Source organism: Pristiophorus japonicus, unplaced genomic scaffold (genome assembly GCF_044704955.1).
Source record: "Pristiophorus japonicus isolate sPriJap1 unplaced genomic scaffold, sPriJap1.hap1 HAP1_SCAFFOLD_336, whole genome shotgun sequence".
NCBI lineage: Eukaryota > Metazoa > Chordata > Chondrichthyes > Pristiophoridae > Pristiophorus > Pristiophorus japonicus.
The window spans coordinates 467,185-539,273 of record NW_027253172.1 but is presented as its reverse complement, the minus strand read 5'-3'; the positions used below and the strand labels follow the sequence as shown (position 1 = coordinate 539,273).

Here is a 72,089-nt window from a genome sequence, read left to right as displayed (position 1 = left end):
CCCATCTCCCGGAGGACCCTCACACAGCACATGTCCCATCTACCGGAGGGGCTCACACAGCACATGTCCCATCTCCCGGAGGACCCTCACACAGCACATGTCCCATCTCCCGGAGGACCCTCACACAGCACATGTCCCATCTCCCGGAGGACCATCACACAGCACATGTCCCATCTCGCGGAGGACCCTCACACAGCACATTCCCATGTCCCGGCGGACCCTCACACAGCACATTCCCATCTCCCGGAGGACCCTCACACAGCACATGCCCCATCTCCCGGAGGGGCTCACACAGCACATATCCCATCTCCCGGAGGTGCTCACACATCACTTGTCCCATCTCCCAGAGGCTCTCGCACAGCACATGTCCCATCTCCCGGAGGACCCTCACACAGCACATGTCCCATCTCCCGGAGGACCCTCACACAGCACATGTCCCATCTCCCGGAGGACCCTCACACAGCACATGTCCCATCTCCCGGAGGACCCTCACACAGCACATGTCCCATCTCCCGGAGGACCCTCGGGTGGCTGCTCTATATATTTTTAAATTCTTAATTTTTTCTAAAACAATATTCTTATCTATGTTAATGTTACTGAGAAAAACTAGGGTTATTAAATTGTAATATTTGAGCATGATCTTCAAGGGTGAAGACTGATGCAAGGTATTCATTAATATTTCTGCCATACTCAGTGAGTACTTTGTAACCTGTCCTTGAACACCCTTCAGTGGTCCAATACAGTCTTTAATAGTTCTGTGACTCTTTACATAAATAAAAAAGGCTCTTCCCATGACTGCCACAGTTGCCGACAATTCTTTTTTCAAAACAACCTTTTTGCTGATCGAATAGCAGCTTCCGTTTTCTTTAATTCTTTGTATTCAACACTATTTATTTCACTGTTAAATTTCTTTAATTTATAGAGACGTTTCGGTTGACTTGTTATTTGTCTTTGTACAGAGCCAGTCAGCCACCTTGGCTTTTTGTTACCACATTTGCACCTTTAGATTTTGGCGAGGTTAGTTTTCCACATTTTAATTCTGAAACACGTTTCATTTATATTCAACATCGGTCACATCACCACCGAGTAGGGTTGGCCAATTTACCTGTTGCAAGTCATCTGCCATTTTGGAGAAGTTTGCTCTTCTGAAATGCGGTGCGAGTTGCAGGTTCTCAGTCACTTTGGTTCTCCCGGCCAATTGGGACCCTACAATGTGATCACTGTTGCCCAGATGTTCCCCCACACGGAGACCTGATAGGAGGTCAGGCTCACTACTAAACACCACATCCAATATATAATTTTCCCAAGTTACTTCATTAACATGTTGAGTCAGGAAACATTCCTGTATGTTTTCAATAAATAAGAACAGAAGAACATAAGAAATAGGAGCAGGAGCAGGCCATAAGGCCTCTTGAGCCTGCTCCGACGTTCAATAAGATCATGGCTGATCCGATCATTAACTCAGCTCCACTTCTCTGCCCGCTCCCTATAACCCTTTATACCCTTATCATTTAAATAAATTTAACACAGAAATATACAGTTTCTTAATATCCCAACTTCCACAGCTCTCTGAGGCAACGAACTTCACAGATTCGCAACCGTTTGAGAGCGGAAATTTCTCGTCATCTCAGTTCGAAATGGGCAGCCCCTTATTCTAAGATCAAGCCATCTAGTTATAGTCTCCCCCATCAGTGGAAACATCCTCTCTGCATCCACCTTGTCCAGTCCTGTCATAATCTTATATGTTTCTATAAGATCACCTCTCATTCACAGAAACATAGAAAATCGGTGCAGGAGTAGGCCATTCGGCCCTTCGAGCCTGCACCACCCTTCAATCAGATCATGGCTGATCACTCCTTCAGTACCCCTTTACTGCTTTCTCTCCATACCCCTTGATCCCCTTAGCCGTAAGGGCCATATCTAACTCCCACTTGAATATATCCAATGAACTGGCATCAACAACTGTCTGTGGCAGGGAATTCCACAGGTTAACAACTCACTGAGTGAAGAAGTTTCTCCTCATCTCAGTCCTAAATGGCCTACCCCTTATCCTAAGACTTTGTCCCCTGGTTCTGGACTTCCCCAACATCAGGAACATTCTTCCCGCATCTATCCTGTCCTGTCAGAATCTTTTATGTTTCTATGAGATCCCCTCTCATCCTTCTAAATTCCAATTTATAAAGGCCCAGGTGATCCAGTCTCTCCTCATATGTCATTCCTGCCATCCCGGCAATCAGTCTGGTGAATCTTCGTTGCACTCCCTCAATAGCAAGAACACCCTTCCTCAGATTAGGAGACCAAAGCTGAACACAATATTCCAGGTGAGACCTCACCAAGGGCCTGTATAACTGCAGTAAGACCTTTCTGCTCCTATACTCAAATCCCCTAGCTATGAAGGCCAACATACCATTTGCCTCCTTCACATCCTGCTGAACCTGCATGCCAACTTTCAATGACTGATGAAACATGACACCCAGGTCTCGTTGCACCTCCCCTTTTGCTAATCTGCCACCATTCAAATAATATTCTGTCTTCGCGTTTTTGCCCCCAAAGTGGATAACCTCACATTTATCCACATTATAATACATCTGCCATGCATTTGCCCACTCACCTAACCTGTCCAATCAACCTGCAGTCTTTTAGCGTCCCCCTCACCGCTCACACTGCCACCCACTTTAGTGTCATCTGCAAACTTGGAGATATTACACTCAATTCCTTCATCCAAATCATTGATGTATGTTGTAAAGAGCTGGGGTCCCAGCACTGAGCCCTGCGGCACTCCACAGGTCACTGCCTTCCATTTAGAAAAGGACCCATTTATCCCGACTCTCTGCTTCCTGTCTGCCAACCAGTTCTCTATCCACGTCAGTATATTACCCCCAATACTATGTGCTTTGATTTTGCACACCAATCTCTTGTGTGGGACGTTGTCAAAAGCCTTTTGAAAGTCCAAATACATGACTTCCACTGATTCTCCCTTGTCCACTCTACTAGTTCCATCCTCAACAAATTGCAGAAGATTTGTCAAGCATGATTTCCCCTTCATAAATCCATGCTGACTTGGACTGATCCTGTCACTGCGTTCCACATGCGCTGCTATTTCATCTTTAATAATTGGTTCCAGCAATTTCCCCACTACTGATGTCAGGCTAACCAGTCTATAATTAACCACTTTCCCTCTCCCTCCCTTTTTAAAAAGTGGTGTTACATTAGCTACCCTCCAGTCCATAGGAACTGATCCAGAGTCGATAGACTGTTGGAAAATGATCACCAATGAATCTACTATTTCTAGGGCCACTTCCTTACACTCTGGGTTGCAGACTATCAGGCCCCGGTGATTTATCGGACTTCAATCCCATCAATTTCCCGAACACAATGTCCAACCTAATATGGATATCATTCAGTTCCTCCTTCTCACTAGGCACTCTGTCCCCTAGTACTTCCAGAAGGTTATTTGTGTCTTCCTTCGTGAAGACAGAACCGAAGTATTTGTTCAATTGGTTTGCCATTTCTTTGTTCCTCATTATAAATTCACCTGAGTCCGACTGCAAGGGACCTACGTGTGTCTTCACTAATCTTTTTCTCTTCACATATCTCTATAAGCTTTTGCAGTCAGTTTTTATGTTCCCGGCAAGATTCTTCTCATACTCAATTTCCCCCCTCTTAATAATACCCTTTGTCCTCCTCTGCTGAATTCAAAATTTCTCCCAGTCCTCAGGTTTGCTGCTTTTTCTGGCCAATTTATAAGCAGCTTTCTTAGATTTAACACTATCGTTAATTTCCTTTGTTAGCCACGGTTGAGCCACCTTCCCAGTTTTATTTTTACTCCAGACAGGGATGTACAATTGCTGAAGTTCATCCATGTGATCTTTAAATGTTTGTCATTGCCTATCCACTGTCAAACCTTTAAGTATCATTTGCCAGACTATTCGAGCCAATTCACACATCAAACCATCAAAGTTACCTTTCCTTAAGTTCAGGACCTTAGTTTCTGAAATAAGTGTGTCACTCTCCATTATAATAAAGAATTCTACCATGTTTTGGTCACTCTTCCCCAAGGGGCCTCGCCCAACAAGATTGCTAATTAGTCCCTTCTCATTACATATCACCCAGTCGAGGATGGTCAGCTCCCGAGTTGGTTCCTCCACATATTGGTCTAGAAAACTATCCCTAATACACTCCAGGAAATCCTCCTCCACCGCATTGCTACCAGTTTGTTAGCCCAATCTATATGTAGACTAATGTCGCTCATGATAACTGCTGTAACTTTATTGCATGCATCCCTAATTTCTTGTTTGAAGCTGTCCCCAACCTCACTACTATTGTTTGTTGGTCTGTACGCAACTCCCTCTAGTGTTTTCTGCCTTTTGGTATTCCGTAGCTCCACCCATACCGATTCCACATCATCGAAGCAAATGTCCTTTCTTACTGTTGCTTTAATTTCCTCTTTATCTAACAATGCCACCCTGCCTCCTTTTCCTTTCTGTCTACTTTTTCTAAATGTTGAATACCCCTGGATGTTGTGTTCCCAGCCTTGGTCACCCTGGAGCCATGTCTCCGTGATGCCAATTACATCATACCAGTTAATTGCTATCTGCGCAGTTAATTCGTCCAACTTATTCCGAATACTCCTCGCATTGAGGCACAGAGCTTTCAGGCTTGTCTTTATTACACACCTTGCCCCTTTAGAATTTTGCTGTAATGTGGCCCTTTTTGCCTTAGGTTTCTCTGCCCTCCACTTTTACTTTTCTTATTTCTATCTATCTTTTGATTCTGCCCCCATTCTACTTCTCTCTATCTCCCTGCATAGGTTCCCATCCCCCTGCCATATAAGTTTAACTCCTCCCCAACAGCACGAGCAAACACTTCCCCGATGACATTCGTTCCAGCAATGCCCAGGTGCAAACCATCCAGTTTGTACTGGTCCCACCTCCTCCAGAACTGGTTCCAATGTCCCAGGAATTTGAATCCCTCCCTTTTGTACCACTCCTCAAGCCACGTATTCATCTGAGCTATCCAGAGAATCTTACACTGACTAGCACGTGGCACTGGTAGCAATCCTGAGATGACTACTTTTGAGGGAGCATTATTCTGCATTTAATCCATGTTGTACCTGTACTGGGAGTGTTTGATGGGACAGTGTAGAGGGAGCTTTATTCTGTATCTAACCCGTGCTGTACCTGCCTGGGAGTGTTTGATGGGACAGTGTAGCGGGAGCTTTACTCTGTATCTAACCCAGGCTGCAACTACCATGGGGTTGTTTGGTTTGACAGCACTGAGTGAGCTTTACCATATATCTAACCCATGCTGTACCTGCCTGGGAGTGTTTGATGGGACAGTGTAGAGGGAGCTTTACTCTGTATCTAACCCAGGCTGCAACTACCATGGGGTTGTTTGGTTTGACAGCACTGAGTGAGCTTTATCATATATCTAACCCATGCTGTACCTGCCTGGGAGTGTTTGATGGGACAGTGTAGAGGGAGCTTTACTCTGTATCTAACCCCCTGTACCTGCTCTGGGAGTGTTTGATGGGACAGTGTAGAGGGAGCTTTACTCTGTATCTAACCCGTGCAGTACCTGCTCTGGGAGTGTTTGATGGGACAGTGTAGAGGGAGCTTTACTCTGTATCTAACCCCCTGTACCTGCTCTGGGAGTGTTTGATGGGACAGTGTAGAGGGAGCTTTACTCTGTATCTAACCCGTGCAGTACCTGCTCTGGAAGTGTTTGATGAGACAGTGTAGAGGGAGTTTTACTCCGTATATAACCCGTGCTGTAGCTGCTCTGGGAGTGTTTGATGAGACAGTGTAGAGGGAGTTTTACTCTGTATATAACCCGTGCTGTAGCTGCTCTGGGAGTGTTTGATGGGACAGTGTAGAGGGAGTTTTACTCTGTATATAACCCGTGCTGTACCTGCTCTGGGAGTGTTTGATGGGACAGTGTAGAGAGAGTTTTACTCTGTATATAACCCGTGCTGTAGCTGCTCTGGGAGTGTTTGATGGGACAGTGTAGAGGGAGTTTTACTCTGTATATAACCCGTGCTGTACCTGCTCTGGGAGTGGTGAAGTGAACCTAGCTGTGTCCATTCTCATTCTTGTTGAAGATGTTGGATCTTCTCCCCTGTTTGGACCTTCAGCCATGGTGATGACAGGTGTTCCCAGGTTCTGATGCTCTGTAATAAATATATTAATAGGAGGGTTAGAGGGAAATATTAAAATGGGAAGGAGGACATTGCCTTGTTAAACATGATACCCAGTCCCTCCTCCCCCACCAGTACAACAGCGGTTAGCTCTGGCATCGAGCATTTCCCAAGTGTTACGATGAACTCTCCACATCGGGTGTGACACAGACAGCTGTCCAATGAAATCCAGTGAGTCCCACTAATCTCCACAACCCAGTTCCAGACGGGCTCCCGTTGGCCGAGACTCCGCACTGGGAGTGCCCATTGGTGAGATTTACTCACGGTGCAGGCCCAAACCATTATACCCAAGGTAGGGAATATTCAGCAGGGAAATGTGGAGCGGGTGATCATTGATGGATTAAATGATCCTTCACTCAGTTTTACATAGTCTGGCATAAGAACATAAGAAATGGGAGGAGTAGGCCATCTGGCCCCTCAAGCCTGCTCCGCCATTTAATGGCGGTATTGTATTATTTTTATTCACAGATGTGTGTTTAATATTTTTGAGTTGGGATATTAATTTATGGCATTTTATGACTATTATATCTATCCACATACTCAACATATAGCTGGGTGTAATTCCTCTGGTCTCTATGGGCAGTGATATTGTCCGTGTGTTCAGGGAGATGTGAACTGGTTGCTGCTTCTATTTTATATTGACCATATCTCATGGTGTCAGCACCTGACTAATGAACTCCACTGGGCGAGCCACATTGTTCACATGCCTGACACAAGACTCCCAAAGCAAGCGCTCTGCTCGTAACTCCTTCACGGCAAACGAGCCCAAGGTGGACGGAGGAAACGTTTCAAGGACACCCTCAAAGTGTCCTTGATGAAATGCAACATCACCACTGACACCTGGGAGGTCCCTGGCCAAAGACCACCCTAAGTGAAGGAAGTGAATCCGGGAGGGCGTTGAGCACCTCGAGTCTCGTTGCTAAGAGCATGCAGAAATCCAGCTCAGGTAGCGGAAGGAGCGTACGGCAAACCAGTCTCACCCACCCTTTCCCTCAACCACAGTCTGTCCCACCTGTGACAGAGATTGTGTTTCTTGTATTGGACTCACTTTTAGAGTGGAAGCAAGTTTTCCTCGATTCTGACGGACTACCTGCGATGATGAAGAATGAGCACTTTAGGGGGTGCGGACATTTCCCACTGTCCCACTGATAACATAATGTAGAATGAATTGTGTACCTTCCCAGTAAGGGGATATATAACATTGATCTGTTTCATTATCTTTAGGTGTTTTACAATCTCAAAACACCATAAATATATCATTGGTAGAGTTAGCTGCTGTTTTACAATCACAATTCTCCACTTGTGCGTGTGCAGACACACGCTCATGCACGTTAACTCTCAGCATCCTTTCCTTTCCCCACTGTGGAAATGCAAGCGATTCAGTCTCGGATACGGAATTTCTCCAAACAGTTGTTGAAGTTATTCTCTGGCATTAATTTGTGAGGAGTTAGGAAATGAGCAACAGGGTTTTGGAGGACTGCAAGTTTACGGAGGGTGTAAGAAGGGAGGCCGGCCAGGAGAATGATGGAATATTCAAGTCTAGAGGTAGCAAAGGCAGAGATAACCTTTTCAGCAATGGATGGTTCACCTGCTGTTGTTCCTCAGTCTGCAACCCCTGTTCACTTCGAGCTGCAGACCTTTTTCTATCACTCCATCATTTACCCGAGATCTAATTATGCGAGACAGAAAATTACATAAATATTGATAAAGTGACTTGGATTGGGACTCCCGATGACCTTTTTCCCCAGTCCATTACCAGGACCAGTGTGTATCTGAGACAATGGGACTCTCTCTGACCATTCCCCCCAGTCTATCCCCATGACCAGTGTGTATCTGAGTCAATGGGACTCTCTCTGACATTTACCCCCAGTCCCCCAGGACCAGTGTGTACCCGAATCAAAGGGACTCTCTCTTAACTTTCTCCCCAGTCCTCCAGGACCAGTGTGTATCTGAGTCAATGCGACTCTCGCTGACCTTTCCCCCCAGTCTATCCCCAGGACCAGTGTTTATCTGAGTCAACAGGACTCTCTGATCTTTTCCCCCAATCCCCCAGGACCAGTGGGTACCTGAGTCAATGGGACTCTCTCTGACCTTTCTTCGCAGTCTATCCCCAGGACCAGTGTGTATCTGAGTCAATGGGACTCTCTCTGACCTTTCTCCCCAGTCTATCCCCAGGACCATTGTGTATCTGAGTCAATGGGACTAACTCTGACCTTTCTCCCTAGACCCCCAGGACCAGTGTGTATCTGAGTCAATAGGACTCTCTCTGACCTTTTTCCTCAGTCTATCCCCAGGACCAGTGTGTATCTGAGTCAACAGGACTCTCTGACCTTTCTCCCCAGTCTATCCCCAGGACCAGTGTGTATCTGAGAAAATGGGACTCTCTCTGAACTTTCTCCCCAGTCCCCCAGGACCAGTGTTTATCTGAGTCAATGGGACTCTCTCTGACCTTTCTCCCCAGACTATATCCAGGACCAGTGTGTATCTGAGACAATGGGAATCTCTCTGACCTTTCTCCCCAGTCCCCCAGGACCAGTGTGTATCTGAGACAATGGGAATCTCTCTGACCTTTCTCCCCAGTCCCCCAGGACCAGTGTGTATCTGAGTCAATGCGACTCTCGCTGACCTTTCCCCCCAGTCTATCCCCAGGACCAGTGTTTATCTGAGTCAACAGGACTCTCTGATCTTTTCCCCCAATCCCCCAGGACCAGTGGGTACCTGAGTCAATGGGACTCTCTCTGAACTTTCTTCGCATTCTATCCCCAGGACCAGTGTGTATCTGAGTCAACAGGACTCTCTCTGACCTTTCTCCCGAGTCTATCCCCAGGACCAGTGTGTATCTGAGTCAATGGGACTCTCTCTGACCTTTCTTCGCAGTCTATCCCCAGGACCAGTGTGTATCTGAGTCAATGGGACTCTCTCTGACCTTTCTCCCCAGTCTATCCCCAGGACCATTGTGTATCTGAGTCAATGGGACTAACTCTGACCTTTCTCCCTAGACCCCCAGGACCAGTGTGTATCTGAGTCAATAGGACTCTCTCTGACCTTTTTCCTCAGTCTATCCCCAGGACCAGTGTGTATCTGAGTCAACAGGACTCTCTGACCTTTCTCCCCAGTCTATCCCCAGGACCAGTGTGTATCTGAGAAAATGGGACTCTCTCTGAACTTTCTCCCCAGTCCCCCAGGACCAGTGTTTATCTGAGTCAATGGGACTCTCTCTGATCTTTCTCCCCAGACTATATCCAGGACCAGTGTGTATCTGAGACAATGGGAATCTCTCTGACCTTTCTCCCCAGTCCCCCAGGACCAGTGTGTATCTGAGTCAATGGGACTCTCTCTGACCTTTCTCCCCAGACTATATCCAGGACCAGTGTGTATCTGAGACAATGGGAATCTCTCTGACCTTTCTCCCCAGTCCCCCAGGACCAGTGTGTATCTGAGTCATTGGGACTCTCTCTGACCTTTCTCCCCAGTCTATCCGCAGGACCAGTGTGTATCTGAGTCAATGGGACACTCTCTGAACTTTCTCCCCAGTCCCCCAGGACCAGTGTGTATCTGAGTCAATGCGACTCTCGCTGACCTTTCCCCCCAGTCTATCCCCAGGACCAGTGTTTATCTGAGTCAACAGGACTCTCTGATCTTTTCCCCCAATCCCCCAGGACCAGTGGGTACCTGAGTCAATGGGACTCTCTCTGAACTTTCTTCGCATTCTATCCCCAGGACCAGTGTGTATCTGAGTCAACAGGACTCTCTCTGACCTTTCTCCCGAGTCTATCCCCAGGACCAGTGTGTATCTGAGTCAATGGGACTCTCTCTGACCTTTCTTCGCAGTCTATCCCCAGGACCAGTGTGTATCTGAGTCAATGGGACTCTCTCTGACCTTTCTCCCCAGTCTATCCCCAGGACCATTGTGTATCTGAGTCAATGGGACTAACTCTGACCTTTCTCCCTAGACCCCCAGGACCAGTGTGTATCTGAGTCAATAGGACTCTCTCTGACCTTTTTCCTCAGTCTATCCCCAGGACCAGTGTGTATCTGAGTCAACAGGACTCTCTGACCTTTCTCCCCAGTCTATCCCCAGGACCAGTGTGTATCTGAGAAAATGGGACTCTCTCTGAACTTTCTCCCCAGTCCCCCAGGACCAGTGTTTATCTGAGTCAATGGGACTCTCTCTGATCTTTCTCCCCAGACTATATCCAGGACCAGTGTGTATCTGAGACAATGGGAATCTCTCTGACCTTTCTCCCCAGTCCCCCAGGACCAGTGTGTATCTGAGTCAATGGGACTCTCTCTGACCTTTCTCCCCAGACTATATCCAGGACCAGTGTGTATCTGAGACAATGGGAATCTCTCTGACCTTTCTCCCCAGTCCCCCAGGACCAGTGTGTATCTGAGTCAATGGGACTCTCTCTGACCTTTCTCCCCAGTCTATCCGCAGGACCAGTGTGTATCTGAGTCAATGGGACACTCTCTGAACTTTCTCCCCAGTCTATCCCCAGTACCAGTGTGTATCTGAGTCAATGGGACTCTCTCTGACCTTTCTCCCCAGTCTATCCCCAGGACCAGAGTGTATCTGAGTCAATGGGACTCTCTCTGACAGTTCTCCCCAGTCTATCCCCAGGACCAGTGTGTATCTGAGTCAATGGGACTCTCTCTGACATTTCTCCCCAGTCTATCCCCAGCACCAGTGTGTATCTGAGTCAATGGGACACTCTCTGACATTTCTCCCCAGTCTATCCCCAGTACCAGTGTGTATCTGAGTCAATGGGACTCTCTCTCAGATTTCTCTCCAGTCTATCCCCAGTACCAGTGTGTATCTGAGTCAATGGGATTCTCTGACCTTTCTCCCCAGTCTATCCCCAGGACCAGTGTGTATCTGAGTCAATGGGACTCTCTCTCACCTTTCTCCCCAGACCCCCAGGACCAGTGTTTATCTGAGTCAATGGGACTCTCTCTCACCTTTCTCCCCAGACCCCCAGGACCAGTGTTTCTCTGAGTCAATGGGACTCTCTCTGGCCTTTCAGCCCAGTCTATCCCCAGAACCAGTGTTTATCTGAGTCAATGGGACTCTCTCTCACTTTCTCCCCAGACCGCCAGGACCAGTGTTTATCTGAGTCAATGGGACTCTCTCTGACATTTCTCCCCAGTCTATCCCCAGTACCAGTGTGTATCTGAGTCAATGGGACTCTCTGACCTTTCTCCCCAGTCTATCCCCAGGACCAGTGTTTATCTGAGTCAATGGGACTCTCTCTGACCTTTCTCCCCAGTCTATCTCCAGGACCAGTGTTTATCTGATTCAATGGGACTCTCTGACCTTTCTCCCCAGTCTATCCCCAGGACCAGTGTGTATCTGAGTCAATGGGCCTCTCTGACCTTTCTGCCCAGTCTATCCCCAGGACCAGTGTGTACCTGAGTCAATGGGACTCTCTCTGACATTTCTCCCCAGTCTATCCCCAGGACCAGTGTGTACCTGAGTCAATGGGACTCTCTCTGACCTTTCTCCCCAGTCTATCCCCAGGACCAGTGTTTATCTGAGTCAATGGGACACTCTCTGACCTTTCTCCCCAGTCTATCCCCAGGACCAGTGTTTATCTGAGTCAATGGGACTCTCTCTGACCTTTCTCCCCAGTCTATCCCCAGGACCAGTGTGTATCTGAGTCAATGGGACTCTCTCTCACCTTTCTCCCCAGACCCCCAGGACCAGTGTTTATCTGAGTCAATGGGACTCTCTCTCACCTTTCTTCCCAGAACCCCAGGACCAGTGTTTATCTGAGTCAATGGGACTCTTTCTGACCTTTCTCCCCAGTCTATCCCCAGGACCAGTGTGTATCTGAGTCAATGGGACTCTCTCTCACCTTTCTCCCCAGACCCCCAGGACCAGTGTTTATCTGAGTCAATGGGACTCTCTCTCACCTTTCTCCCCAGACCCCCAGGACCAGTGTTTATCTGAGTCAATGGGACTCTCTCTGGCCTTTCACCCCAGTCTATCCCCAGGACCAGTGTTTATCTGAGTCAATGGGACTCTCTCTCACCTTTCTCCCCAGACCCCCAGGACCAGTGTTTATCTGAGTCAATGGGACTCTCTCTGACATTTCTCCCCAGTCTATCCCCAGTACCAGTGTGTATCTGAGTCAATGGGAGACTCTGTGACATTTCTCCCCAGTCTATCCCCAGTACCAGTGTGTATCTGAGTCAACGGGACTCTCTCTGACATTTCTCCCCAGTCTATTCCCAGTACCAGTGTGTATCTGAGTCAATGGGACTCTCTGACCTTTCTCCCCAGTCTATCCCCAGGACCAGTGTTTATCTGAGTCAATGGGACTCTCTCTGACCTTTCTCCCCAGTCTATCCCCAGGACCAGTGTTTATCTGATTCAATGGGACTCTCTCTGACATTTCTCCCCAGTCTATCCCCAGGACCAGTGTGTACCTGAGTCAATGGGACTCTCTCTGACCTTTCTCCCCAGTCTATCCCCAGGACCAGTGTTTATCTGAGTCAATGGGACACTCTCTGACCTTTCTCCCCAGTCTATCCCCAGGACCAGTGTTTATCTGAGTCAATGGGACTCTCTCTGACCTTTCTCCCCAGTCTATCCCCAGGACCAGTGTGTACCTGAGTCAATGGGACTCTCTCTCACCTTTCTCCCCAGACCCCCAGGACCAGTGTTTATCTGAGTCAATGGGACTCTCTCTCACCTTTCTCCCCAGACCCCCAGGACCAGTGTGTATCTGAGTCAATGGGACTCTCTGACCTTTCTCCCCAGTCTATCCCCAGGACCAGTGTGTATCGGAGTCAATGGGACTCTCTCCGATCTTTCTCCCCACACCCCCAGGACCACTGTTTATCTGAGTCAATGGGACTCTCTGACCTTTCTCCCCAGTCTATCCCCAGGACCAGTGTGTATCTGAGTCAATGGGACTCTCTCTGACCTTTTTCCCCAGTCTATCCTCAGGACCAGTGTGTATCTGAGTCAATGGGACACTCTATGACCTTTCTCCCAAGTCTATCCCCAGGACCAGTGTGTATCTGAGTCAATGGGACTCTCTCTGACATTTCTCCCCAGTCTATCCCAAGGCCCAGTGTGTATCTGAGTCAATAGGACTCTCTCTGACCTTTCTCCCCAGACCGCCAGGACCAGTATTTATCTGAGTCAATGGGACTCTCTCTGAACTTTCTCCCCAGACCCCGAGGACCAGTGTGTATCTGAGTCAATATGACACTCTCTGACCTTTCTCCCAAGTCTATCCCCAGGACCAGTGTGTATCTGAGTCAATGGGACTCTCTGACCTTTCTCCCCAGTTTATCCCCAGGACCAGTGTGTATCTGAGTCAATGGGACTCTCTGACCTTTCTCCCCAGTCTATCCCCAGGACCAGTGTTTATCTGAGTCAATGGGACTCTCTCTGACCTTTCTCCCCAGTCTATCCCCAGGACCAGTGTTTATCTGATTCAATGGGACTCTCTGACCTTTCTCCCCAGTCTATCCCCAGGACCAGTGTGTATCTGAGTCAATGGGCCTCTCTGACCTTTCTGCCCAGTCTATCCCCAGGACCAGTGTGTACCTGAGTCAATGGGACACTCTCTGACATTTCTCCCCAGTCTATACCCAGGATCAGTGTTTATCTGAGTCAATGGGACTCTCTCTGACCTTTCTCCCCAGTCTATCCCCAGGACCATTGTTTATCTGAGTCAATGGGACTCCCTCTGACCTTTCTCCCCAGTCTATCCCCAGGACCAGTGTGTATCTGAGTCAATGGGACTCTTTCTGACATTTCACCCCAGTCCATCCCCAGGACCAGGGTGTATCTGAGTCAATGGGACACTCTCTGACCTTTCTCCCCAGTCTATCCCCAGGACCAGTGTGTATCTGAGTCAATGGGACACTCTCTGACCTTTCTCCCCAGTCTATCCCCAGGACCAGTGTGTATCTGAGTCAATGGGACTCTCTGACCTTTCTGCCCAGTCTATCCCCAGGACGAGTGTGCATCTGAATCAATGGGACACTCTCTGACCTTTCTCCCCAGTCTATCCCCAGGACCAGTGTTTATCTGAGTCAATGGTACTCTCTGACCTTTCTCCCCAGTCTATCCCCAGGACCAGTGTGTATCTGAGTCAATGGGACACTCTCTGACCTTTCTCCCCAGTCTATCCCCAGGACCAGTGTGTATCTGAGTCAATGGGACTCTCTGAACTTTCTCCCCTGTCTATCCCCAGGACCAGTGTGCATCTGAATCAATGGGACACTCTCTGACCTTTCTCCCCAGTCTATCCCCAGGACCAGTGTTTATCTGAGTCAATGGTACTCTCTGACCTTTCTCCCCAGTCTATCCCCAGGACCAGTGTGTATCTGAGTCAATGGGACACTCTCTCACCTTTCTCCCCAGTCTATCCCCAGGACCAGTGTATATCTGAGTAAAAGGGCCTCTCTCTGACCTTTCTCCCCAGTCTATCCCCAGGACCAGTGTGTATCTGAGTCAATGGGACACTCTCTGACCTTTCTCCCAGTCGATCCCCAGGACCAGTGTGTATCCGAGTCAATGGGACACTCTCTGACCTTTCTCCCCAGTCTATCCGCAGGACCAGTGTGTATCTGAGTCAATGGGATTCTCTCTGATCTTTCTCCCCAGTCTATCCCCAGGACCAGTGTGTATCTGAGTCAATGGGACTCTCTGACCTTTGTCCATAGTCTATCCCCAGGACCAGTGTGTATCTGAGTCAATGGGACTCTCTGACCTTTCTCCCCAGTCTATCCCCAGGACCAGTGTGTATCTGAGTCAATGGGACTCTCTCTGACCTTTCTCCCCAGTCTATCCCCAGGACCATTGTGTATCTGAGTCAATGGGACTCACTCTGACCTTTCTCCCAAGACCTCCAGGACCAGTGTGTATCTGAGTCAATAGGACTCTCTCTGACCTTTCTCCCCATTCTATCCCCAGGACCAGTGTGTATCTGAGTCAATGGGACACTCTCTGACCTTTCTCCCCAGTCTATCCCCAGGACCAGTGTGTATCTGAATCAATGGGACTCTCTCTGACCTTTCTCCCCAATCCCCCAGGACCAGTGTTTATCTGAGTCAATGGGACACTCTCTGATCTTTCTCCCCAATCTATCCCCTGGACCAGTGTTTATCTGAGTCAATGGGACTCTTTCTGACATTTCACCCCGGTCCATCCCCAGGACCAGGGTGTATCTGAGTCAATGGGACTCTCTGACCTTTCTCCCCAGTCTATCCCCAGGACCAGTGTTTATCTGAGTCAATGGGACTCTCTCTGACCTTTCTCCCCAGACCCCGAGGACCAGTGTGTATCTGAGTCAATATGACACTCTCTGACCTTTCTCCCAAGTCTATCCCCAGGACCAGTGTGTATCTGAGTCAATGGGACTCTCTGACCTTTCTCCCCAGTTTATCCCCAGGACCAGTGTGTATCTGAGTCAATGGGACTCTCTGACCTTTCTCCCCAGTCTATCCCCAGGACCAGTGTTTATCTGAGTCAATGGGACTCTCTCTGACCTTTCTCCCCAGTCTATCCCCAGGACCAGTGTTTATCTGATTCAATGGGACTCTCTGACCTTTCTCCCCAGTCTATCCCCAGGACCAGTGTGTATCTGAGTCAATGGGCCTCTCTGACCTTTCTGCCCAGTCTATCCCCAGGACCAGTGTGTACCTGAGTCAATGGGACACTCTCTGACATTTCTCCCCAGTCTATACCCAGGATCAGTGTTTATCTGAGTCAATGGGACTCTCTCTGACCTTTCTCCCCAGTCTATCCCCAGGACCATTGTTTATCTGAGTCAATGGGACTCCCTCTGACCTTTCTCCCCAGTCTATCCCCAGGACCAGTGTGTATCTGAGTCAATGGGACTCTTTCTGACATTTCACCCCAGTCCATCCCCAGGACCAGGGTGTATCTGAGTCAATGGGACACTCTCTGACCTTTCTCCCCAGTCTATCCCCAGGACCAGTGTGTATCTGAGTCAATGGGACACTCTCTGACCTTTCTCCCCAGTCTATCCCCAGGACCAGTGTGTATCTGAGTCAATGGGACTCTCTGACCTTTCTGCCCAGTCTATCCCCAGGACGAGTGTGCATCTGAATCAATGGGACACTCTCTGACCTTTCTCCCCAGTCTATCCCCAGGACCAGTGTTTATCTGAGTCAATGGTACTCTCTGACCTTTCTCCCCAGTCTATCCCCAGGACCAGTGTGTATCTGAGTCAATGGGACACTCTCTGACCTTTCTCCCCAGTCTATCCCCAGGACCAGTGTGTATCTGAGTCAATGGGACTCTCTGAACTTTCTCCCCTGTCTATCCCCAGGACCAGTGTGCATCTGAATCAATGGGACACTCTCTGACCTTTCTCCCCAGTCTATCCCCAGGACCAGTGTTTATCTGAGTCAATGGTACTCTCTGACCTTTCTCCCCAGTCTATCCCCAGGACCAGTGTGTATCTGAGTCAATGGGACACTCTCTCACCTTTCTCCCCAGTCTATCCCCAGGACCAGTGTATATCTGAGTAAAAGGGCCTCTCTCTGACCTTTCTCCCCAGTCTATCCCCAGGACCAGTGTGTATCTGAGTCAATGGGACACTCTCTGACCTTTCTCCCAGTCGATCCCCAGGACCAGTGTGTATCCGAGTCAATGGGACACTCTCTGACCTTTCTCCCCAGTCTATCCGCAGGACCAGTGTGTATCTGAGTCAATGGGATTCTCTCTGATCTTTCTCCCCAGTCTATCCCCAGGACCAGTGTGTATCTGAGTCAATGGGACTCTCTGACCTTTGTCCATAGTCTATCCCCAGGACCAGTGTGTATCTGAGTCAATGGGACTCTCTGACCTTTCTCCCCAGTCTATCCCCAGGACCAGTGTGTATCTGAGTCAATGGGACTCTCTCTGACCTTTCTCCCCAGTCTATCCCCAGGACCATTGTGTATCTGAGTCAATGGGACTCACTCTGACCTTTCTCCCAAGACCTCCAGGACCAGTGTGTATCTGAGTCAATAGGACTCTCTCTGACCTTTCTCCCCATTCTATCCCCAGGACCAGTGTGTATCTGAGTCAATGGGACACTCTCTGACCTTTCTCCCCAGTCTATCCCCAGGACCAGTGTGTATCTGAATCAATGGGACTCTCTCTGACCTTTCTCCCCAATCCCCCAGGACCAGTGTTTATCTGAGTCAATGGGACACTCTCTGATCTTTCTCCCCAATCTATCCCCTGGACCAGTGTTTATCTGAGTCAATGGGACTCTTTCTGACATTTCACCCCGGTCCATCCCCAGGACCAGGGTGTATCTGAGTCAATGGGACTCTCTGACCTTTCTCCCCAGTCTATCCCCAGGACCAGTGTTTATCTGAGTCAATGGGACTCTCTCTGACCTTTCTCCCCAGTCTATCCCCAGGACCAGTGTTTATCTGATTCAATGGGACTCTCTGACCTTTCTCCCCAGTCTATCCCCAGGACCAGTGTGTATCTGAGTCAATGGGCCTCTCTGACCTTTCTGCCCAGTCTATCCCCAGGACCAGTGTGTACCTGAGTCAATGGGACTCTTTCTGACATTTCACCCCGGTCCATCCCCAGGACCAGGGTGTATCTGAGTCAATGGGACACTCTCTGACCTTTCTCCCCAGTCTATCCCCAGGACCATTGTTTATCTGAGTCAATGGGACTCCCTCTGACCTTTCTCCCCAGTCTATCCCCAGGACCAGTGTGTATCTGAGTCAATGGGACACTCTCTGACCTTTCTCCCCAGTCTATCCCCAGGACCAGTGTGTATCTGAGTCAATGGGACTCTCTGACCTTTCTGCCCAGTCTATCCCCAGGACCAGTGTGCATCTGAATCAATGGGACACTCTCTGACCTTTCTCCCCAGTCTATCCCCAGGACCAGTGTTTATCTGAGTCAATGGTACTCTCTGACCTTTCTCCCCAGTCTATCCCCAGGACCAGTGTGTATCTGCGTCAATGGGACACTCTCTGACCTTTCTCCCCAGTCTATCCCCAGGACCAGTGTGTATCTGAGTCAATGGGACTCTCTGAACTTTCTCCCCAGTCTATCCCCAGGACCAGTGTGCATCTGAATCAATGGGACACTCTCTGACCTTTCTCCCCAGTCTATCCCCAGGACCAGTGTTTATCTGAGTCAATGGTACTCTCTGACCTTTCTCCCCAGTCTATCCCCAGGACCAGTGTGTATCTGAGTCAATGGGACACTCTCTCACCTTTCTCCCCAGTCTATCCCCAGGACCAGTGTATATCTGAGTCAAAGGGCCTCTCTCTGACCTTTCTCCCCAGTCGATCCCCAGGACCAGTGTGTATCCGAGTCAATGGGACACTCTCTGACCTTTCTCCCCAGTCTATCCGCAGGACCAGTGTGTATCTGAGTCAATGGGATTCTCTCTGATCTTTCTCCCCAGTCTATCCCCAGGACCAGTGTGTATCTGAGTCAATGGGACTCTCTGACCTTTGTCCATAGTCTATCCCCAGGACCAGTGTGTATCTGAGTCAATGGGACTCTCTGACCTTTCTCCCCAGTCTATCCCCAGGACCAGTGTGTATCTGAGTCAATGGGACTCTCTCTGACTTTTCTCCCCAGTCTACCTCCAGGAAGAGTTTGTATCTGAGTCAATGGGGCTCTCTCTGACCTTTCTCCCCATTCTATCCCCAGGACCAGTGTGTATCTGAGTCAATGGGACACTCTCTGTCCTTTCTCCCCAATCCCCCAGGACCAGTGTTTATCTGAGTCAATGGGACACTCTCTGATCTTTCTCCCCAGTCTATCCCCTGGACCAGTGTTTATCTGAGTCAATGGGACTCTTTCTGACATTTCACCCCGGTCCATCCCCAGGACCAGGGTGTATCTGAGTCAATGGGACACTCTCTGACCTTTCTCCCCAGTCTATCCCCAGGACCAGTGTGTATCTGAGTCAATGGGACTCTCTCTGACCTTTCTCCCCAGTCTATCCCCAGGACCATTGTGTATCTGAGTCAATGGGACTCACTCTGACCTTTCTCCCAAGACCTCCAGGACCAGTGTGTATCTGAGCCAATAGGACTCTCTCTGACCTTTCTCCCCATTCTATCCCCAGGACCAGTGTGTATCTGAGTCAATGGGACACTCTCTGACCTTTCTCCCCAGTCTATCCCCAGGACCAGTGTGTATCTGAGTCAATGGGACTCTCTCTGACCTTTCTCCCCAATCCCCCAGGACCAGTGTTTATCTGAGTCAATGGGACACTCTCTGATCTTTCTCCCCAATCTATCCCCTGGACCAGTGTTTATCTGAGTCAATGGGACTCTTTCTGACATTTCACCCCGGTCCATCCCCAGGACCAGGGTGTATCTGAGTCAATGGGACACTCTCTGACCTTTCTCCCCAGTCTATCCCCAGGACCAGTGTGTATCTGAGTCAATGGGACTCTCTGAACTTTCTCCCCAGTCTATCCCCAGGACCAGTGTGCATCTGAATCAATGGGACACTCTCTGACCTTTCTCCCCAGTCTATCCCCAGGACCAGTGTTTATCTGAGTCAATAGTACTCTCTGACCTTTCTCCCCAGTCTATCCCCAGGACCAGTGTGTATCTGAGTCAATGGGACTCTCTCTGACCTTTCTCCCCAGTGTATCCCCAGGACCAGTGTTTATCTGAGTCAATGGGACTCTCTCTGACCTTTCTCCCCAGTCTATCCCCAGGACCAGTGTTTATCTGAGTCAATGGGACACTCTCTGACCTTTCTCCCCAGTCTATCCCCAGGAGCAGTGTTTATCTGAGTCATGGGACACTCTGACCTTTCTCCCCAGTCTATCCCCAGGACCAGTGTGTATCTGAGTCAAAGGGACTCTCTCTCAACTTTCTCCCCAGTCTATCCCCAGGACCAGTGTATATCTGAGTCAAAGGGCCTCTCTCTGACCTTTCTCCCCAATCTATCCCCAGGACCAGTGTGTACCTGAGTCAATGGGACTCTCTCTCACCTTTCTGCCCAGACCCCCAGGACCAGTGTTTATCTGAGTCAATGGGACTCTCTCTCACCTTTCTCCCCAGACCCCCAGGACCAGTGTGTATCTGAGTCAATGGGACTCTCTGACCTTTCTCCCCAGTCTATCCCCAGGACCAGTGTGTATCGGAGTCAATGGGACTCTCTCCGATCTTTCTCCCCACACCCCGAGGACCACTGTTTATCTGAGTCAATGGGACTCTCTGACCTTTCTCCCCAGTCTATCCCCAGGACCAGTGTGTATCTGAGTCAATGGGACTCTCTCTGACATTTCTCCCCAGTCTATCCCAAGGCCCAGTGTGTATCTGAGTCAATAGGACTCTCTCTGACCTTTCTCCCCAGACCGCCAGGACCAGTATTTATCTGAATCAATGGGACTCTCTCTGAACTTTCTCCCCAGACACCGAGGACCAGTGTGTATCTGAGTCAATATGACACTCTCTGACCTTTCTCCCCAGTCTATCCCCAGGACCAGTGTGTATCTGAGTCAATGGGACTCTCTGACCTTTCTCCCCAGTTTATCCCCAGGACCAGTGTGTATCTGAGTCAATGGGATACTCTCTGACCTTTCTGCCCAGTCTATCCCCAGGACCAGTGTGTACCTGAGTCAATGGGACTCTTCTGACATTTCTCCCCAGTCTATCCCCAGGACCAGTGTGTACCTGAGTCAATGGGACTCTCTCTGACCTTTCTCCCCAGTCTTTCCCCAGGACCAGTGTGTATCTGAGTCAATGGGACACTCTCTGACATTTCTCCCCAGTCTATCCCCAGGATCAGTGTTTATCTGAGTCAATGGGACTCTCTCTGACCTTTCTCCCCAGTCTATCCCCAGGACCATTGTTTATCTGAGTCAATGGGACTCTCTCTGACCTTCCTCCCCATTCTATCCCCAGGACCAGTGTGTATCTGAGTCAATGGGACTCTTTCTGACATTTCACCCCAGTCCATCCCCAGGACCAGGGTGTATCTGAGTCAATGGGACACTCTCTGACCTTTCTCCCCAGTCTATCCCCAGGACCAGTGTGTATCTGAGTCAATGGGACACTCTCTGACCTTTCTCCCCAGTCTATCCCCAGGACCAGTGTGTATCTGAGTCAATGGGACTCTCTGACCTTTCTGCCCAGTCTATCCCCAGGACCAGTGTGCATCTGAATCAATGGGACACTCTCTGACCTTTCTCCCCAGTCTATCCCCAGGACCAGTGTTTATCTGAGTCAATGGTACTCTCTGACCTTTCTCCCCAGTCTATCCCTAGGACCAGTGTGTATCTGAGTCAATGGGACACTCTCTCACCTTTCTCCCCAGTCTATCCCCAGGACCAGTGTATATCTGAGTCAAAGGGCCTCTCTCTGACCTTTCTCCCCAGTCTATCCCCAGGACCAGTGTGTATCTGAGTCAATGGGACACTCTCTGACCTTTCTCCCCAGTCGATCCCCAGGACCAGTGTGTATCCGAGTCAATGGGACACTCTCTGACCTTTCTCCCCAGTCTATCCACAGGACCAGTGTGTATCTGAGTCAATGGGATTCTCTCTGATCTTTCTCCCCAGTCTATCCCCAGGACCAGTGTGTATCTGAGTCAATGGGACTCTCTGATCTTTGTCCATAGTCTATCCCCAGGACCAGTGTGTATCTGAGTCAATGGGACTCTCTGACCTTTCTCCCCAGTCTATCCCCAGGACCAGTGTGTATCTGAGTCAATGGGACTCTCTCTGACCTTTCTCCCCATTCTATCCCCAGGACCAGTGTGTATCTGAGTCAATGGGACACTCTCTGACCTTTCTCCCCAATCCCCCAGGACCAGTGTTTATCTGAGTCAATGGGACACTCTCTGATCTTTCTCCCCAGTCTATCCCCTGGACCAGTGTTTATCTGAGTCAATGGGACTCTTTCTGACATTTCACCCCGGTCCATCCCCAGGACCAGTGTGTATCTGAGTCAATGGGACACTCTCTGACCTTTCTCCCCAGTCTATCCCCAGGACCAGTGTGTATCTGAGTCAATGGGACTCTCTCTGACCTTTCTCCCCAATCCCCCAGGACCAGTGTTTATCTGAGTCAATGGGACAATCTCTGATCTTTCTCCCCAATCTATCCCCTGGACCAGTGTTTGTCTGAGTCAATGGGACTCTTTCTGACATTTCACCCCGGTCCATCCCCAGGACCAGGGTGTATCTGAGTCAATGGGACACTCTCTGACCTTTCTCCCCAGTCTATCCCCAGGACCAGTGTGTATCTGAGTCAATGGGACTCTCTGAATTTTCTCCCCAGTCTATCCCCAGGACCAGTGTGCATCTGAATCAATGGGACACTATCTGACCTTTCTCCCCAGTCTATCCCCAGGACCAGTGTTTATCTGAGTCAATGGTACTCTCTGACCTTTCTCCCCAGTCTATCCCTAGGACCAGTTTGTATCTGAGTCAATGGGGCTCTCTCTGACATTTCTACCCATTCTATCCCCAGGACCAGTGTGTATCTGAGTCAATGGGACACTCTCTGACCTTTCACCCCAGTCTATCCCCAGGACCAGTTTGTATCTGAGTCAATGGGACTCTCTCTGACCTTTCTCCCCAATCCCCCAGGACCAGTGTTTATCTGAGTCAATGGGACACTCTCTGATCTTTCTCCCCAGTCTATCCCCTGGACCAGTGTTTATCTGAGTCAATGGGACTCTTTCTGACATTTCACCCCGGTCCATCCCCAGGACCAGGGTGTATCTGAGTCAATGGGACACTCTCTGACCTTTCTCCCCAGTCTATCCCCAGGACCAGTGTGTATCTGAGTCAATGGGACTCTCTCTGACCTTTCTCCCCAGTCTATCCCCAGGACCATTGTGTATCTGAGTCAATGGGACTCACTCTGACCTTTCTCCCCATTCTATCCCCAGGACCAGTGTGTATCTGAGTCAATGGGACACTCTCTGACCTTTCTCCCCAGTCTATCCCCAGGACCAGTGTGCATCTGAGTCAATGGGACTCTCTCTGACCTTTCTCCCCAATCCCCCAGGACCAGTGTTTATCTGAGTCAATGGGACACTCTCTGATCTTTCTCCCCAGTCTATCCCCTGGACCAGTGTTTATTTGAGTCATGGGACTCTTTCTGACATTTCACCCCGGTCCATCCCCAGGACCAGGGTGTATCTGAGTCAATGGGACACTCTCTGACCTTTCTCCCCAGTCTATCCCCAGGACCAGTGTGTATCTGAGTCAATGGGACACTCTCTGACCTTTCTCCCCAGTCTATCCCCAGTACCAGTGTGTATCTGAGTCAATGGGACTCTCTCTGACCTTTCTCCCCAGTCTTTCCCCAGGACCGGAGTGTATCTGAGTCAATGGGACTCTCTCTGACAGTTCTCCCCAGTCTATCCCCAGGACCAGTGTGTATCTGAGTCAATGGGACACTCTCTGACATTTCTCCCCATTCTATCCCCAGTACCAGTGTGTATCTGAGTCAATGGGACACTCTGACCTTTCTCCCCAGTCTATCCCCAGGACCAGTGTGTATCTGAGTTAATGGGACTCTCTCTGACATTTCTCCCCAGTCTATCCCCAGGACCAGTGTTTATCTGAGTCAATGGGACTCTCTCTGACCTTTCTCCCCAGTCTATCCCCAGGACCAGTGTGTAGCTGAGTCAATTGGACTCTCTTTCACCTTTCTCCCCAGACCCCCAGGACCAGTGTTTATCTGAGTCAATAGGACTCTCTCTCACCTTTCTCCCCAGACCCCCAGGACCAGTGTTTATCTGAGTCAATGGGACTCTCTCTGGCCTTTCTCCCCAGTCTATCCCCAGGACCAGTGTTTATCTGAGTCAATGGGACTCTCTCTCACCTTTCTTCCCAGACCCCCAGGACCAGTGTTTATCTGAGTCAATGGGACTCTCTGACCTTTCTCCCCAGTCTATCCCCAGGACCATTGTGTATCTGAGTCAATGGGACTCTCTCCGATCTTTCTCCCCACACCCCCAGGACCAGTGTTTATCTGAGTCAATGGGACTCTCTGACCTTTCTCCCCAGTCTATCCCCAGGACCAGTGTGTATCTGAGTCAATGGGACTCTCTCTGAGCTTTTTCCCCAGTCTATCCTCAGGACCAGTGTGTATCTGAGTCAATGGGACACTCTCTGACCTTTCTCCCAAGTCTATCCCCAGGACCAGTGTGTATCTGAGTCAATGGGACTCTCTCTGAACTTTCTCCCCAGACCCCGAGGACCAATGTGTATCTGAGTCAATATGACACTCTCTGACCTTTCTCCCCAGTCTATCCCCAGGACGAGTGTGTATCTGAGTCAATGGGACTCTCTGACCTTTCTCCCCAGTTTATCCCCAGGACCAGTGTGTATCTGAGTCAATGGGACACTCTCTGACCTTTCTCCCCAGTCTATCCCCAGGACCAGTGTGTACCTGAGTCAATGGGACTCTCTCTGACCTTTCTCCCCAGTCTGTCCCCAGGACCATTGTTTATCTGAGTCAATGGGACTCTTTCTGACATTTCACCCCAGTCCATCCCCAGGACCAGGGTGTATCTGAGTCAATGGGACTCTCTCTGACCTTTCTCCCCAGTCTATCCCCAGGACCAGTGTTTATCTGAGTCAATGGAACTCTCTCTGACCTTTCTCCCCAGTCTATCCCCAGGACCAGTGTTTATCTGATGCAATGGGACTCTCTGACCTTTCTCCCCAGTCCCCCAGGACCAGTGTGTATCTGAGTCAATGGGACACTCTCTGACATTTCTCCCCAGTCTATCCCCAGGACCAGTGTTTATCTGATGCAATGGGACTCTCTGACCTTTCTCCCCAGTCCCCCAGGACCAGTGTGTATCTGAGTCAATGGGACTCTCTCTGACATTTCTCCCCAGTCTATCCCCAGTACTAGTGTGTATCTGAGTCAATGGGACTCTCTCTCACCTTTCTCCCCAGTCTATCCCCAGGACCAGTGTTTATCTGAGTCAATGGGACTCACACTCACCTTTCTCCCCAGACTCCCAGGACCAGTGTTTATCTGAGTCAATGGGACTCTCTGACCTTTCTCCCCAGTCTATCCCCAGGACCAGTGTGTATCTGAGTCAATGGGACTCTCTCCGATCTTTCTCCCCACACCCCCAGGACCAGTGTTTATCTGAGTCAATGGGACTCTCTGACCTTTCTCCCCAGTCTATCCCCAGGACCAGTGTGTATCTGAGTCAATGGGACTCTCTCTGACCTTTTTCCCCAGTCTATCCTCAGGACCAGTGTGTATCTGAGTCAATGGGACTCTCTCTGACAGTTCTCCCCAGTCTATCCCCAGGACCAGTGTGTATCTGAGTCAATGGGACTCTCTCTGACATTTCTCCCCAGTCGATCCCCAGTACCAGTGTATATCTGAGTCAATGGGACACTCTCTGAGATTTCTCCCCAGTCTATCCCCAGTACCAGTGTGTATCTGAGTCAATGGGACTCTCTCTGACATTTCTCCCCAGTCTATCCCCAGTACCAGTGTGTATCTGAGTCAATGGGACTCTCTCTCACCTTTCTCCCCAGTCTATCCCCAGGACCAGTGTTTATCTGAGTCAATGGGACTCTCTCTCACCTTTCTCCCCAGACTCCCAGGACCAGTGTTTATCTGAGTCAATGGGACTCTCTGACCTTTGTCCCCAGTCTATCCCCAGGACCAGTGTGTATCTGAGTCAATGGGACTCTCTCCGATCTTTCTCCCCACACCCCCAGGACCAGTGTTTATCTGAGTCAATGGGACTCTCTGACCTTTCTCCCCAGTCTATCCCCAGGACCAGTGTGTATCTGAGTCAATGGGACTCTCTCTGACCTTTCTCCCAAGTCTATCCCCAGGACCAGTGTGTATCTGAGTCAATGGGACTCTCTCTGAACTTTCTCCCCAGACCCTGAGGACCAGTGTGTATCTGAGTCAATATGACACTCTCTGACCTTTCTCCCCAGTCTGTCCCCAGGAACAGTGTGTATCTGAGTCAATGGGCCTCTCTGACCTTTCTCCCCAGTTTATCCCCAGGACCAGTGTGTATCTGAGTCAATGGGACACTCTCTGACCTTTCTCCCCAGTCTATCCCCAGGACCAGTGTGTACCTGAGTCAATGGGACTCTCTCTGACATTTCTCCCCAGTCTATCCCCAGGACCAGTGTGTACCTGAGTCAATGGGACTCTCTCTGACCTTTCTCCCCAGTCTTTCCCCAGGACCAGTGTGTATCTGAGTCAATGGGACACTCTCTGACATTTCTCCCCAGTCTATCCCCAGGACCAGTGTTTATCTGAGTCAATGGGACTCTCTCTGACCTTTCTCCCCAGTCTGTCCCCAGGACCATTGTTTATCTGAGTCAATGGGACTCCCTCTGACCTTTCTCCCCATTCTATCCCCAGGACCAGTGTGTATCTGAGTCAATGGGACTCTTTCTGACATTTCACCCCAGTCCATCCCCAGGACCATGGTGTATCTGAGTCAATGGGACACTCTCTGACCTTTCTCCCCAGTCGATCCCCAGGACCAATGTTTATCTGAGTCAATGGGACTCTCTCTGACCTTTCTCCCCAGTCTATCCCCAGGACCAGTGTGTATCTGAGTCAATGGGACTCTCTCTGATCTTGCTCCCCAGTCTATCCCCAGGACCAGTGTTTATCTGAGTCAAGGGACTCTCTCTGACCTTTCTCCCAAGTCGATCCCCACGACCAGTGTGTACCTGAGTCAATGGGACTCTCTCTGACCTTTCTCCCCAGTCCATCCCCAGGACCAGTGTGTATCTGAGTCAATGGGACACTCTCTGACCTTTCTCCCCAGTCTGTCCCCAGGACCAGTGTTTATCTGAGTCAATGGGACTCTCTCTGACCATTCTCCCCAGTCTATCCCCAGGACCAGTGTGTATCTGAGTCAATGGGACACTCTCTGACCTTTCTCCCCAGTCTATCCCCAGGACCAGTTTGTATCTGAGTCAATGGGACACTCTCTGACCTTTCTCCCCAGTCTATCCCCAGGAGCAGTGTGTATCTGAGTCAAGAGAACACTCTCTGACCTTTCTCCCCAGTCTGTCCCCAGGACCAGTGTTTATCTGAGTCAATGGGACGCTCTCTGATATTTCTCCCCAGTCTAACCCCAGGACCAGTGTGTATCTGAGTCTATGGGACTCTCTCTGACCTTTCTCCCAGTCTATCCCCAGGACCAGTGTTTATCTGAGTCAATGGGACTCTCTCTGACCTTTCTCCCCAGTCTATCCGCAGGACCAGTGTGTATCTGAGTCAATGGGACTCTCTGACCTTTCTCCCCAGTCTACCCCCAGGACCAGTTTGTATCTGAGTCAATGATACTCTCTCTGGCCTTTCTCCCCAGTCTATCCCCAGGACCAGTGTTTATCTGTGTCAATGGGTCTCTCTCTCACCTTCCTCCCCAGACCCCCAGGACCAGTGTTTATCTGAGTCAATGGGACTCTCTGACCTTTCTCCCCAGTCTATCCCCAGGACCAGTGTTGATCTGAGTCAATGGGACTCTCTCTGACCTTTCTCCCCAGTCTATCCCCAGGACCAGTGTTTATCTGAGTCAATGGGACTCTCTCTCACCTTTCTCCCCAGTCTATCCCCAGGACCAGTGTTTATCTGAGTCAATGGGACACTCTCTGACCTTTCTCCCCAGTCTATCCCCAGGACCAGTGTTTATCTGAGTCAATGGGACACTCTGACCTTTCTCCCCAGTCTATCCCCAGAACCAGTGTGTATCTGAGTCAAAGGGACTCTCTCTGACCTTTCTCCCCAGTCTATCCCCAGGACCAGTGTGTATCTGAGTCAAAGGGACTCTCTCTGACCTTTCTCCCCAGTCTATCCCCAGGACCAGTGTGTATCTGAGTCAATGGGACACTCTCTGACCTTTCTCCCCAGTCGATCCCCAGGACCAGTGTGTATCCGAGTCAATGGGACACTCTCTGACCTTTCTCCCCAGTCTATCCCCAGGACCAGTGTGTATCTGAGTCAATGGGATTCTCTCTGATCTTTCTCCCCAGTCTATCCCCAGGACCAGTGTGTATCTGAGTCAATGGGACTCTCTGACCTTTCTCCACAGTCTATCCCCAGGACCAGTGTGTATCTGAGTCAATGGGACTCTCTCTGACTTTTCTCCCCAGTCTACCTCCAGGACCAGTTTGTATCTGAGTCAATGGGGCTCACTCTGACCTTTCTCCCCATTCTATCCCCAGGACCAGTGTGTATCTGAGTCAATGGGACACTCTCTGACCTTTCTCCCCAGTCTATCCCCAGGACCAATGTTTATCTGAGTCAATGGAACTCTCTCTGACCTTTCTCCCCAATCCCCCAGGACCAGTGTTTATCTGAGTCAATGGGACTCTCTCTGATCTTTCTCCCCAGTCTAACCCCAGGAGCTGCGTGTATCTGAGTCAAAGGAACTCTCTCTGACCTTTCTCCCCATTCTATCCCCAGGACCAGTATTTATCTGAGTCAATGGGACACTCTCTGATCTTTCTCCCCAGTCTCTCCCCTGGACCAGTGTTTATCTGAGTCAATGGAACTCTCTGACCTTTCTCCCCAGTCTATCCCCAGGACCAGTTTGTATCTGAGTCAATAGGACACTCTCTGATCTTTCTCCCCAGTCTATCCCCAGGACCAGTGTGTATCTGAGTCAATGGGACTCTCTCTGACCTTTCTCCCCAGTCTATCCCCAGGACCAGTGTGTATCTGAGTCAATGGGACTCTCTCTGACGTTTCTACCCAGTCGATCCCCAGGACCTGTGTGTATCTAAGTCAATTGGACACTCTCTGACCTTTCTCCCCAGTCTATCCCCAGGACCAATGTTTATCTGAGTCAATGGGACTCTCTCTGACCTTTCTCCCCAGTCTATCCCCAGGACCAGTGTGTATCTGAGTCAATGGGACTCTCTCTGATCTTGCTCCCCAGTCTATCCCCTGGACCAGTGTTTATCTGAGTCAAGGGACGCTCTCTGACCTTTCTCCCCAGTCTATCCCCAGGACCAGTGTGCATCTGAGTCAATGGGACTCTCTCTGACCTTTTCCCTCAGTCCATCCCCAGGACCAGTGTTTATCTGAGTCAATGGGACTCTCTCTGACCTTTCTCCTCCATCTATCCCCAGGACTAGTGTGTATCTGAGTCAACAGAACACTCTCTGATCTTTCTCCCCAGTCTATCCCCAGGACCAGTGTGTATCTGAGTCAATGGGACACTCTCTGACCTTTCTCCCCAGTCCATCCCCAGGACCAGTGTTTATCTGAGTCAATGAGACACTCTCTGACCTTTCTCCCCAGTCTATCCCCAGGACCAGTGTGTATCTGAGTCAATAGAACACTCACTGACCTTTCTCCCCAGTCTATCCCCAGGACCAGTGTTTATCTGAGTCAATGGGACGCTCTCTGATATTTCTCCCCAGTCTAACCCCAGGACCAGTGTGTATCTGAGTCAAAGGGACTCTCTCTGACCTTTCTCCCCAGTCTATCCCCAGGACCAGTGTGTATCTGAGTCAATGGGACACTCTCTGACCTTTCTCCCCAGTCGATCCCCAGGACCAGTGTGTATCCGAGTCAATGGGACACTCTCTGACCTTTCTCCCCAGTCTATCCCCAGGACCAGTGTGTATCTGAGTCAATGGGATTCTCTCTGATCTTTCTCCCCAGTCTATCCCCAGGACCAGTGTGTATCTGAGTCAATGGGACACTCTCTGACCTTTCTCCCCAGTCTATCCCCAGGACCAATGTTTATCTGAGTCAATGGAACTCTCTCTGACCTTTCTCCCCAATCCCCCAGGACCAGTGTTTATCTGAGTCAATGGGACTCTCTCTGATCTTTCTCCCCAGTCTAACCCCAGGAGCTGCGTGTATCTGAGTCAAAGGAACTCTCTCTGACCTTTCTCCCCATTCTATCCCCAGGACCAGTATTTATCTGAGTCAATGGGACACTCTCTGATCTTTCTCCCCAGTCTCTCCCCTGGACCAGTGTTTATCTGAGTCAATGGAACTCTCTGACCTTTCTCCCCAGTCTATCCCCAGGACCAGTTTGTATCTGAGTCAATAGGACACTCTCTGATCTTTCTCCCCAGTCTATCCCCAGGACCAGTGTGTATCTGAGTCAATGGGACTCTCTCTGACCTTTCTCCCCAGTCTATCCCCAGGACCAGTGTGTATCTGAGTCAATGGGACTCTCTCTGACCTTTCTACCCAGTCGATCCCCAGGACCTGTGTGTATCTAAGTCAATTGGACACTCTCTGACCTTTCTCCCCAGTCTATCCCCAGGACCAATGTTTATCTGAGTCAATGGGACTCTCTCTGACCTTTCTACCCAGTCGATCCCCAGGACCTGTGTGTATCTAAGTCAATTGGACACTCTCTGACCTTTCTCCCCAGTCTATCCCCAGGACCAATGTTTATCTGAGTCAATGGGACTCTCTCTGACCTTTGTCCCCAGTCTATCCCCAGGACCAGTGTGTATCTGAGTCAATGGGACTCTCTCCGATCTTTCTCCCCACACCCCCAGGACCAGTGTTTATCTGAGTCAATGGGACTCTCTGACCTTTCTCCCCAGTCTATCCCCAGGACCAGTGTGTATCTGAGTCAATGGGACTCTCTCTGACCTTTCTCCCAAGTCTATCCCCAGGACCAGTGTGTATCTGAGTCAATGGGACTCTCTCTGAACTTTCTCCCCAGACCCTGAGGACCAGTGTGTATCTGAGTCAATATGACACTCTCTGACCTTTCTCCCCAGTCTGTCCCCAGGAACAGTGTGTATCTGAGTCAATGGGCCTCTCTGACCTTTCTCCCCAGTTTATCCCCAGGACCAGTGTGTATCTGAGTCAATGGGACACTCTCTGACCTTTCTCCCCAGTCTATCCCCAGGACCAGTGTGTACCTGAGTCAATGGGACTCTCTCTGACATTTCTCCCCAGTCTATCCCCAGGACCAGTGTGTACCTGAGTCAATGGGACTCTCTCTGACCTTTCTCCCCAGTCTTTCCCCAGGACCAGTGTGTATCTGAGTCAATGGGACACTCTCTGACATTTCTCCCCAGTCTATCCCCAGGACCAGTGTTTATCTGAGTCAATGGGACTCTCTCTGACCTTTCTCCCCAGTCTATCCCCAGGACCATTGTTTATCTGAGTCAATGGGACTCCCTCTGACCTTTCTCCCCATTCTATCCCCAGGACCAGTGTGTATCTGAGTCAATGGGACTCTTTCTGACATTTCACCCCAGTCCATCCCCAGGACCATGGTGTATCTGAGTCAATGGGACACTCTCTGACCTTTCTCCCCAGTCGATCCCCAGGACCAATGTTTATCTGAGTCAATGGGACTCTCTCTGACCTTTCTCCCCAGTCTATCCCCAGGACCAGTGTGTATCTGAGTCAATGGGACTCTCTCTGATCTTGCTCCCCAGTCTATCCCCAGGACCAGTGTTTATCTGAGTCAAGGGACTCTCTCTGACCTTTCTCCCAAGTCGATCCCCACGACCAGTGTGTACCTGAGTCAATGGGACTCTCTCTGACCTTTCTCCCCAGTCCATCCCCAGGACCAGTGTGTATCTGAGTCAATGGGACACTCTCTGACCTTTCTCCACAGTCTGTCCCCAGGACCAGTGTTTATCTGAGTCAATGGGACTCTCTCTGACCATTCTCCCCAGTCTATCCCCAGGACCAGTGTGTATCTGAGTCAATGGGACACTCTCTGACCTTTCTCCCCAGTCTATCCCCAGGACCAGTTTGTATCTGAGTCAATGGGACACTCTCTGACCTTTCTCCCCAGTCTATCCCCAGGAGCAGTGTGTATCTGAGTCAAGAGAACACTCTCTGACCTTTCTCCCCAGTCTGTCCCCAGGACCAGTGTTTATCTGAGTCAATGGGACGCTCTCTGATATTTCTCCCCAGTCTAACCCCAGGACCAGTGTGTATCTGAGTCTATGGGACTCTCTCTGACCTTTCTCCCAGTCTATCCCCAGGACCAGTGTTTATCTGAGTCAATGGGACTCTCTCTGACCTTTCTCCCCAGTCTACCCCCAGGACCAGTTTGTATCTGAGTCAATGATACTCTCTCTGGCCTTTCTCCCCAGTCTATCCCCAGGACCAGTGTTTATCTGTGTCAATGGGTCTCTCTCTCACCTTCCTCCCCAGACCCCCAGGACCAGTGTTTATCTGAGTCAATGGGACTCTCTGACCTTTCTCCCCAGTCTATCCCCAGGACCAGTGTTGATCTGAGTCAATGGGACTCTCTCTGACCTTTCTCCCCAGTCTATCCCCAGGACCAGTGTTTATCTGAGTCAATGGGACTCTCTCTCACCTTTCTCCCCAGTCTATCCCCAGGACCAGTGTTTATCTGAGTCAATGGGACACTCTCTGACCTTTCTCCCCAGTCTATCCCCAGGACCAGTGTTTATCTGAGTCAATGGGACACTCTGACCTTTCTCCCCAGTCTATCCCCAGAACCAGTGTGTATCTGAGTCAAAGGGACTCTCTCTGACCTTTCTCCCCAGTCTATCCCCAGGACCAGTGTGTATCTGAGTCAAAGGGACTCTCTCTGACCTTTCTCCCCAGTCTATCCCCAGGACCAGTGTGTATCTGAGTCAATGGGACACTCTCTGACCTTTCTCCCCAGTCGATCCCCAGGACCAGTGTGTATCCGAGTCAATGGGACACTCTCTGACCTTTCTCCCCAGTCTATCCCCAGGACCAGTGTGTATCTGAGTCAATGGGATTCTCTCTGATCTTTCTCCCCAGTCTATCCCCAGGACCAGTGTGTATCTGAGTCAATGGGACTCTCTGACCTTTCTCCACAGTCTATCCCCAGGACCAGTGTGTATCTGAGTCAATGGGACTCTCTCTGACTTTTCTCCCCAGTCTACCTCCAGGACCAGTTTGTATCTGAGTCAATGGGGCTCACTCTGACCTTTCTCCCCATTCTATCCCCAGGACCAGTGTGTATCTGAGTCAATGGGACACTCTCTGACCTTTCTCCCCAGTCTATCCCCAGGACCAATGTTTATCTGAGTCAATGGAACTCTCTCTGACCTTTCTCCCCAATCCCCCAGGACCAGTGTTTATCTGAGTCAATGGGACTCTCTCTGATCTTTCTCCCCAGTCTAACCCCAGGAGCTGCGTGTATCTGAGTCAAAGGAACTCTCTCTGACCTTTCTCCCCATTCTATCCCCAGGACCAGTATTTATCTGAGTCAATGGGACACTCTCTGATCTTTCTCCCCAGTCTCTCCCCTGGACCAGTGTTTATCTGAGTCAATGGAACTCTCTGACCTTTCTCCCCAGTCTATCCCCAGGACCAGTTTGTATCTGAGTCAATAGGACACTCTCTGATCTTTCTCCCCAGTCTATCCCCAGGACCAGTGTGTATCTGAGTCAATGGGACTCTCTCTGACCTTTCTCCCCAGTCTATCCCCAGGACCAGTGTGTATCTGAGTCAATGGGACTCTCTCTGACCTTTCTACCCAGTCGATCCCCAGGACCTGTGTGTATCTAAGTCAATTGGACACTCTCTGACCTTTCTCCCCAGTCTATCCCCAGGACCAATGTTTATCTGAGTCAATGGGACTCTCTCTGACCTTTCTCCCCAGTCTATCCCCAGGACCAGTGTGTATCTGAGTCAATGGGACTCTCTCTGATCTTGCTCCCCAGTCTATCCCCTGGACCAGTGTTTATCTGAGTCAAGGGACGCTCTCTGACCTTTCTCCCCAGTCTATCCCCAGGACCAGTGTGCATCTGAGTCAATGGGACTCTCTCTGACCTTTTCCCTCAGTCCATCCCCAGGACCAGTGTTTATCTGAGTCAATGGGACTCTCTCTGACCTTTCTCCTCCATCTATCCCCAGGACTAGTGTGTATCTGAGTCAACAGAACACTCTCTGATCTTTCTCCCCAGTCTATCCCCAGGACCAGTGTGTATCTGAGTCAATGGGACACTCTCTGACCTTTCTCCCCAGTCCATCCCCAGGACCAGTGTTTATCTGAGTCAATGAGACACTCTCTGACCTTTCTCCCCAGTCTATCCCCAGGACCAGTGTGTATCTGAGTCAATAGAACACTCACTGACCTTTCTCCCCAGTCTATCCCCAGGACCAGTGTTTATCTGAGTCAATGGGACGCTCTCTGATATTTCTCCCCAGTCTAACCCCAGGACCAGTGTGTATCTGAGTCAAAGGGACTCTCTCTGACCTTTCTCCCCAGTCTATCCCCAGGACCAGTGTGTATCTGAGTCAATGGGACACTCTCTGACCTTTCTCCCCAGTCGATCCCCAGGACCAGTGTGTATCCGAGTCAATGGGACACTCTCTGACCTTTCTCCCCAGTCTATCCCCAGGACCAGTGTGTATCTGAGTCAATGGGATTCTCTCTGATCTTTCTCCCCAGTCTATCCCCAGGACCAGTGTGTATCTGAGTCAATGGGACTCTCTGACCTTTCTCCACAGTCTATCCCCAGGACCAGTGTGTATCTGAGTCAATGGGACTCTCTCTGACTTTTCTCCCCAGTCTACCTCCAGGACCAGTTTGTATCTGAGTCAATGGGGCTCACTCTGACCTTTCTCCCCATTCTATCCCCAGGACCAGTGTGTATCTGAGTCAATGGGACACTCTCTGACCTTTCTCCCCAGTCTATCCCCAGGACCAATGTTTATCTGAGTCAATGGAACTCTCTCTGACCTTTCTCCCCAATCCCCCAGGACCAGTGTTTATCTGAGTCAATGGGACTCTCTCTGATCTTTCTCCCCAGTCTAACCCCAGGAGCTGCGTGTATCTGAGTCAAAGGAACTCTCTCTGACCTTTCTCCCCATTCTATCCCCAGGACCAGTATTTATCTGAGTCAATGGGACACTCTCTGATCTTTCTCCCCAGTCTCTCCCCTGGACCAGTGTTTATCTGAGTCAATGGAACTCTCTGACCTTTCTCCCCAGTCTATCCCCAGGACCAGTTTGTATCTGAGTCAATAGGACACTCTCTGATCTTTCTCCCCAGTCTATCCCCAGGACCAGTGTGTATCTGAGTCAATGGGACTCTCTCTGACCTTTCTCCCCAGTCTATCCCCAGGACCAGTGTGTATCTGAGTCAATGGGACTCTCTCTGACCTTTCTACCCAGTCGATCCCCAGGACCTGTGTGTATCTAAGTCAATTGGACACTCTCTGACCTTTCTCCCCAGTCTATCCCCAGGACCAATGTTTATCTGAGTCAATGGGACTCTCTCTGACCTTTCTCCCCAGTCTATCCCCAGGACCAGTGTGTATCTGAGTCAATGGGACTCTCTCTGATCTTGCTCCCCAGTCTATCCCCTGGACCAGTGTTTATCTGAGTCAAGGGACGCTCTCTGACCTTTCTCCCCAGTCTATCCCCAGGACCAGTGTGCATCTGAGTCAATGGGACTCTCTCTGACCTTTTCCCTCAGTCCATCCCCAGGACCAGTGTTTATCTGAGTCAATGGGACTCTCTCTGACCTTTCTCCTCCATCTATCCCCAGGACTAGTGTGTATCTGAGTCAACAGAACACTCTCTGATCTTTCTCCCCAGTCTATCCCCAGGACCAGTGTGTATCTGAGTCAATGGGACACTCTCTGACCTTTCTCCCCAGTCCATCCCCAGGACCAGTGTTTATCTGAGTCAATGAGACACTCTCTGACCTTTCTCCCCAGTCTATCCCCAGGACCAGTGTGTATCTGAGTCAATAGAACACTCACTGACCTTTCTCCCCAGTCTATCCCCAGGACCAGTGTTTATCTGAGTCAATGGGACGCTCTCTGATATTTCTCCCCAGTCTAACCCCAGGACCAGTGTGTATCTGAGTCAATGGGACTCTCTCTGACCTTTCTCCCCAGTCTATCCCCAGGACCAGTGTGTACCTGAGTCAATGGGACACTCTCTGACATTTCTCCCCAGTCTATCCCCAGGACCAGTGTTTATCTGAGTCAATGGGACTCTCTCTGACCTTTCTCCCCAGTCTATGCCCAGGACCAGTGTGTATCTGAGTCAATGGGACTCTCTCTGACCTTTCTCCCCAGTCTATCCCCAGGACCAGTGTTCATCTGAGTCAATGGGACTCTCTCTGACCTTTCTCCCCAGTCTATCCGCAGGACCAGTGTGTATCTGAGTCAATGGGACTCTCTGACCTTTCTCCCCAGTCTACCCCCAGGACCAGTGTTTATCTGAGTCAATGGGACTCTCTCTGACCTTTCTCCCCAGTCTATCCCCAGGACAAGTTTGTATCTGAGTCAATGGGACTCTCTCTGACCTTTCTCCCCAGATCCCCAGGACCAGTATGTATCTGAGTCAATGGGACTCTCTCTGACCTTTCTCCCCAGTCTATCCCCAGGACCAGTGTGTATCTGAGTCAATGGGACACTCTCTGACCTTTCTCCCCAGTTTAACCCCAGGACCAGTTTGTATCTGAGTCAATGGGACTCTCTCTGACCTTTCTCCCCAGTCTCTCCCCAGGACCAGTGTGTATCTGTGTCAATGGGACTCTCTCTGACCTTTCTCCCCATCTATCCCCAGGACCAGTGTGTATCTGAGTCAATGGGACTCTCTCTGAACTTTCTCCCCAGTCTATCCCCAGGACCAGTTTGTATCTGAGTTAATGGGACTCTCTGACCTTTCTCCCCAGTCCATCCCCAGGACCAGTGTTTATCTGAGTCAATGGGACTCTCTGACCTTTCTCCCCAGTCTATCCCCAGGACCAGTGTGTATCTGAGTCAATGGGATTCTCACTGACCTTTCTCCCCAGTCTATCCCCAGGACCAGTGTGTATCTGAGTCAATGGGACTCTCTGACCTTTCTCCACAGTCTATCCCCAGGACCAGTGTGTATCTGAGTCAATGGGACACTCTCTGACCTTTCTCCCCAGTCTATCCCCAGGACCAGTGTGTATCTGTGTCAATGGGACTGTCTCTGACTTTTCTCCCCAGTCTATCCCCAGGACCAGTTTGTATCTGAGTCAATGGGGCTCTCTCTGACCTTTCTCCCCATTCTATCCCCAGGACCAGTGTGTATCTGTGTCAATGGGACTCTCTCTGACTTTTCTCCCCAGTCTATCCCCAGGACCAGTTTGTATCTGAGTCAATGGGGCTCTCTCTGACCTTTCTCCCCATTCTATCCCCAGGACCAGTGTTTATCTGAGTCAATGGGACACTCTCTGATCTTTCTCCCCAGTCTATCCCCAGGACCAGTGTGTATCTGAGTCAATGGGACTCTCTCTGACCTTTCTCCCGTCTATCCCCAGTCCCAGTATTTATCTGAGTCAATGGGACACTCTCTGATCTTTCTCCCCAGTCTAAACCCAGGAGCAGCGTTTATCTGAGTCAATGGAACTCTCTGACCTTTCTCCCCAGTCTATCCCCAGGACCAGTGTTCATCTGAGTCAATGGGACTCTCTCTGACATTTCTCCCTAGTCTATCCCCAGGACCAGTGTGTATCTGAGTCAATGGGACACTCTCTGACCTTTCTCCCCAGTCTATCACCTGGACCAGTGTGTATCTGAGTCAATGGGACTCTCTCTGACCTTTCTCCCCAGTCCCCCAGGACCAGTGTGTATCTGAGTCAATGGGACTCTCTCTGACCTTTCCCCCCAGTCCATCCCCAGGACCAGTGTGTATCTGAGTCAATGGGACACTCTGACCTTTCTCCCCAGTCTATCCCCAGGACCAGTGTGTATCTGAGTCAATGGGACTCTCTCTGACCTTTCTCCCCAGTCTATCCCCAGGACCAGTGTGTATCTGAGTCAATGGCACTCTCTCTGACCTTTCTCCCCAGTCCCCCAGGACCAGTGTTTATCTGAGTCAATGTGAGACTCTCTGACCTTTCTCCCCAGTCTATCCCCAGGACCAGTGTTTTTCTGAGTCAATGGGACACTCTCTGACCTTTCTCCCCAGTCTATCCCCAGGACCAGTGTGTATCTGAGTCAATGGGACTCTCTCTGACCTTTCTCCCCAGTCTATCCCCAGGACCAGTGTTTATCTGAGTCAATGGGACGCTCTCTGATCTTTCTCCCCAGTCTATCCCCAGGACCAGTGTGTATCTGAGTCAGTGGGACTCACTCTGACCTTTCTCCCCAGTCCCCCAGAACCAGTGTTTATCTGAGTCAATGGGACTCTCTCTGACCTTTTGCCATTGTCCATCCCCAGGACCAGTGTGTATCTGAATCAATGGGACTCTCTCTTCCCTTTCGCCCCTATCGATGTATGAAAGCTCTTTGAATCAATTGTTTTCTCTGTTTGGTGCTCTCACAATTCCGGGCAGGTTCACCTGGTGTTGTTCCTCAGTCTACAATCCCTGTTAGGTTCTCAAGCACTCCTAAATTCACCGGGACATCTGATCAGGACAGAAAATGAGAACAATATTATCGGTGTGAAATAGAGTGCGATGTTAACCTACCTTGTAGTTACTGGTCGAAACAAAACATTCAAGTAAAAATAATTCAATATTCCACGGTTAGAGACTCCTCATATACCGGCCGTGCATTTTCCAGGAGTAGGTCCATATTGAAGATAGAAACATAGAAAATAGGTGCAGGAGCAGGCCATTCAGCCGTACTAGCCTGCACCGCCATTCAATAAAATCATGGCTGATCATTCAACCACAGTACCCCACCCCTGCCTTCTCTCCATAAACCTTGATCCCTTTAGCCCTAAGGGCCACATCTAACTCCCTTTTGAATATATTTAGTGAACTGGCCTCAACAACTTTCTGTGGCAGTGAATTCCACAGGTTCACCACTCTCTGAGTGAAGATGTTTCTCTTCATCTCGGTCCTAAACGGCTTACCCCTTATCCTTAGACTATGTCCCCTGGTTCTGGACTTCCCCAACATCGGGAACATTCTTCCCGTATCTACCCTGTCTAATCCCATCAGAATTTTATATGTTTCTATGAGATCGCCTCTCATTCTTCTAAATTCCAGTGAGTATAAGCCTAGCTGATCCAGTCTTTCCTCTTGTCAGTCCCGCCATCCCCGGACTCAGTCTGGTGAACCTTCGCTGCACTCCCTCAATAGCATTAATGTCCTTCCTCAGATTAGGAGACTAAAACTGCACACAATACTCCAGGTGTGGTCTCACCAAGGTCCTGTACAACTGCAGTGAGACCTTCCTGCTCCGATACTCAAAGCCTCTCGCTATGAAGGCCAGCATGCTTTCTCCGCTATCTACAATCACTGCCCATTCCTTTATATTCCTGGCTGATGCCCATCCAGGACACACACGCCCAGTCTCCACCTGTCTGTCTGTCCCTCGTGTTTTACTTTCTCTCAGTGACACCTCAGGCAGAGAGAGAGCTGACAGACAAGATATTCAGCTCAGACAACTCAGCAACTTCCCTGGAGCGTTGGCAAGCTTTAATGACACTGATTAACAAGGGCTTTCTCCCTCCCACTCCCACTTTCTGGGGCTCTCTCTGTGTCCGGAGAGACAACAGTGGACATCCAACTCGCTCTCAATTCCTGTCTGAGAGAGGGACCGCCCACCGTGTGTGAGGTCAGGGCCCCGCCCACCGTGTGTGAGGTCAGGGCCCCGCCCACCGTGAGTGAGGTCAGGACCCCGCCCACACAGCCCCTGAGCCCAGCAATGTGAGAGAATAAAGAGAGAAGGTGCTGGGAACAGTCAGCCTGAGAGCTCAGGCAGTGTGTGGGGGGGGACAGAGAGAGAGAATGGAGCTGAGGGAAGATCATTGTCATTGGCCTGACATTCAGGGCCACGGGCCTTTACCTGCTGCTGGGGGCAGTGCAGCTGAAAGATTGAGTGACAATATACAGCACTGTTTCCTGACACAACATGTTAATGCAGTCACTGGGGAAAACCAGAGATTGGATCTGGTGTTTAGTAGTGAGCCTGACCTGGGATCAGGCCTCCGTGTGGGGAACATCTGGGCAACACTGATCACATTATACCGTCCCGATTGGCTGGGAGAACCAAAGGGACGGAGACCCTGCGACACGGACCGCATTTCAGTGCAATCTTCTCCCAAACTGGCAGAGGATTGTAACAGGTAAATTGGTCAACCCTCCTCGGTGGTGATGTGACCAATGTTGGATATAAATGGAAAGGTTTTAAAAACAATTTTAAAAATGTGGTAAACAAATGTAGTCAAAATCAAAAGATAGAAATGTGGTAAGAAAAAGCCGAGGTGGGCGACTGGCTCTGTACAAAGATGTAAACAGAAAAGTTTCCACAAATTAAATAAATTTCACACTTAAATAAATAGGGTGAATACAAGGAACAACTAAAGAAAACGAAGGCTGCTATTTGATCAGCAAAAAGTCTCTGGGAATAAAAGGATTGCAGACAACTGGCCGTCATGGGCAGAGCTTTTTCAGTTATGTGCTGAGTCCGAGAACTATCAAAGTCTGTATTGAGCCACTGAAGGGTGTTCAAGGACAGGTTACACAGGACTCACTGAGTATGGCGGGAATATCAGTGAGTACTGTGCATCATTCTTCACCCTTTAACATCATGCTCAAATATTAGAATTTAATAATACTAGTTTTATCAGTAACATTAACATATATAAGCATATTGTTTTAGAAAACATTCAGAACTTAAAAAGAGATAGAGCAGCCGGACTGGAGGATATCAATCCAAGGGTCCTCCGCGAGATGGGACATGTGCTGTGTGAGGGTTCTCCGCGAGATGGGACATGTGCTGTGTGGGGGTCCTCCGGGAGATGGGACATTTGCGAAGTGAGCCCCTCCGGGAGATGGGACATGTGCTGTATGAGGGTCCTCCGGGAGATGGGACATGTGCTGCGTGAGGGTCCTCCGGGAGATGGGACATGTGCTGTGTGAGGGTCCTCCGGGAATGGGACATGTGCTGTGTGAGGGTCCTCCGGGAGATGGGACATGTGCAGTGTGAGGGTCCTCCGGGAGATGGGACATGTGCTGTGTGAGGGTCCTCCGGGAGATGGGACATGTGCTGTGTGAGGGTTCTCAGCGAGATGGGACATGTGCTGTGTGAGGGTCCTCCGGGAGATGGGACATGTGCTGTGTGAGGGTCCTCCGGGAGATGGGACATGTGCTGTGTGAGGGTCCTCTGGGCGATGGCACATGTGCTGTGTGAGGGTCCTCCGCGAGATGGGACATGTGCTGTGTGAGGGTTCTCCGCGAGATGGGACATGTGCTGTGTGAGGGTCCTCCGGGAGATGGGACATGTGCTGTGTGAGGGACTTCCGGGAGATGGGACATCTGCTGTGTGAGGGTCCTCCGGGAGATGGGACATTTGCGAAGTGAGCCCCTCCAGGAGATGGGACATGTGCTGTGTGAGGGTCCTCCGGGAGATGGGACATGTGCTGCGTGAGGGTCCTCCGGGCGATGGGACATGTGCTGTGTGAGCCACTCCAGGAGATGGGACATGTGCTGTGTGACGGTCCTCTGGACGATGGGACATGTGCTGTGTGAGGGTCCTCCGGGCGATGGGACTTGTGTTGTGCGAGCCCCTGGCGTGTATGTTTAATAGCTCACTGTGAAATAGTTCCTACAGATTGGAAGGATGCTAATGAAGTCCCCATTTTAATAAAAATGTGACAAGGCAGACCCGGGTAACCAGAGGCCCATCAGTTTAACATCAGTAAGAGGTAAGATGCTTGAAAGAATCATAGGGGATGCAATATATGAAGACTTGGATAGGGAGGGACATATTAGGAACTCCACAACCCATAATAAAGAGTTCATGTCTCACAACTCTAATTGTATTTTTTGAAGAAGTTACAAAGTTGGTGGATGAGGGAAGCCCAGTAGACATTATCTACTTAGATTTCCAAAAACCTTTTGATAAGTTACCGCACAAGAGGCTTCTCTATAAGATCGCAGCCTCTGGTGGTGATAATATATTGAGCTGGATACAGAACTGTCTGGCAGGATGTAGGTAAAGAGCAGTTATAGATGGATTTGGATCTGTTTGGTACCGGTCACCAGTGGTGTCCTGCAGGGATCAGTGTTGGGATATTTCATTTTACTATTTTTATTAATGATCAGGATTTTGGGTTTAGGGGCACAATTTGCAAATTTTGAAATGATACCAAGATCTGTGCGAGTGCTCGAACTGTAGAAGAGGCTCGTCTGATTCAGGCAGATCTTAATGTGTTGGGAGACTGGCCTCATGACTAGAAAATGATGTATAACTTAGATAAGTTCAGTGTTATTCATGTTGGAAGGGCAAATGCTCAACATTCATACACCCTCCAGGGAAAGGCATTAAAAAGATGGTGGAGATAGAAAGAGATTTCGACATTCTAGTGAATACATCCTTTAAGGTACACGAGCAATGCAGTGCAGCGACAGTTAGAGCAAATAGGGTGTTGGGATGTATCCATAGGACAATTGAGTATAAGACGAGGCGTACTGTTTTGTCCTTATACAAGACCTTAGTCAGGCCACACTTGGAATACTGTGTCCAGTTTTGATCTCCTCACATGGTGGGTGATAGAGGTTCTGGAAAGGGTCACGAGACTAATTCCAATTCTAAAGCATCTTAGTTATCAAGGTAGGTTAAAAGTGTTGGGACTCTTTACCTTAGAGCAGCGTAGACTTCGGGCGATATGATTGCGGTTTATAAGATAATGAAGGTGAAAGAGAGTGTTCCAGCTGACCGTTTATTTCAATTAAGTAGGTTAGGCAGGACCAGGGACACAAATTTCAGTTGTACAAGGCTAGATCTAGGTTAGACATCAGGAGGTGGTTCTTTTCCCAGAGAACAGTAGACCTCTGGAACAAGCTGCCCTCTCATGTGGTGGATGCAGACTCACTGAATTCCTTCAAGTAAAAGCTGGATTTGTTTCTGGCTGCGGCGGAGATTAACACTTACAGAAGGTAGGTACTGCAGGGAGTTTAATGGCCAGAGTGGTCACCTGGACTAGTTTCCATCACTTCGATGGGTCGGAGCTGAATTTCCCAGATTTTATTTTCCCAAATTGTCCTAGTTTTTTTTTAAATCTGTATTTTTGCCTCTCCCAGGAGATCACATGGACTCGGGTGGAGTGGAATGTATACGCTGTGATATATCGCAATTGTGTGGGACAGGCTTGATGGACCAGATGGTCTTTACCTGTCCGTCATTTATCGTGTGTATTAAAACGTTTCCTCTACACTGTCCCACCGAACACTACCAGAGCAGGTACAGCACGGCTTAGATACAGAATAAATCTCAGGCCCCGAATTCGTGCCCACAGGCCCCGTGGTGACAGGCCCGGGGGAGCAGGGTCACTGGTGGCCATCTTGCACAGGGCGGGATCAGGGCGCGTGCGCGGCCATCTTGGTTCAGGAATAGAGAGTGGGCGGGGCTTCAGAATCTCTGTTCCCAACTGGATCCCAGTGCCCGGGAGATGGACATTCTGGGCAACACATTTTTCATCATCTTAGAATCAGAGACTGGTTACAACATGGAAGGAGACCATTTGGCCCGTCGAGCCCATGCCGGCTATCTGCAAGAGCTTCTACTAATCCCACTCTATCTACTCTGTCCAGACCCCTCATGATTTTGAACACCTCTGTCAAATCTCCTCTCAATCTTCTCTGTTCTGAGAACAACCCCAACTTCTCCAGACTATCCACAGAACTGAAGTCCCTCATCCCTGAAATCATTCTTGTAAAACATTTCTGCACGCTCTCAAAAGGCCTTCACATGCTTACTAAAATGCGGTAGCCAGAATTGCTCCAGCTCAGTCAACAGGCTCCCCTCTGAAGAGGAACTAAACTACAGAACCAGTGGCAATCTGTTCAACCTTCGTCGTCTCCAGGCCAGGTCCAAGACCACCCCAATCTCTGTCGCTGAGCTACCGTACGCGGACAATACCTGGGTCTGCGAACATACAGAGGCTGAACTTCAAGTCATATTCAACGTATTTACTGAGGCACACCAAAGCATAGGCCTTACACTAAACATCAGTAAGACAAAGTCCTCCACCAGCCTGTCTCGCCGCACAGCACTCCCTCCACCCACCCCCCGCAGTCATCAAGATCCATGGCACGGCCCTGGACAACGTGGACCATATCCCATACCTCGGGAACCTCTTATCAACAAGACCAGACATTGACAACAAGATTCAACACCGCCTCCAGTGCAGCCTTCGGCCGCTTGAGGAAAAGAGTGTTTGAAGACCACGCCCTCAAATCTACCACTAAGCTCATGGTCTACAGGGCTGTAGTAATACCCACCCTCAGAGACATGGACTATGTACAGTAGACACCTCAAGTTGCTGGGGAAATACCACCAACGATTTCTCCGCAAGATCCTGCAAATTCCCTGGGAGGACAGATGCACCAACGTTTGTGTCGTCGACCAGGCCAACATCTGCAGCATTGAAGCACTGACCACATTTGATCAGCTCCGCTGGGCAAGCCACATTGTTCGCATGCCAGACACGAGATTCCCAAAGCAAGCACTCTACTCAGAACTCCTTCACAGCAAACGAGCCAAAGGTGGGCAGAGGAAACGTTACAAGGACACCCTCAAAGCCTCCCTGATAAAGTGCAACATCCTCAGTGACAGCTGGGAGCCCCTGGCCAAAGACCTTCCTAAGTGGAGGAAGAGCATCCGGGAGTCTCATCGCTGAGAGCGTGCAGAAATCAACCGCAGGCATCAGAAAGAGCATGCGGCAAACCTGTCCCACCCATACCTTCCCTCAACGACTATCTGTCCCACCTGTGACAGGGACTGTGGCTTCGTATTGGACTGTTCAGCCACCTAAGGTTTCATTTTTAGAGTGGAAACATGTCTTCCTCGATCCGAGGGACTGCCTATGATGATGATGATGACCCAGAATTGGACACAATACTCCAGTTGAGGCTGAACCAGAGTTTTACGTGGGTTCAACATAATATCCACACTTCTGTACTCTATACCTCTATTCATGAAGCCGAGGGTCCTGTAAGTCTTTGTAACCACTTTCTCAACCTGTGCTGCTACCTTCAGTGATTGGTGTACACATATACTCCTGGGTCTCTCTGTTCACGCACCCTTTACAATTGTACCCTTTAGTTTATATTTCCTCTCCTCTTTCTTCCTACAAAATGTATCACTTTTAAACTTTTCTACGTTAAGTTTCATCTGCCACATGTCTGCCCATTCCACCAGCCTGTCTATGTCTTTCTGAAGTCTATCACTACCTCCTCACTGTTCACTGTACTTCCAAGTTTTGTGTGAGCTGTAGATTTGGAAATTGTGCCCTGTACACCCAAGTCTAGGTCATTAATATAGATTAAAAAAAGCAGTGGCCCCAATACCGACCCCTGGGGAACACCACTTCCTCCAGTCTGAAAAACAATGTTCACCACTACTCTGTGTCTGTCACTTAGCCACTTTCATATCCATGCTGCCACTGTCCCTGTTATTCCATGGGCTTCGATTTTTCTGGTATTGGTAACACGCCTGGGATCAGTAAACACAAAACCCAGTCTGTTAATCACTTTCAGCTACTGGACTTAGCATGTGTCTCACAGCATCTCTTCTACCTTCAATATGTGAATAGAGCATCACGCCTGCAAACCTGGTTTAAGTTTATATCCACTCAGCAAATCTATTTAAGAAAAGCCTGTAGGCCAATGAGACACTGTTAAGGTGCCAGTGTGCTGCTGGTTTGATTGGCATTTTGCCTGTAATGGACTCCGTATCTTGGCAGATGGAGTGTAATGTTGGAAAGTGAGAAGTGATGCACTGTGGCAGAAAAAAATCAAAGAACAAGTTATTATTTGAATGGAGAAAGATTGCAAAGTGCTGCAGTACTGAGGGACTTGGGGGTACTTGTGCATGAAACACAAAAGGTTAGTATGCAGGTGCAGCAAGTGATCAGGAAGGCCAATGCAATCTTGGCCTTTTTTGCAAAGGGGTTGAAGTATAAGAGCAGGGAGGTCTTGCTACAGTTATACAGGGTATTGGTGAGGCCACACCTGGAATACTGCGTGCAGTTTTGGTTTCCATATTTATGAAAGGATACACTTGCTTTGGAGGAAGTTGAGAGAAGGTTCACTTGGTTGAGATGAGGGGTTGACTTATGAGAAAAGGTTGAGGAGGTTGGGCCTCTACTCATTGAATTCAGAAGAATGAATGAGAGGTGATTTATCGAAACGTATAAGATAATGAGGGGGCTTCAGAAGGTGGTAGCAGAGAGGATGTTTTCACTGATCGGGGGAGACTAGAACTAGGGGGCATAATATTAGAATAAGGGGCACCCCATTTAAAACTGAGGTGAGGAGGAATTTCTTCTCACAGAGGGTTATAAACCTGTGGAATTCGCTGCCTCAGAGAGCTGTGGAAGCTGGGACATTGAATATATTTAAGACAGAGATAGACAGTGTCTTAACCGATAAAGGAATACAGGGTTATGGGAAACGGGCAGGGAAGTGGACCTGAGTCCATGATCGGATCAGCCATGATCGTATTAAACGGTGGAGCAGGCTCGAGGGACCATATGGCCCACTCCTGCTCCTATTTCTTATGTTCTTATTTTCTTATATAGTGGGTGTCTGGTATGGGAGTGTGGATTTGAGTGGAGTGCCGCAAGGTTCTGTGCTGGGGCCCCAGCTGTTTACATTGTACATTAATGATTTAGACGAGGGGATTAAATGCAGTATCTCCAAATTTGCGGATGATACTAAGTTGGGTGGCAGTGTGAGCTGCGAGGAGGATGCTATTAGGCTGCAGAGTGACTTGGATAGGTTAGGTGAGTGGGCAAATGCATGGCAGATGAAGTATAATGTGGATAAATGTGAGGTTATCCACTTTGGTGGTAAAAACAGAGAGACAGACTATTATCTGAATGGTGACAGATTAGGAAAAGGGAAGGTGCAACGAGACCTGGGTGTCATGGTACATCAGTCATTGAAGGTTGGCATGCAGGTACAGCAGGCGGTTAAGAAAGCAAATGGCATGTTGGCCTTCATAGCGAGGGGATTTGAATACAGGGGCAGGGAGGTGTTGCTACAGTTGTACAGGGCCTTGGTGAGGCCACACCTGGAGTATTGTGTACAGTTTTGGTCTCCTAACTTGAGGAAGGACATTCTTGCTATTGAGGGAGTGCAGCGAAGGTTCACCAGACTGATTCCCGGGATGGCGGGACTGACCTATCAAGAAAGATTGGATCAATTGGGATTGTATTCACTGGAGTTCAGAAGAATGAGAGGGGACCTCATAGAAACGTTTAAAATTCTGACGGGTTTAGACAGGTTAGATGCAGAAAGAATGTTCCCAATGTTGGGGAAGTCCAGAACCAGAGGTCACAGTCTGAGGATAAGGGGTAAGCCATTTAGGACCGAGATGAGGAGAAACTTCTTCACCCAGAGAGTGGTGAACCTGTGGAATTCTCTACCACAGAAAGTAGTTGAGGCCAATTCACTAAATATATTCAAAAGGGAGTTAGATGAAGTCCTTACTACTCGGGGGATCAAGGGTTATGGCGAGAAAGCAGGAAGGGGGTACTGAAGTTTCATGTTCAGCCATGAACTCATTGAATGGCGGTGCAGGCTAGAAGGGCTGAATGGCCTGCTCCTGCACCTATTTTCTATGTTTCTATGTTTCTATATCTGTCCATCTCTGGTATTTGGATGAGGGTTTTACTCTCTATGTTAGTTTCTGACACGAAAGCATGGATTTTATCCTGTACCTGTCAATTTCTGGTCATTGCCTGTGGGTTTCATTCTGTAACAAAAAGGGCCACATTACAACATAATTCTAAAAGGACAAAGAGTGTTTAAAAAAAACAAGCCTGAAAGCTCTGAGTCTCAAAGCGAGAAGCATTCGTAATATGGTGGACAAATTAACTGCACAGATAGCTGTTAATGGATATGATGTAATTGGGATTACTGAGACATGGCTCCAGGGTAACCAAGGCTGGGAACATAACATCCAGTGGTATTCAATATTCAGGAAGGATAGCCAGAAAGGAAAAGGAGGTGGTGTAGTGTTAATGGTTAAAATGGAGGTTAATGCAACAGTAAGGAAGGACATTGGCTGGGATAATGTGGAATCTACATGGGTAGAGCTGCGAAACATCGAAGGGCAGAAAACGTTAGTTGGGGTTGTGTACAGACCATCAAACAGTAGTAGGGAGGTTGGGCATGGTATCAAACAGGAAATTAGGGACGCGTGCAATAAGGGTACAGCAGTTATCATGGGTGACAACCTGCATATTGATTGGGCTAACCAAACTTGTAGCAATACTGTGGAGGAGGATTTTCTGGAGTGTATAAGGGATGGTTTTCTAAACCAATATGTCGAGGAACCAACTGGAGAGCAGGCCATCCTAGACTGGGTCTTGTGTAACGAGAGAGGATTAATTAGCAATCTGGTCTTGCATGGCCCCTTGGGGAAAAGTGACCATAATATGGTAGAATTCTTCATTAAGATGGAGAGCAACACAGTTAACTCAGAGACTAGGGTCCTGAACTTAAAGGAAACTTCAATGGTATGAGACGTGATTTGGCTAGGATAAACTGGCGAATGATACTTAAAGGGTTGATGGTGGATAGGCAATGGCAGACATTTAAAGGTCACATGGATGAATTACAACTATTGTACATCCCTGTCTGGCGGAAAAATAAAACAGGAAAGGTGGCTCAACCGTGGCTCACAAGGCAAATTAGCGACAGTGTTAAATCCAAGGAAGAGGCATATAAATTGGTCTGAAAAAGCAGCAAACCTGAGGACTGGGAGAAATTTAGAATTCAGCAGAGGAGGACTAAGGGTGTAATTAGGAGGGGGAAAATAGAATATGAGAGTAAGCTTGCAGGGAACATAAAAAACTGACTGCAAAAGCTTTTATAGATATGTGAAGAGAAAAAGATTAGTGAAGTCTAATGTCGGCCCCTTGCAGTCAGAATCAGGTGAATTCATAATGGGGAACAAGGAAATAGCAGACCAATTGAACAAATACTTTGGTTCTGTCTTCACTAAGGAAGACACGAATAACCTCCCAAAAATACTAGGGGACCGAGGGTCTAGCGGGAAGGAGGAACTGAGGGAAATCCTTATTAGTCAGGAAATGGTTGGAGGGAAACTGATGGGAATGAAGTCCAATAAATCCCCAGGGCCTGATAGTCTGCATCCCAGAGTAGTTAAAAAAGTGGCCCTAGAAATAGTAGATGCATTGGTGACCATTTTCCAGAATTCCATTGACTCTGGATCAGTACCTATGGATTGGAGGGTAGCTAATGTAACCCCACTTTTTAAAAAGGAGGGAGAGAGAAAACAGGGAATTATAGACCGGTTGGCCTGACATCGGTGATGGGGAAAATGCTGGAATCAATTATTAAAGATGTAATAGCAGAGCATTTGGAAAGCAGTGACAGGATCGGTCCAAGTCAGCATGGATTTATGAAAGGGAAATCATGCTTGACAAATCTTCTAGAGTTTTTTGAGGAAGTAACTAGTAGAGTGGACAAGGGAGAACCAGTGGATGTGGTGTATTTGGAATTTCAAAAGGCTTTTGACAAGATCCCACACAAGAGATTAGTGTGCAAAATTAATGTCCACATTTTTTTTTCTGCAGTTCTAGTCAGGTAGAACAGTTCCACTTTGGAACAGAATTTTTTCTTCAAAAGGGGGCGTGTCCGGCCACTGACGCCTGATTTGAAAGTTTCCACAGTGAAAACGTACTCCAAACTAACTCAGAATGGAGCAAGTGAAGATTTTTGTGGAACTGAAAAAACCTGTTCTACACATTAAAAAATCAGGCGCAGATTTCAAATTAGGCGTCCAGAACGAGGTGTGGGGGGGGGGGGGAGGGAAGTCATTAAATTCTACAATCAATCCTTATTGTTTTTATACAAATATTATACAAATAAATCCAACCTGAATAAACATTTATAAGCAAAGAAGAGATTAAATAAAGCATCTTCCTATCTGTGTGAAAGTTCTTCAGCCAGGGAGAATGCTGCAGCAAGCCTCACAAAATGAGGCAGCCGTTCCCGAAGGTGGGCGGGCCGGAGTGAACCGAGCGACTGAACGCAGGGGGGGGGGACAAAGCCATTCCAGATGGCGGGAGGGAGGGAGGGAGGAAGTGAACCGAGCGACTGAACGCAGGGGGGGGGACAAAGCCATTCCAGATGGCGGGAGGGAGGGAGGGAGGGAGGGAGTGAACCGAGCGACTGAACGCAGGGGGGGGGAATGAAGCCATTCCAGATGGCGGGCGGGAGGGAGGGAGGAAAGGAGACAGAATGCTGCAGGAAGCCACAAAAATTGAGGAGCCATTTCCCGACGGCAAAAGGGGGATGTTGTCGGGAAACGGCTGCCTCAACTTTCTGAGGCTTCCTGCAGCCTTCTCAGTGCTGATGGCAATGTGGTTTTATTAAAAATGTTCAAAAACTAAACAGCTACAAAGAACTACAAAAATGGCCGAGTGCCAATGTTTCCTTCGCACTGAGCATGTGCGAACGCTCCAACGCGCACGCACAGCGTTGCCGGCAGGAAAACAAATAATTTAAATAGTACCCGCCCCCTCCCACTTACAAAATCGATGCGAGTGTAGGCTCCGCCCCCCTGGGCGCCGCGCCAAGCAGACAAGGAGCTGCAGGGCTCTCCAGAATCGCCAGTTTTTTTCCGGCGCCGTTTTAGGCGCGAAAAACGGGCGCCCAGCTCAGAGGGGTGACCGTTTTTTATCGTGTGGAGTCTTGGGCCCATAGTATTGGGGGTAATGTATTGACGTGGTGGGAGAACCGGTTGGCAGCCAGGAAGCAAAGTGTGGGAATAAACAGGTCCTTTTCAGAATGGCAGGCAGTGACTAGTGGGGTGCCGCAAGGTTCAGTGCTGGGATCCCAGCTATTTGCAATATACATCAATGATTTAGATGAAGGAATTGAGTGTAATATCTCCAAGTTTGCAGATGACACAAAGCTGGATGGCAGTGTGAGCTGTGAGGAGGTGCTAAGAGGCTGCAGGGTGACTTGGATAGGTTAGGTGAATGGACAAATGCATGGCAGATGCAGTATAGTGTGTATAAATGTGAGGTTATTCACTTTGGTGGCAAAAACAGGAAGGCAGATTATCTGAATGGTGACAGGTTAGTAAAGTGGGAGGTGCAAAGAGACCTGGGTGTCATAGTACATCAGTCACTGAAGGTAGGCATGCAGGTACGGCAGGCAGTAAAGAAAGCAAATAGCATGCTGGCATTCATAGCGAGAGGATTTGAGTATAGGAGCAGGGAGGTCGTACTGCAATTGTATAGGGCCTTGGTGAGACCACACCTTGAGTATTCTGTGCAGTTTTGGTCTCTTAATCTGAGCAAGGACGTGCTTGCTATTGAGGGAGTGCAGCGAAGGTTCACCAGACTGATTCCCGTGATGGCAGGACTGACATATGAAGAAAGACTGGATCAGCTAGGCTTATACTCACTGGAATTTAGAAGAATGAGAGGGGATCTCATAGAAACATGTAACATTATGACGGGAGTGGACAGGTTAGATGCAGGAAGAATGTTCCCGATGTTGGGGAAGTCCAGAACCTGGGGTCACAATCTAAGGATAAGGGATAAGCCTTATAGGACTGAAATGAGGAGAAACTTTTTCACCCAGAGAGTTGTAAACCTGTGCAATTCTCTACCACAGAAAGTTGTGGAGTCCAGTTCGTTGGATATATTCAAGAGGGCGTTAGATGTGGTCTTTACGGCTAAGGGGATCAAGGGATAGGGAGAGAAAGCGGGAGTGCGGTACTGAAGTTGCATGATCAGCCATGATCATACTGAATTGCAGTGCAGGCTCGAAGGGCCGAATGGCCTGCTCCTGCACCTATTTTCTATGTATCTTTCCATTCCTGGTGTGTGAGTATGTGTTCTGTGCTGTATCTGTCCATCTGTTACGTGAATGTGAGCTCTACTCCATATCCGGCATTCTCCAGTATGTTAGTATTGTTTTACTGTGTACCCCAATTCCTGATAGTTAGAAAATAAAACGAATACTCTGTTAATTTGTGTTATGGAGGGGAGTGTTTATGCTGAATCTGTCGGTCTCTGGTAAATGAGTCTGAGTTTCACTCTGTATCTATCTATCTCTGCTATGTGAGTGTGGGCCTTTCTCTGTATCTCCATTTCTGTTATGGGAGTCTGGGTTTTATGCTGTATCTGTCAAGTTCTGACATGTGATTGTGGGCCTTACTCTATAACTGCCAGTTTCTGCTTAATTGTGAGTGGACTTTCCTTTGTACCTGTCAGTTTCTGTAATGAAAGAGAGATCTTTACCCTGTACCTGTCAATTACTGGTTCGTGAGTATGGGCATGTCACTGTCTGTCAATTTATATTATGGGAATATGGATTGTAATATGTCAGCCTCTGATATGTGAGTATGGGTTTTATACCGTATCTCTCAGTCTCTGATATGTGAGTGTGGGTTTTATACTGTATCTCTCAGTCTCTGATATGTGAGTATGGGTTTTATACTGTATCACTCAGTCTCTGATATGTGAGTATGGGTTTTATACCGTATCTCTCAGTCTCTGATATGTGAGTGTGGGTTTTATACTGTATCTCTCAGTCTCTGATATGTGAGTATGGGTTTTATACTGTATCATTCAGTCTCTGATATGTGAGTATGGGTTTTATACCGTATCTCTCAGTCTCTGATATGCAAGTGTGTGTATTTTTCTGTAACTGTCAGATTTTGGTGTATGTTGAGGTTTAATCTGTGCTTCTCAGTTTCTTCTATGTTGGACTGTACCTATTTGTTCCTGCTACTTGATTGTGTGTTTTAGACTGTTCCTATCAGTTCCTGCTATGTGACTGTGGAATTTACTCTGTATCTGCTAGTCTCTGGTATGTGAACGTGAGAATCAATGTTAATTTTTACCTGTATTTCTCTGATGTGTGAGTGAAGATTTTGCGTTCTCCGTGTCATTGTTCAGATGTGTGGGTGTGGGTTTTACTCTGCCCCGATCAGTTCCTGCGTAGCAAGTAATAATTTTACTTACTGCCTTTCAGTTTTCCGATATGCGCACATGGGATTTACACTTTACCTGTCACTCTCTGGTATGTAAGTGGGTATTTTATTCTGTTACTGTCACTTTCATATATGTGGGTGTGTGTTGTCTACTGTATCTCTCAGTCTATGGTACGGGAATGTGGGGTTTATTCTGCACCTGTCATCTTCTGGTATGTTCAGGGGGTTAAATACTGAATCCGTCAGATTCTGAAACATGAATATGGCTTTTGCTCTGTACCCATCAGCTTCTGATATGCGAGTGTGGTTTATACTTTCTGTTTGACATTTTTTCTGATAGATGATTGTCTTTTATTCTCTACCTGCCAGTTTCTGGCAAGTGAGTGTGGGTGTTTAATGTACCTGTCAGTGTGATCTATTTCAATGGTGAAACAGCATGTGATTATACTGCTCCATGTGGCTGTAAGATTCACAATGTAACTCTGCCACTTCGGATCACTGTGGGACTGACAGCTTCTGCTGTCTGTGACAATAGGATTGAGGCCAGTTCTGTGTCTCTGCACTCTGTGAGTGATAATCTACTTACTGTGTGTGAGAAGGAGCTGCCTGCACTGTTCCTTGTATTCTGGGTGGAGGAAAGCTCACATTTGTTCTGGCTGGTTGAAGAATTTTGTTCTGAGAATAATAATACGAGAACATTATTAGTTCTAAGATATGGATGCGGGGGACAATACGATGTATCTGAGGGAGTGACAATGTATCTCTCGATCATCAGCAACGCGTTTCTGGAGAACTCAGCTCACCGAAACAATATAACCCGTCTTTAAAATATCTTCTCCCACACTCCTCTCCTGGTGCCTGCAATAGATGTACTTTGTGAAATTCCCCACATCCTCACTGTCAGGCTGTGTTACCACTGCTCACTGTCCGAGAACAACAGACACGGTGAGATTGGAACTGAATCAGGAACATTCACTACTGATTTGGGGAAAGAAAGCAGCAATGATTTGAAAGAGCGAGTGGTTTACTTTCTCTGTTACCTTACACTATCCACACACAGCCCAAGAATGGCCTCTCGCTTCCCCCACTCACATCTTGTTCCGGAACTAGTTCCTGCTCCACTCTGCCCTTACACACAGCCCCCGAGGGAACTAAACCAGGAACGTTCACTCCTGGTTTGGAGAGAGAAAGCAGCAGATTGTAAACAGCAGATTCTGCCCATTCTGTCTCCCTTACCCTGGACACACACTGTCCACACACAGCCCGAGAATGGCCTCTCCCTTCCCCCACTCACACCACGCACTGACACTGATTCTTGGTCCACTCTGCCTCTTACACACAGCCCCCGACTCCCCCTGAACTCCCCCCGGACTCAATGCCGATCTCTGAGCCCATCTGCGGACACACTCCCAAAGCGCTGCGCTGCTGTAAGGAGGTTGCTGCTCGCTGCCTTACCCCGGGGACACGGTGTCACCATTCCCGGCTGTTTTAAACCATCTTCTTCCGCTCACTGAGTGAATGGCGATCACAGGCAGTGCTGGGGGAGGGGAGGGCGCATGTGCTCTTCTGCTCACTGGAAATCCACACAGGGGGTGGGGCTGAACTGTGCATGCGCAGCTCTCTGCAATAATTCAATCTGTAAAAATCAAAGTGCACTTTTCCCAATTTACTTTTATCAGAATCTGAGCAAAGGAACTGGGCCTGGGGGGAAAGGACAGAGAATGATTAAAGCTGCAAGCGTTGTCCCTTGGAGATGATCAATTTGGGATCATTCCGTGCAGGGTGTTTCTCTCCATTAGCCCGTCTTCACAAAGCAATCCTGCAGCAACATCGGAGGGACGAGGGAGTGGGAGTGTTTGCTGGGACCGTGCAGGAGTTAATATCTGACAGAAACAATCCAAGATCAGTTGAATTCGAGTAAAACACTCGGTCACTGAGAGTAATACTGAAGTGTATAATCAAGGGGCTTTGGTGAGGGAAGAACTTAATACAATAACAATTCATAATGAAGTAGTACTCAGTAAAATAATGGGACTAAAGGCAGACAAGTCACCTTGCCCTGATGGTTTACATCATAGGATCTTAAGAGAAGTGGCTGCAGAGATAGTGGACACATTAGTTGTAATCTACCAAAATTCCCTGGATTCTGGGGCAGTCCCAACAGATTGGAAAACCGAAAATGTAACGCCTATATTTAAAAAAGGAGGCAGACAAAAAGCAGGAAACTATAGACCAGTTAGCCTAACATCTGTCATTGGGAAAGTGCTGGAGACCATTATTAAGGAAGCAGTCGTGGGACATTTGGAAAAGCTTGATTCAATCAAGCAGAGTCAGTATGGCTTCATGAAAGGGAAATCATGTTTGACAAATTTGCTGGAGTTCTTTGAGGATATAATGAGTAGGATGGATAAGGCGGAACCAGTGGATGTGGTGTATTTAGATTCCCAGAAGGCATTTGATAAGGTGGGACATAAAAGGTTACTGCACAAGATAAAAGCTCACTGGGTTGGGAGCAGTATATTAGCATGGATAGAGGATAGGCTAACTAACAGAAAACAGAGAGTCGGGATAAATGGGTCTTTTTCTGGTTGGCAAATGGTGACCAGTGGGGTGCCGCAGGAATCGGTGCTAGGTCCTCAACTATTTAAAATCTATATTAATGACTTGGATAAAAGAACCAAGTGTAATATAGCCAAGTTTGCTGATGATACAAAGATAGGTGGGAAAGCAAATTGAGGACAAACAAAATCTGCAAAGGGATATAGACAGGGTAAATGAGTGGGCAAAAATTTGTCACATGGAGTATAATATGGGAAAATGTGAGGTTATCCACGTTGGCAGAAATAATAGAAAAGCAAATTATAATTTAAATGGAGAAAAATTGCAAAGTGCTACAGGACAGAGAGACCTGAGGGTGTATGTGCATAAAACACAAAAAGTCAGTCTGCAGGTTCAGGAAGTAGTCAGGAAGGCAAATGTAATGTTGGCCTTTATTGTCAGGGGGATAGAATAAAAAGCAGAGAAGTGCTGCTCCAAGTGTGCAGGGTATTGGTGGGACCACACCTGGAACACTGTGTGTTTAAGCAGAGAAGTCCTGCTCCAAGTGTACAGGGTATTGGTGGGACCACACCTGGAACACTGTGTGTTTAAGCAGAGAAGTCCTGCTCCAAGTGTACAGGGTATTGGTGGGACCACACCTGGAATACTGTGTGTTTAAGCAGAGAATCCTGCTCCAAGTGTACAGGGTGTTGGTGGGACCACACCTGGAACACTGTGTGTTTAGGCAGAGAAGTCCTGCTCCAAGTGTGCAGGGTATTGGTGGGACCACACCTGGAATACTGTGTGTTTAAGCAGAGAAGTCCTGCTCCAAGTGTGCAGGGTATTGGTGGGACCACACCTGGAACACTGTGTGTTTAAGCAGAGAAGTCCTGCTCCAAGTGTACAGGGTATTGGTGAGACCACACCTGGAATACTGTGTGTTTAAGCAGAGAAGTGCTGCTCCAAGTGTACAGGGTATTGGTGGGACCACACCTGGAATACTGTGTGTTTAAGCAGAGAAGTCCTGCTCCAAGTGTACAGGGTATTGGTGGGACCACACCTGGAATACTGTGTGTTTAAGCAGAGAAGTCCTGCTCCAAGTGTACAGGGTATTGGTGAGACCACACCTGGAATACTGTGTGTTGAAGCAGAGAAGTCCTGCTCCAAGTGTACAGGGTATTGGTGGGACCACACCTGGAACACTGTGTGTTTAAGCAGAGAAGTCCTGCTCCAAGTGTACAGGGTATTGGTGGGACCACACCTGGAATACTGTGTGTTTAAGCAGAGAAGTCCTGCTCCAAGTGTACAGGGTATTGGTGGGACCACACCTGGAATACTGTGTGTTTAAGCAGAGAAGTCCTGCTCCAAGTGTACAGGGTATTGGTGGGACCACACCTGGAATACTGTGTGTTTAAGCAGAGAAGTCCTGCTCCAAGTGTACAGGGTATTGGTGGGACCACACCTGGAATACTGTGTGTTTAAGCAGAGAAGTCCTGCTCCAAGTGTACAGGGTATTGGTGGGACCACACCTGGAACACTGTGTGTTTAAGGAAGGATATACTTACACTGGAGGCTGTTCAGAGGTTGATTCCGGCGAGGAGGGGGTTCTCTGATGAGGACAGGTTGAGCAGGTTGGGACGATACACTTTGGAGATCAGAACAATGAGAGAAATCCGAGGTGTGAGAATAAAATAACTCAGCTCTTACTTTACCAAGATGGCCGCGCATGCGCTTTGCTCCTCACCGAACCAAGATGGCGGAGGAGTGACCCTGCCTTCCTGTACAAAGATGGCCGCCGTTACCCCGGGCCTGTGACCGGGAGAAAGCCTCGAGGCTGCAGCCGCCGATATTCCGGTTATTATTCCGGGCTTCCGGCGGGCACCAGGTGTTTCTGAAGCCTCCCCGGCTCCCCGCTGGTCCTTTACTCCCCTCCGCCCCGCGGAGTAGGAGCTGTTTGGCGGAGCACATTACACCACAGCCGCTCCGCCATTACACGCACCGCGCATGCTCCAAATGCAGCCAGGTCTCGCGCCTGCGCACTGGGCCCCTGTAGTCTGGGCTCGGCACATTCTCCATCGCGGGGAATGCTGGGTAAATACCCAAGACCACCTCAGTGACTGGGACAGGATTTACTGGGCCCCCATTGGGCACTGAACATGTTCATTCTGGCCCTCAGTCATTGTTCCTGCTGCTCTGTATAACCCTGTCCCTGAGCTGGACAGTAATGTTCTGTCTCAGGATTGTTTCAAACACCGGGTGTCCAATATTGGATTTCTCCATAACCATCATCATCATCACAGGCAGTCCCTGGAAGCGAGGATGACTTCTTTCCACGCCAAAAAAGATTAAGTTCACAGGTGTTTTAATGAAGGATCTAATATTGCAGATCCCGAGCTACATTTTGAAGGGTGGAAGCTGTCTGTGTTTGGATTGTTTTAACGTGCGGTGGCCGTTGCACACCAGCCACCACACTGGCTTGACAGAGCTCGGTCTTGGTCCAGTGGCAAGGATTACCCCAGGCGACTGGAGACCAGCTCTGCTGCACGGACTGAGTACACATATACCAGTTTGGGCTGGCCCGTGCTGCCCCAAGGCCCTTTCCCCTTCTGTGCCCCAGACTCATGCCTCTCCTGGGCCCCGGTCACTGCCTTCTATAATCTATTGCTGCTCCTTTGCCCCTCCTGCTGTGCCTGCCCGCACTGCAATTAGCGACGTGACGTTGCAGCCGTCACCATCCTTCAATGGAATGCCACCGCCGCACACTGCTCCCTCTGATGGCCCCGACCTGCTGATGGTCATCCAGGCCGGGACCGTGCCGCTGCACGGGAGACTAATTCATGTTCCCTTCCCTTCCATTTTGGGCCTTTTCTTACTCTAGATTATTTCACTTCTCACGCAGTTCATCTTTTGCCACATCAAATCCCAAGCTTGTTTCGTTTGAGTATACGGCTTGTGGATGTCATACACTGAACCGGCGTGTCTCACTTTACACTCATTTGACGTTCCTTGAAAGAACTATCTTGCTTAAGACTGGAACTCTCTTATTTTCCATATTGTTTAACGATTTTTGAATGCGGTTAATAGATCTCCACACATAATGCATGTGATCACCTTTGAAATGTTCTGGTCTTTGTAATTGTCTTTGCAAATTTTGATGGGTTAGTTGATTATAATTACTTGTTACTAACATACGTTGCAGAAATCTTTTGCATCAAAATAATTGTTTAAACACTTCCTTTATCGGGTCTTTAGCTTCCCCACTGATCTCTGTTGCCTCTTGTGGGGGGAATCGAGAACTAGGTGGCATAGTCTGAGCATGAGGTATCGCCCATTTAAAACGGAAATGAGGATGAATTTCTTCTCTCAGAGAGTCGTGAATCTTTGAAATTCTCTACCCCAGAGAGCAACGGACGCTGGGTCATTGAATATATTTAAGTTGCAGATGGACTGATTTTTGAAAGATAGGGAAGTCAAACGTTATGTGGAGAGGGCAGGGAAGTAGAATTGAGGCCAAGATCAGATCAGTCATGATATTATTGAATGGCAGAGCGGGCTCAAGGGGCTAGATGGCCGACTTCTGCTCCTATTTTTTATGTTCTTAGCATTGATTAGGGGCTGGGTTTAGATGTAGGTTTAGTGGTTAGTGGGTGTGGTTTGTGGTTATGTGTTAGGATTGGGATTAGTGATTGGGATAGTCAATATGATATTCGGCTTAGGATATAGTGATTAACGTAGAAAGCACTATTGGCAATATAAGTGTCACTGAACTTGCCCTTTTCCATTTCATGTTTTTAACCTCTCACAGACGAGTCACAAAACAGCCTCACAATGTGTTAATTCAAGGAACCTTCGTTTCTGCCCAAGCCTCATTTCCTCCCTTCTTTTACATCTCTACCTTTCTCAAAGAAAAATCAATTAGTGACATTAGATTTGGGGATTTTGGGACAATAACAGAAGGATACATTTGTTGTGCTGGTTACATTTAATCATCAGCCTGCTTGAAAAGGGCTTCTGACAATAATCTGTCACCAGGCCTCACCAGTCACCGTCTGATTCCACCATCATATCTTCATTCATTACCCACCTTTTCCCCCTAACTAGAGCTGCTTTCAGCGGCATGGCCATTCCCCATACTGAGGCTCTCTAATTACCGAGCAGAGCATGAACACCGGCACAGACTGGTTAGTCCGAATAGCCCATTTCTGTCCCATATATCTGATGTAATTCTATAGTCTCAGTGTAAGTGGTCCAAGGATTTGGTGCCTCAGTGTTATTGGTCTCTGGATTTGTTGTCACGGTATTAGTAATCCCTCAATTTGGTGTCACGATGTAATTTATCATGGATTTGATGTCTCATTGTAACTGGTCCCTGTATTTGTTGCCTCAGTGTAAGGGGTCCCTGGATTTGATGACTCAATGTAAGTTGTCCCTGGATTTGGAGTCACAATGTATGTGGTCCCTGGATTTGGTGTCAACCATACCTCATCACTGGGACTGAGGGTAAACCCGCCGCCAGCAACGCATTCAGAACAGAATGATCCCACTCAAATCTCTTCCCAATTAACACTTCCCACATTAATTCACCAGAAACAGTCCAGTGCCTGCAAGGAACTGCAACCCCTCGTCTAACTTCAGTGAAACACACAATACAAAACATTTTAAAGGAAAAATAAACCCCATCATAGTTCAACAAAGGCAATTAAGAGGCTGTAAATCCCACTCACTCATACACCTTCTTCACCCCTACTCTCCACCTCCCCCTCCCCAACTACTCTTTCAACCCAACTCCCCAACCCCTCACCCCAACTCCTCTATCACCGCATTTCTCTCAAACCCTCAACCCAACTCCTCTTTTACGCCTACTCTCCAAACCCTCCTCACCCAACTCCTCTTTTAACCGACAATTTAATGTTTACCATCACTTACACAAGTCATCCACACTGGAGGTAAATCTTAGGACCTTCTGTGATGGTGAGGTGATCACTGGGCAATAAAGTGCAGAGACTGGTGGGAGGCTGCTTATTACCCTCGGTGAGATTTACTCCACTTTCCCACAGTGTACTGCGGACAAATGGTCACCTTGGTAACGGAATGGTCAGTGTGACATCACTTTCGAATCAAGAGCACACAAGACAATGGGTCATCAATAAATGGTAATGGGATTAAACACTCTGCAATTACATTGTAAATAAGAGCAAATAAAATGCTGGAAAATAACTGGCGAAGACAATAGCTTATCTCTGTGTAATTCACTGTCAAACATTAAGAATGATGTGTTTTGTTTACACACACGCTCACACACACGCATATATAGCAAATACTTTGTGTGTGAACTTTTCAGTTGTTGTGCTGAACCAGAAGGGAATTTTGCTTTGGCCTTTAGGACCTTGCGGGAGCCCAGCGGCGGTGCTTGCTGTGTGAGGATATAAGGAGACCGCGCGCGTTTGCTCCTCCCAAACCTGGGGGAATGGAGCAGATATTTAAAGGGACCCGGACTCCCTTTTCACTGCCTATTTATACTTAAAGGAACAGTGCAATTTATCTCGGAGTGTCGGGGGACTTCACGAACCGAGCTCCCATTAACAGTTGTTCCCTTCTGTACTGTGCAGTGATTGAAAAGCTGTCGATTTCAGTGACTTGCGCCTTTCTAAAATGTCACACTCTTTTTGATGATCCATTTGACTTGAATTTGGAAAGACTTCAGATTTGTGCAGTGTGACGGAAGTTTCGTTTAAAGCTGGAGTAAAATGTGTTTCAAAATATTATTTCTAACCCTCCCCCCATCCCCCAAATTTTAGAACACTCTGCAATACTGACTGGGAAGTTCCCAAGTTCGTTCCTTGATCTGGGCTGTTAGTTGATCGCAGCCAAGGCAGCAGTTCAGGGGTTATAATTGTCCTCGGTACCAGTGGGCTAAATATGATTAAAAATTAGCCAGTGCCCCTGCTCTTGATACCGATCCAATGACCTCAACTGGGAAATGACCTCAACTGGGAAGTGAGTGGTTGTAATTTGAGGGCAGGACTGGACTCGACTCTGATGCCTACCACAGTGGAAATGTGTATCCTGTCCTTAAAGTAACAATGTTTGTAACCTCAATTTGCAGGGTATTAGAAGGTGAGGGTCGACAGCTGGGAAACTGAAACCAAACATCACGGCAAGATTTGATAGATTCACCGGATTGATAAGGATCACCCTATCATCAGCCTTTGGAAAAACACCAATCACAGCGGTGAGAAACAGGACACATGTTCTGTGTGTGGATGCACCTTCAACCAATCGTCTAGCATGTGAGACTCGTGTGGCCAGCTGACTCAACACTGTAAATGTAGGGACAGTGGGAATGGATGCAGATGCACGTTGGGTGGAAAGACATCAGGGAGAGACCGTTTACCAGCTGAGTGTGGAAAGTGATTCAGTCTCTCATCTCAACAACTGACATTCGAGGACTTAGATGACAGTCTTTCTCCTGTGAATATAGAGCTGGGTTACTGGACCGTGATATTTGTACTTGTTCATCTTCATGACTGTAAACCTTTGTCAATTACTTGATGTGATGGTTTACTTGTACATTTTTATTTAAATGCATTTACTGAGTGGATTCAAATTTAAATTGAAACCAGATTTGCACGATTCTCTATTCACACATCGAAGGTGAGAGAGATGCTGCCAGGAACGAGCTAAGTCCTGTAGCTGAAAGGGATTAACAGACTGTGTTTTGTGTTTAGTGATCCCAGGCGTGATAGCTATCTCTACTCTGGAACTCAAGGCAAAGAGCGGCACTCTGGAAGGTATAAGGAACTGGGACTTCTCCCTGAGAGTAACCAAAGGCATGAGAACTGAATCAATCTAGAGATAGAAAGGAGAAAAGGACCAAAATATAACAGGACATCAATTAGTCTCATCTTATCATGGATATTTCAAATATCGAAACATTGTATTATTTGAAATATCAAAATATTAAACTCCATCCCAGTTTTCGGGGTTAGTAATATCAGCAGAAACAAATCCCAACTGACAGAACGAACACGATTCAGTCAGGATGCGATTAACAGCAGTAATAACAGTAGAACATAACCCCTGCAGTAACTTGTGAATATGCAATTCAGATGACTGAGTGAATCCCTTCACACACTTCCCCAGTATGAACTCGCTGGAGTTTCAGCAGGTTGGATGACTGAGTGAACCCCTGCCCACACACAGAGCAGGTGACCGGCCTCTCGTCGGTGTGACTCTGATAATGAAGTTCTAGATCAGACGGGGAACTGAATCCCTTCTCACAGTCTCCACATTCCCACGGTTTCTCCATGATGCAGGTGTCCTTGTGTCTCCAAGGTTGGATGATCAGTTGAAGTTTTGTCCACATACAGAACACGCGTAGTTTCTCCCTGCTGTGAATGGTGCAATATTTTTTCAGCTGTGTATCTGATTGAAGCTCTTTCCACAGTCAGTGCACTGGAACACTCTCACTCGGATATGTGTGTGCTTTTCCAGTCACACTGATGTTTGAGATATTTTCCCACAGACATGTGGAAAAATATTTCCGAGACTGTATAATATATAAAGAGAGGTTTATTAAATCGGAGACAAAGCTCTGGGAGAAGTGTTAGAGACCCCTGTCTCTGAAGCAGCTTCTCAATTTGATATCTCCAGTGAGGTTTTTTTATCTTACAAATTACGTCACTTTACATCACATGCTTTAGAACTAGTTCTTAAGTCTAATCATCGCATTACAAAGTTTACAAAGCTTTTCATACAATTACTATCCAAGGCTGAGCTCTTGATATAAACCATCCTCGCATTGTGACAGAGCATTATAAACAAGTGCAGGCTTTTTGCACCGGTATAGACAAACATACCCCCACTTATCTCTCCAGTCGTTCATTATCTCACTTTCCTATATCCATAACTCAAGGCCAGCAGACCTTGAAGTCAAACTGTGTTTTTTTTATATAAAGCATAATGCATCAGTATTGTCCCTTACAAAATTCATTAAAGGGGAAAATAAAAACAAATGTTTGGTCCCGTATACTAGTCAAGTATATGTCCAAAAATCCGCTCCAACAATATTCCCCCTTTTGGTCCTGGAGGATGTTCACGAAATCCAGATGACCACAATGATAGTAGCATGGTGTCATATATTCGTCCTTTGGGGTATGTTACTTCCCTGATGTTGCGTATGTCCACCTTGCTTGTAGCTCTAGGCTACCCTTCAAAGACAGTGGTCGGTGTCATCGTCATCTGTTTCTTCATCCTTGGTGTCTTCAAGTATTTCCATCAGGTGTGCTTCTTCTTCGGCGATTACACTGGCTACTGCCAGCAGTCGAGCGATCATAACTTTACAGCAGATATTAAAACACCCGATAATCAGACAGCAAGTAATTATTATTACAACCAGAATAATTACTCCATGCATAAGATAGGACCCACAGGATTCCGCTAACAGCCAGTCAAACCAGCCAGATCCTCCTGCTGTCGTGGATAACTTCTTTACCTCCCTTCTTATGTGATCAGCGAGGTTGGTTATGTTTTCTGAACTATCGGGAATGTAAGTGCAACATTCAGCTCCAATTAAGGCAAATGTGCCCCCACTTTGTGCTAATATATAATCTAGGGCCATTCGATTCTGGAGTACCATTGTGCCTATGGCTACCATTTCAGCCGTTATGCCCTCCATTGCTTCAGCACTGTCGTTAACTATCTGTTCCAGTATACTCTCTAGATTACCTAATTCATCTATGGTGCATCCTATCCCGAATGTGAGCATCATGACCCCAAATAGCCTCTCTACCGGGGTAAGATCTCGTCTTAGTCGACCCGGTGTCTGTACTTCTGCTAAAGTACGTACCCGTCTGACAAAAGGGAACACATATCCCAAATGACAGGACCCCCTCCAGTCCTGTGGCAATCAGGTGTAGGCCTTATGCCTGCACACAAAATACATGCCATTGTATGCTGTTAGATTCGATCCCAATCTCTCTCTCATACCCCATCGCCACCTAATCTTCGGCTCCCAGTCCTGGCTACTTGTCTGATTCTTCAAACCCTCTATTTCAAAGAACCCCTGGTTTGTTGTTTCGCTGGCTATTATGTTACACCTGGCGAGGTTAAAGTATCCTGCTACAAAACCTGTTTCCTCACCAGTCAGGGTTCTAGTGAAACAAATGTCAGCAGTGGGCCTTCCAACACCTGAGGTGTTGGTCAAAACCAGGAACGGGGGTCGTACCTACCTATTGTATTCCGGCTGGTACCATCCGTCAATGCATCCAAAAGGTAACCCCCCCGATCTCCACGTTTCTTTATCTCTACTCTGGTTCCAGGTATCATTTACTTCCCCTGTACCGTTTTGTCGCATTACCCACTCCGCGACTTCCGAGATGTTAAGGGAGATTGACCTCAAAGGGATGCCTCCTTTGCTATGTATGGGGATGTGCGAACATACCCAGCAACTGGAAAAGTTCTCATTTTGTGCATAAACATAAGACATGTACAAAAAGGTATTCACATGTAACTCTCGTTTCGGTCTAGCTAGCAGGCCGGACCTTACACGAACTACGATAATCTCACCGATTGCAATATATAGTTTCATCTTATTACTCTACAATTAACAAATAGTCAAAGGCAAAATGGCCGTATGGCTTTGAAGAATCTCTCGCTGTCAATCTGTAAATAGAAAAACAACAACAACTAATACGTGTGCTAAACGGCTGGTTCAAAAACCTTAAGCTGGGTCCGATGCTTCCATTGTCCGTTCCCTTTAACATCGATGCAGGCACAAGTATCCCTGCTGATTATAACCTCATACGGTCCTATTCATTTTTGGGGCAAACCACGGTTTTCCCGGGAGGACCCTTACCATAACGCGACATCCCGCCAACGGGACTTCAGGGAGCTTTGTAAGCTCTGCATCTGCGTCTCTTTCTTCCTGATTGTACCTAACTAATTTACACATCCCTTTTAATTGAGTACTTAGTTCCAAAACATACCGTTTTATTTTGTCTTTTAATGGGCCTACATCGGCCCCCCTTGTTATGATGTTCTCTGGTAATTGCATCGCCCTTCCTGTCATAAGTTCATAAGGGGTTAATCCGGTTGTCCGGTTTGTCTTGCCTCTTAACTTCATCAATATAATGAGTAATACTTCTGTCCACGTTTTTCCTGACGTTTTCATGGCCTTTGCCAGGGCGTTCTTAAGGGTATGGTTCATGCGCTCTACCATCACAGAACTCTGCGGGTGGTAGGGGATGTGGAATTTTTGTTTTATGCCCATCAGCTGGCATATTGTTTTTACAATTTTCCCGGTGAAGTGGGTGCCTTGGTCAGAATATCCTTGCCACTGTTGAGGCAGTGCAATCACGTGTGGGGAAAGATTCCACCCACCGGGTAAATTGATCTATAATCACTAGGCAATATATTTTTCCATGGGATGGGGGCAAAGCACCTGTGAAATCAATTTGTATGTGTTCCCATGGCCCCCGTGGACGGGGCTGATGTCCAATTTTAATTTTAATGGGCCTGCCTGGATTATATTGTGCGCACGTAACGCATCGATGGCAATATTTGGCGATATCTCTCCCCATCCCTTTCCACCACCAATCTCTTCCAAGACTCCCGGACATGGCCTCTCGTCCTGAATGAGACAGGCCATGATGCAACTCCAATAAGGTATTCTGTATGCATTCAGGCGCCATTACCTTGTCGTTTCGTCTCCAAACGTTATCCTTCCCTTGTGTTGTGCCCTGCTTTGTCCACATACCTATTTCCTCCTCAGAAGTGTCCTGGTGTAGTTTCTCAACACTTATCAGTTCGTCTCGGGCCCCAGCGGCACTGACTGAGGCTTCCTCACACGCTTCCTGCTCTAATGCCTTCTGTGCAGCTACATCTGCAGCTTTATTTCCCTGGTGACTCAGCCAATCTGGTCTGGTTCGGTCCGGCTCCCTCCTGTGGGCTTTAATTTTAATAACCGGTACCTGTTTTGGTTTATTACTGGCTGCTAAAAGAGCTTCTATTCTCAGCTGATGCTTTATGGGATGTCCGCTAGTTGTGATAAAACCCCTTCTCCCTCATGCTGTCATATAATCGTGTACTACCCCCAATGCATAGCTACTGTCCATATAGATATTAACAATCTTATTTTCCGATAATTCCACTGCCCGTGTGAGGGCTACCAGTTCTGCCACTTGAGCTGACGACGCCCATTAATTCGCCCTGATTCAACTCTCTCTAGATCCTGGTTAACTACGGCCCATCCGGGACGAGGTAGTCGCTCTACGTATTTTCGAGAGCCGTCCACAAACAAGGTTTGTTCTGCGGTTTGAAGGGGGGCGTCTTTTATTCTATCCTCTTCCATATCCTCACATACCTCTTCGCAAAAGTGGGGTTCCCCCTCACCCATCGTACCTTCTGCGGGATTGTTTCCTGCATCTCTAATTATGGTTACCGCCTTGTTGGGTGTTAAGAGGACTGCTTCCCAATTTGCCTGTCTCATATTAGATACGGTTCTCAGTTTTCCTGTGCTTAACATTTCTACCAATGTGTGTTTAGTGTGGCGAATGATGTTTCCAGTCATCACCACAGGCTCGCTTAATTTTTACCGCCCAATCTGCGCAATCTAGCGTGGCTATACATCTGGATAACCCAGTCACCACCGAGCTTTCGGTGATAGAGTAATAGGCTATAAGTCTCCTTTTATCCCCGTGATCTTGGGTGAGCACGGCCATATAGAACCCACCTACATTGTTACAGTGGATGTGGAAATCCTTACCCATGTCAGGCAGTCCCAATCCAGGTGCGGAGACTAGTTCTGACTTGAGTTTACTATACGCCTGTTCTTGTTCAGGGCCCCACTCTATGAGGTCTAGGGCCGGTTTCCCCCCTTTCACTAATCTTTGTATTTGCTCAGCAATTTTTGCAAAATCAGGGATAAAGTTCCGGCTGTAATTAAAGATGCCCAGTACCTTCCTCACCCCCTTACCTTTGCTGGTCTAAGCATGTCCTTGACAGCCTTTTTCCTATCCGAGAGCATTTTTTTCAGTCCCTTTAAGAGGCAGTACCCTAGGTACAGGACCTGGGATTCCCCTACCTGGGCCTTTTTGGGGTTAACCTTAAGACCCGCCGTTTCCAGAGCCCTTTATACTAAGTATAGGTTTGCCTGATGTCCTTCCTTGGTTTCTGAGGCTATTGTAAAATACTATTTCCTGCCGGTACCTCTATTTGTTTTAGTATATCCCTCATGACTCGATGGAATATGGCAGGACTATTATGGAATCCTTGCGGTAATCGGGTCCAAGTATATTGTTTATCCTCCACCGTGAAGGGAAATTTTTCTTGTGATTCTAGGTCGAGGGGAAGGGCCCAAAAACCATTGGCTATGTCCAGGACTGTAAATATCTTATGTTCAGGTGATAATCCATTAAGGATTGTGGAGGGGCTGGCCACTATGGGGTGTAATTTGGGGGTGACCTTGTTTAGGGCAATGTAGTCGATAGTGAGTCTATAACTCCCATCTGGTTTCCCTACCGGCCATGTTGGGGAGTTAGTGGTGCTAACTGTTTCTTTTACGATACCCTTTTCCACTAGCCCTTTTACTATTTCTACAGCCGCTGTTCTAGCTTCAGGTCTAATAGGGTATTGTCGGTGTGGTTTATGAGGTGGTCCAGGGACTTTAATAGGGTCCATCTTCGCCTTTCCAGTATCTAATTTTGTCTGTGCGCTGACCCCGGGCACACAGGCATATATGCCTCCATACCCTCCAGTCCCGATAAGCCAGTCAGTTTTTGTGGCTGTAGCTACACCTAAACTTTCCACATGGTGGGCTATTTGTCCGATATCTCCCTTACTGCCATCCACCTTTGGCCATGTCAGTTTCCCCTTCCCGCAATCAATCAGGGCCTTAAATTCCCTCATTACATCATTCCCCAATAGTGTTCCCTCACGATTCTTGCATACATAAAATCTCATGGGTATATATAAGTTATCAATTTCCACCAATTGTGTGGTGCTCAGGTAGGCCAGTGTGGGCCGTCCATCTATTCTGTTTATCAGAGCCTTCTTGTCGGTGACGAGAAGGGACATATTGGTAATGGATATTGAGGCTCCCGTGTCCACTAGCATTTCACACTGTCGGCCCCCTACTAGTGCAGACACATATATCCTTCCCTCCTTTTTACTTTGTACAGGGGCCGCCCGACATCACCGGTGGCTTTGTACGCCTGCCACTTCTGGTATTCCTGTTCTCACAGGGTCCTTGCCTTATTAGGATAGCCATTTTTACCATAGCATGTCGCTTCCAGGTGCCCTTTCTTAACAAAATACGTACATTGCTTTTCACTGCCTTTCCCTTTCCATTCCTTGGCAAAATGGCCCGGTTTTCCTCAATTATGGCAAGTCCCGCTTTTCTGCCCTCCTCCTGTTCCCGTGGCAGAGACCTTTTCCTGCTTTATCTTTGTCTGAGATTTTTCATCGCCCCCTCCCTGGACGACACTAGACCACTCGACCAGTTCATCATAATCCTGGGTTACAATTACTCCCATTTTTATAATGGTCTGGTGTACAGCGGATAGTCCATCCTTGAATGCCTGAATAAATGTTCGGTCACCGCGGCCTGGGTTTCCCTGTCCAGAGCATTCTTGATATATCTGGAACAATCGTTCCCCATACTCTGAGGCTCCTTCCCCTTTTTGCTGTTTGGTTGTAGTAATTTTAACCCAATTAGTAGGGTCATTGCCTAAAACCCGTTGGATCTCGGTTTTAAAAGGGACAAAGGCCGCCTGTTGACCATCTACTTCGGTGGTTAAAGGTACCGCGTGTGTCCAACGTCCCCCTGAAAAGTCCACATTGGCTGCTACCGCGGCTCCTCCGGCCACTACTCTCCACCGATCTGCCGGGCAAGCCGCTCGGACTAGTTGGTGGATATCTCTGAGGTGTAGTTGGTGGCCCACCCAAACTGTATCCAGCTCTGCCCAAAATTTAATATTCGCACATCGGGGCTGTAATTTACCCAGGGATGCTATTATCTGCTGTCTTTGCCGGGGGTAAAGGGCTTATAGGTCGCAGTGGGATTTACGGCCGTCCCCCCTCTCGTTACCGGCGCCACCGGGAGGGTTTCTAAATCTTCCTGACCCGGGGCGGTTGCTTCGCATTGATAATTCTCGTAAGGGGGCAGCGATCCCCCCCATTGAGATCGATCCTGGATCTGTTGTTCCAGCGCCAGGCATTTCTTTTCCCACTCTAAGTTTTTCCTTTTTGCCTGGTTTAATTGTTTACTTTTTTCATTCATTTTCTCTTTAACCTCCTTAACCAGTTCAATTAGTCCACCTAACTGATGCACCAATAATACTCCGGCTTTTTTAGTTTTATCTTTCTTTTGTTTAACTATCCAACTTCGCTGTTGTTCTAACGTCTGGGATACATCCCAAACGTACTTTTGCATTTTCTTGATGAAGACCTGTCGATCGGTCATATCGGAATTAATTAACGACCCAGGCGGCCCGTGTTTTACATTCCCTTCCTTACCTTCCATCTTTGCCAGTCTCGGACGTTTCCCTTTGTTCCTGTAATACTCACGGCCACGACTACTCAGTGGGGACTCTTTGTCTTCACAACAAAGCTAGTGTGTTTCCTTGTCACCGGAGTTTTTCGGCTCTTGGTTGGAGTGATCAGTTCCCTTCCGCAACGACCTTATTTACCAAAGGGTAAAATCAAACTGTTAGTCAGCCTCTTCCCGCTATCTAGTTACTCGTATCTTATACACTATCCCGTCGTGCCCGTACACCTCTCTTTTCAGTCTCTAACACGAGATTCCAGATACTGTCTTAAGTGATCAAGTCTGATCGGACAGTATCCTGTCGTGACGCCATTTTTTTGTGGAAAAATAGTTCCGAGACTGTATAATATATAAAGAGAGGTTTATTAAATTGGAGACAAAGCTTTGGGAGAAGTGTTAAAGACCCCTGTCTTTGAACCAGCTTCTCAATTTGGTATCTCCAGTGAGGTTCTTTTATCTTACAAATTACGTCACTTTGCATCACATGCTCTATCATCGCATTACAAGGTTTACAAAGCATTTCCTCCAAGGCTGAGACTTTTTGATATAAACCAGCCTGCATTATGACAGAGCATTATAAACAAGGGCATACTCTTTGGCACCGGTATAGACAAACATCCCACTTAATTATCTCTCCAGTTGTTCATTATCTCACTTTCCTATCTCCATAACTCAAGACCAGCATACCTTAAAGTCTAACTGTGTGTTTTATACAAAGCATATTGCATCAGTATTGTCCCTTACAAAATTCATTAAAGGAGAAAATAAAGCAAATGTTTGGTCCCGTATACTAGTCAAGTATATGTCAAAAAATCCGCTCCAACATCCATTAGTAAGGGTTCCATTATTTTCCTATCTAAGAGACAATTATACCCCTTGACCAACGAACTGATTAGCTGAGACAAGCAGGGAGTGCAGTTTATTTTCCGCCGAAAGTGATTCAGCCTATCCCGCTTTCTACTGCGTAATACAGCGACATCAAGTTGTACTGTAGGTCTCGGATTAGTCTTTGTCTGTTTAAAATGGTTGTGCTGTCAGTGCTGCTTCACTCGGTGTGTGTTTAAAAATGCAATGTGCCATCTGCAGTGGTAATGTGCTTAAATCGTTGGATTCGGAATTTAATGGAATTGTTTCCGAGTCGGTTAGAGCCCTACTCGTAGTGAATCAGTAGGTGTCGGCATTTGTTCGTAATCCGCTCTGATTGGAGTTCATTTGAGCTGAAATTCTTCTGAATAATTTTGCAGTAACTTTTCGGCCACCTGTTGCATCACACTCCCCCAATCATCCACTCGTGTGAGTCCAGAGGATTGGGATATTTTTAAAATCCAGCCAAGAACTACAAAAAATATGATTAAAAGTGGATAGATTATGAATGTTAACTTACACGAAATATAAAATTAGAGAGTAAGAGTTTCTACAGGTGTATAAAAAGGAAAAGAGTGGCTAAAGTAAATGTTGGTCTCCTGGAGGATGAGAATGGGGAATTAATAATGGCGAACAGGGAAATGGCAGAGACTTTGAACAAATATTTTGTATCAGTTCTCAGGGTAGAAGTCACTAAAAACATCCCAATAGTAGATTATCCATGGGCTATAGGGAGGGAGGCACTTAATACTATCATTATCACTAATGAAGTAATCAGAGGTAAAATAATGGGACTAAAGGCGGACAAGTCCCCTGAATCTGATGGCTTACATCCTAGTGTCTTAAGAGAAAAGGCAGCAGAGATACTGGATGGTTTGGTTGTAATCTACCAAAATTCCCTCGATTCTGGGTTCGTCCCAGCGGATTGGAATACCACAAACGTAAAGCCCCTATTTAAATAAAGAGGCAGACGCAAAGCAGGAAACTATAAACCAGTTAGACTAACATCTGTCGTTGGAAAGAAGCTGGAGTCGATTATTAAGGAAGCAGTAGCAGGACATTTGATAAAACATGATTGAATCAAGCAGAGTCAACATGGTTTTATGAAAGGTAAGTCATGTTTGACA

General features: G+C 48.1%; 1 long non-coding RNA gene across 1 annotated transcript; it reads right to left on the bottom strand.

Moving 5' to 3' along the window:
- Positions 1-38,296: 38,296 nt before the first annotated feature.
- LOC139249992 (uncharacterized) lies at positions 38,297-57,536 on the bottom strand. Its single transcript, XR_011591254.1, has 3 exons — positions 57,119-57,536; positions 53,602-53,690; positions 38,297-38,482 (listed from the first exon to the last, which is right to left on the bottom strand). It is a non-coding gene; the product is annotated as an uncharacterized lncRNA (long non-coding RNA).
- Positions 57,537-72,089: the final 14,553 nt, after the last annotated feature.